At 42.1% G+C, this 60,948-nt stretch overlaps 3 protein-coding genes across 3 annotated transcripts in view; all 3 read left to right on the top strand.

Annotated features, from left to right (window-relative positions):
• The first annotated feature begins 567 nt into the window (after positions 1-567).
• LOC106593382 (myosin heavy chain, fast skeletal muscle) lies at positions 568-19,651 on the top strand. The gene is given in 42 exon segments (XM_045710199.2): positions 568-617; positions 945-990; positions 1,122-1,349; positions 3,011-3,157; positions 4,137-4,293; positions 4,664-4,691; positions 4,959-5,073; positions 5,179-5,271; positions 5,611-5,671; positions 5,808-5,906; positions 6,409-6,512; positions 6,690-6,828; positions 7,621-7,739; positions 7,901-8,050; positions 8,145-8,315; positions 8,472-8,775; positions 9,106-9,170; positions 9,266-9,353; positions 9,470-9,587; positions 9,703-9,826; positions 10,249-10,385; positions 10,860-11,013; positions 11,015-11,116; positions 11,302-11,544; positions 12,100-12,276; positions 12,373-12,518; positions 12,691-12,781; positions 13,188-13,577; positions 13,699-13,825; positions 14,027-14,145; positions 14,329-14,525; positions 14,662-14,845; positions 14,956-15,121; positions 15,284-15,408; positions 15,570-15,878; positions 16,119-16,322; positions 16,479-16,604; positions 16,733-16,903; positions 18,305-18,409; positions 18,506-18,601; positions 19,016-19,147; positions 19,530-19,651. Coding segments are annotated over 40 exon segments (5,820 nt in total). The 5' UTR covers positions 568-617; positions 945-990; positions 1,122-1,133; the 3' UTR covers positions 19,551-19,651.
• A 1,583-nt stretch (positions 19,652-21,234) lies between these two features.
• Positions 21,235-26,305, top strand: LOC106593448 (uncharacterized). Its single transcript, XM_082967387.1, has 3 exons — positions 21,235-21,359; positions 22,395-22,808; positions 25,094-26,305. The coding sequence occupies exons 2-3, from the start codon at positions 22,418-22,420 to the stop codon at positions 25,906-25,908; spliced, it is 1,206 nt and encodes a 401-aa protein (XP_082823513.1). The 5' UTR covers positions 21,235-21,359; positions 22,395-22,417; the 3' UTR covers positions 25,909-26,305.
• Positions 26,306-54,311: 28,006 nt separating this feature from the next.
• The window catches only part of LOC106593387 (myosin heavy chain, fast skeletal muscle), a 20,201-nt gene continuing 13,564 nt past the window's right edge, over positions 54,312-60,948 (top strand). The window contains exons 1-14 of the mRNA XM_045710212.2: positions 54,312-54,357; positions 54,486-54,713; positions 55,665-55,811; positions 56,008-56,164; positions 56,492-56,519; positions 56,784-56,892; positions 57,046-57,138; positions 57,502-57,562; positions 57,762-57,860; positions 58,989-59,092; positions 59,488-59,626; positions 59,883-60,001; positions 60,153-60,302; positions 60,397-60,567. Of these exons, the coding sequence (XP_045566168.1) occupies positions 54,498-54,713; positions 55,665-55,811; positions 56,008-56,164; positions 56,492-56,519; positions 56,784-56,892; positions 57,046-57,138; positions 57,502-57,562; positions 57,762-57,860; positions 58,989-59,092; positions 59,488-59,626; positions 59,883-60,001; positions 60,153-60,302; positions 60,397-60,567 (1,593 nt within the window). The 5' untranslated portion in view covers positions 54,312-54,357; positions 54,486-54,497. The remainder of the gene's footprint in view (positions 54,358-54,485; positions 54,714-55,664; positions 55,812-56,007; positions 56,165-56,491; positions 56,520-56,783; positions 56,893-57,045; positions 57,139-57,501; positions 57,563-57,761; positions 57,861-58,988; positions 59,093-59,487; positions 59,627-59,882; positions 60,002-60,152; positions 60,303-60,396; positions 60,568-60,948) is intronic.

Raw genomic sequence — 60,948 nt, 5'->3', positions numbered from 1 at the left:
TCTAGCTTTTAAATATTAATTTAATATGGTTCCACCAGAGTGATAAATCAAAGTGAGCAAAGCACGAGGTAATGGCCATCTACGTTATGAGGTGAGGAGACAGTTCAGATGTGTTTACAAGCTAAATAATATAAATAACAGGTGAACATATATATAAAGTTGTTGATGAGGATTAATGCTACTCAAATGGAACTAAATCAGGTCAGATTAGATTTAATGAAAACTATTTTAGTGGTAGTGGGGCAACATGGAATTACTCCATTACAGTATTTGAGGGTCAGTGGGAGTAACATTGGAATCAATTTGACTAATCAAACAAATGTTTTGACATTATAATAATTATTAGTAGTGACATATCTACTTTATGTAAATTCAGTGAAATTCAATTCAGAGACAAATATGACATTAAAAAGTAATGTAATGGGAGTGTGGTGTTCCTGGAAGTGGGAGGTGCTAGTGAGAGACAGACACACAGGTCTGGGGGGGAGGTCTCTCCTACAATCCATGTCCTTCCCCAGAGTGGTCCATAATTAACTGTTGCTTGGTTAGCACTTCCAACCAGATATAAGGAGGCTGAGGCCCCAGCATCCATAAGTCAGATACCTTCTTCCTCTGTGGTAAGACCTCTCCAACTTTTACATATGTCTCATGTTTGCACTCAGCAACTGAGGCAGTAGCTAACTGCAGTGTTTGAATTAAGTTATGCATGTCTCTTGTAAGATTTGACAGTATGCAATAAAGTGGCATTGATTTAAAATGTTTTACTTCCAATCTGTAACTTTCATTTACATAAATTGAGGGGGTTCTAGAATGTAACTGGGCTTTCAGGGGTAATTATTTAAATGTGTAGTAAAGTGAGTTGCCAAAATGTTTTCGAACCCTTCGACGGCTAAATGATGAGCTTTTAGACTTGTGTGTTTTCACAACACCCTAATGTTTTACAGGGTCCTCCAAGAAGTACACATTCATCTGTAGGAGGGGGAAAAGAAGGTGAGACATGGTTTGACTCTTCACATAAAAAGTGATGAGAATATTCTGAGAGATACTGTTCACTTAACTCTGTTGACTGGGGAGGAAGCACCACAGAGTCAATCATGTTTCTTGTTTCATCTCTTTCCTAGTTATCCGTCACCATGAGTACGGACGCGGAGATGCAAATCTACGGCAAGGCTGCCATATACCTCCGTAAGCCTGAGAGGGAGAGGATTGAGGCACAAACCGCACCCTTTGATTCAAAGAACTCCTGCTATGTGACAGACAAGGAGGAGCTGTACCTTAAGGGTCTGGTCACTGCCAGGGCTGACGGGAAGTGTACTGTAACAGTCACGAAACCTGACGGCACTAAGGAGGTAAGCCTGATCTGAAAAGTATTCAAGTTCGTGCAATTACACTATTCCTTGAAAAATCTTCTAAATTATCAAAGAAAATATCAACAATATGAAATCAGAAAAAATACAAATAAAAGATAAACATACAGTTCCTTCAGAATGTATTCTTGAATTTTTCAAAATGTTGTTGTTGTGTTACAGCTTGAATTTAAGATTTTGTATTTGTATCACTGGCCTACACACACACAATACCACATAACGTCAAAGTGGAATTATGTTTTTAGAAATATTTACGGATTGACTAAAATGAAAAGCTGAAATGTCTTGAATCAGTAAGTATTCAACCCCTTTGTCACAGCAAGCTTAAATAAGTTCAGGAGTAAACATTTGCACAACAAGTCACATAATAAGTTGCATGGACTCACTCTGTGTACAATAATAGTGTTTAACATCATTTTGGAATGACTACCTCATCTCTGATTCCCACACATACAATTATCTGTAAGGTCCCTCAGTCAAGCAGTGAATTTTAAACACAGATTCAACCACTAAGACCAGGGAGGTTTTCCAGTGCCTTGCAAAGAAAGGCACCTACTGGTAGATGGGTAAAAAAATAAAAAATAATAATTACACTTTGGATGGTATATCAATACACTCAGTCACTATGAAGATACAGGTGCCCTTCCTAACTCAGTTGCCAAAGAGGAAGGAAATCACTCATGGATTTCACCATGAAGCCAATGGTGACTTTAAAACAGTTACAGAGTTTAATGGCTGTGATAGGAGAAAACTGAGGATGAAGCAACAACATTATAACAATGCTAACCTAAATGAAAGAGCGAAAATAAGAAATCTTATACAGAATAGAAATATTCCAAAACATGCATCCTATTTGCAATAAGTCATTAAAAGTAAAACTCTGAAGAACGTGGCAAAGAAATGAACTTCATGTCCTGAAGACAAAGTGTATTGTTTGGAGCAAATCCAACACATGACTGAATACCACTCTTCATATTTTCAGTAGGACAATAACCTAAAACACAAGGCCAAATATACGGTGGAGTTGTTTACCAAGACAACATTGAATGGCCTAGTTACATTTGACTTAAATTTGCTTGAAACTCTATGACAAGACTTGAAAATGGCTGTCTAGCAATGATCAACAACCAGCTTGACAGGGCTTGAAGAATAAAAAAATAAATAATGCACAATTATTGTACTAACCAGGTGTGTAAAGCTCTTGGAGACTTACCCAGAAAGACTCACAGCAGTATCTCTGCCAAAGGTTATTCTAACATGTATTGACTCAGGTGTGTGAATACTTATGTAAATTAGATATTTCTGTATTTCATTATCAATAAATGTGCAAAAATGTATTTTAAAAATATCTATTTAATACATTTTGAATCCAGGCTGTAATACAACAAAATCTGGAATAAATTAAGGGGTATGAATACTTTTCGAAGCATTTCATTGTTTTTTGAAGGCAGTATATAACTAACACATTTCTGATGTTGACTAGTCAAGAATCACCATGTATGTGTCAGTGGGTGATAACTAAGTAGTTGGATTAAATGTGAAAATGCATTTTTTTCATTATTAAACTTGTATTTAATGAGCAAAAAAACATTCAGTCATGTCCAGTTTGATCTGTGTGTAATCTAGATTTCTGACTGTTTCAGGAAGGAAAAGAGTTCAAAGATGCAGACATCTATGAGATGAACCCCCCTAAGTACGACAAGATTGAGGACATGGCCATGATGACCTACCTGAATGAAGCCTCTGTGTTGTATAACCTCAAAGAGCGTTATGCAGCATGGATGATCTATGTAAGAAACCTGCAATTACAAAACATACACATACATGAACATAAGAAATACATAAATACAGTACTACCCATACAGAGGAGTCTACAAATATTGACACTCTTGATAAATATGAGCAAAAATGTATTCTAAAATATTTTATGAGTTGGGAGGGATCTTATACCACTCATCCATACAGAATCCTTCCTGATCCTTGACATTCTTATTGACTGCCCTCTTGAATTCAAACCGCAGGTTTTCAATGGGTTTCAAGTCCCGAGACTGAGATGGCCTTTGCCAAATGTTGACTTTGTGGCCAATTAACCATTTCATTGTAGATTTTCATGTGAACGTGGGTTTATTGTCCTGCTGGAAGATTAACTTGCAGCCAAGTTTCAGCCTTCTGGCAGAGGCAACGAGGTGTTCGGCTAAAATATCCTGGTACTTGATAATGTTCATGATACCATTGACCTTAACAAGGGCCCCAGGACCATTGGAAGCAAAATAGCACCATAACATCAAAGATCCACAACCATATTTTACAGTAGGAATGGGATCCTTTTCTGCTTATGTATTCTAATTTCAGCACCAAACCCATCACTGGTTGGCTTACCCAAAGAGCTCTATTTTCGTGTCATCCAACAAATGTAAACGGCTTTACTAAAATGGAACTGGCACTTGGATTTGAAACAGTGCTTTGGTCGAATGACATGAAAATAGACCTCTATAATTTTGACCCCTATCTCTTTGAGAGAGAAATATATTACTTGTTAAAAACAAAATACGTTTTTTACAAGCAATTGTATTAGTATAAAATAAAATACTTTTGCAGCCTACAATATAGCTCAGTAAAGTGACCCCACTGTAAATGAATGGTAGAAACCAAAACATATCAATACAGTAGACCCACATCAGCATACCAAACACCCACATCCTCACATAAATCCAGGTAGAAGAACATCTGACTTTACTAATCCCCTAATTAATTTATTATTTCATCCAGACCTACTCTGGGCTCTTCTGTGCAACGGTGAACCCCTACAAGTGGCTCCCCGTATACGACATGGAGGTTGTCAACGCCTACAGAGGGAAGAAGAGGATGGAGGCTCCACCCCATATCTTCTCTGTCTCTGACAACGCATTTCAGTTCATGCTGATTGGTACGAGCTCTCATTCATGGATGGATGGATGGATGGATGGATGGATGGATGGATGGATGGATGGATGGATGGATGGATGGATGGATGGATGGATGGATGGATGGATGGATGGATGGATGGATGGATGGATGGATGGATGGATGGATGGATGGATGGATGGATGGATCTCAAAGTCCAATGGAAATTAAAATATGCTTCAGAGAGGTATCTACTGTTTTCTAGTCTAGGTAATAACAGTTTGCTGGGAATATCTGATTTTACTACCCTTGAATAGAATGTTCCAAAGTAAAATTCATGATGATGCTATGAATTAAATAATGTCACCATAATGTTGCTTGAGTATGATAAGCAATATGTTTTCTGGTTCCAGATAAGGAGAACCAGTCAGTCCTGATTACGTAAGTTGTTTACTAAAATGGCACTTGAGAAAGTGTTTCTATTGTATTAAGTTGGGTCACTTGGTGTGATGAAATACATTACATTATGAATAGATTAGAGCATTAGGTTATGTGTAATAATGAGTCGATGAGAAGGAGTATTTGTTAATGATTTACTTATGTTAGAAAACAGGTCAACAGTATATTTTTCATGTTATTTCTTGGTGAAAGCCAATCTGACACTCGGACATGTAACTAAAACCCCTCTTTCTCCGTCATATAAACCAGTGGAGAATCCGGTGCAGGAAAGACTGTCAACACCAAGCGTGTCATCCAGTACTTCGCCACCATTGCAGTGTCTGGTGGAGAGAAGAAGAAGGAAGCAGACCCCGGCAAAATGCAGGTAGGTTATTCTTATGTTTGCCATTTTAACACATTTCAAGCAATGAAGAAAAAATTACTTTACCACTTTACCAGTTTCTGAGCAACTTGTGTTTGTCTCAATCAGGGGTCTCTTGAGGATCAGATCATTGCAGCTAATCCTCTGCTGGAGGCTTACGGTAATGCCAAGACAGTGAGGAACGACAACTCGTCTCGCTTTGTAAGTATGAAGGGCATACTATGGAAGTTAACTTAAATTGGAAAAATGTATTTCATTAGTTCCCTATAGTTACATTTTAACATTTCAGACTTAATTTGCTGTAGTAATAAAAAAAATAGATTTTTTAAAAATTATTTGCAATCCACGTAATTATCCACATTTCCTGTTGCTGCAGGATTTTTCCCCCTGCTGTAGCAAACTGGATCCTACATCAAGATCCTATATCTGTATCAATAGATCCAATATCTGTCCAACAAACTGTAACATTTAAAGGGGTCTATCAAAGTAAAATGTTAATTTATTTGTTGACCTATTTCTAACCCCCATGCTCTACTATAGGGTAAATTCATCAGGATTCACTTCCAAGGTGGCAAACTGGCTAAAGCTGACATTGAAACCTGTGAGTTAGTTTTGATTGTTTCTCAATGCTTTCCTAAATTCACACATATTATTTTTTGGGAGATCATATCATCAAATGTAATTTTATCACGTTCTCTTTCTCTTTGTTTAATTCGTTCTCTCTCTTTCTCTCTCAGACCTGCTGGAGAAGTCCAGAGTGACCTTCCAGCTGCCCGATGAGAGAGGCTACCACATCTTCTTCCAGATGATGACCAACCACAAACCTGAGATAGTTGGTACGACAAAGTAAAGGTTCAGAGAAAATGATTCCCACCCATATTTTCCCCTAATTCTACCACCCCTCCCCTAAACCCCTCCCCCAACCCTACCATCCCTCCCCTAATTGGAGTAAACTAATGGACAACAATACTTAGGCTTCTACTTCCAGTTTATACATACTATATACATTTTACATACACAATATATTTTACAATAGTTGTCTTTTGTTTGTTTTTAGTCCCATCCTTCATCTACCCTCAACCCCTCCACACTAATAAACCTATTACAATGATTACATCCAAGGTAGCAAGGCATCTAGACATGGGTCAGGTCTCTGGGAAATATCTATCTAGTGATGCACTAGTCCACAAGTCTCAGTCTCCTCTTTTGATGCTATTTATTATATACTACATGTATCCTTGAGTCCATCTACTGAGTAAAGGAGGGAGAGATACTGTAAAGGTAGGACAGCAGAATTCTAAGACATTTAACTGACAAGCTGTTCTCTGTTGTCCACAGAAATGGCGCTCATCACCACCAACCCCTACGACTTCCCCATGTGCAGCCAGGGACAGATCACTGTGGCCAGCATCAATGACAATGATGAGCTGGATGCCACAGATGTGAGTCAAACAAAGGGTTCACCAAACTCTAGATAGGGAATGGGTAGGACCACCATACACACTGAATGCACTGTGAAATTCCAACTTGGTGGCAGCTGGGAATGTTCATGTATTTTTTTTTTCACATACCAAACTACCATTCAGTTCATCACTGTTGTACTTCCTCTTTAATGCCAGGATGCCATTACCATCCTGGGCTTCAGTAATGAAGAGAAGCAGGCCATCTACAAGCTGACAGGAGCTGTATTGCACCATGGCAACATGAAATTCAAGCAGAAGCAACGTGAGGAGCAGGCCGAGCCAGACGGCACAGAGGGTGAGTCCTACTCATAGATATACAATATGTAAAGCATTAGTCCCATTCCCAAAGATAGAAATAACTGAGTGTACAAAACATTAGGAACACCTTCCTAACATTGAGTTGCACCCCCTTTTGCCCTCAGAACAGCATAAATTTGTTAGGGCTTGGACTCAAAAATGTTCCACAGGGATGGTGGCCCATGCTGGCTCTAATGCTTCCCACAATTGTGTCAAGTTGGCTGGATGTCCTTTGGGTGGTGGATCATTCTTTATACACACAGGAAATTGTTGAGTGTGAAAAACCCAGCAGCGTTGCAGTTCTTGACACTCTCAAATTGGTGCGCCTGGCACCTACTACCATACCCCGTTCAAAGGCACGTAAATATTTTGTCCTGCCCATTCAGCTTCTGAATGGCACACATACACAATCCATGTCTCAACTGTATCAAGGCTTAAAAATCCTTCTTTAACCTGTCTCCCCCTTCATCTACACTGATTGAAGTGGAATTAACAGGTGACATCAACAAGGGATCATAGCTTTCACCTAGATTCACCTGGTCAGTCTATGTCATGGAAAGAGCAGGTGTTCCTAATGTTTTGTACTTCCAGTGTAGAACACATAAGTTTCATATGAAAGTCAGGCAGGAGTCTTTTTTAAGACAAAATTCCAACCTCCAGAAATGATTTGAAATGATGGATATGTGAGAAAACCTAAACCTAACCCACAAAAACGTTAGCCAAACTATTTTGTCAGTGTGACATCAAAAACAAGTGATCTTGAGTCTGTTGTTGTTGGTTCTCTCTCCAGTGGCTGATAAAATCGGCTACCTGCTGGGCCTGAACTCAGCTGAGATGTTGAAGGCTCTGTGCTACCCAAGAGTGAAGGTCGGCAACGAGTATGTGACCAAGGGACAGACTGTGCCTCAGGTAAGTCAGCCAAACACAGCATCTACCATTTTCTGAGCACCATCATTATTTTGGGGATGAGTGCATAGCTTTTAAAAAAATATTTATGTTGTTTTTCCCTAGCTCTTATCACAAGACATGGTCAATATCTCACGTATTAATTTGAGGTATTATCATTGCAGGTTAATAACTCAGTCAGTGCTCTGGCCAAGTCTATCTATGAGAGGATGTTCTTGTGGATGGTCATCCGTATCAATGAGATGTTGGACACCAAGCAGCCAAGGCAGTTCTATATTGGTGTGCTCGACATTGCCGGGTTTGAGATCTTTGATGTGAGTATGACACCAGAACAAGACAATTAGTTGTGATTGAGATGGATTACAGTCTTGTATGATGAAATGATCCCTTTTAAAATTCCATCAACAGTACAACAGCATGGAGCAGCTGTGCATCAACTTCACCAATGAGAAACTGCAACAGTTTTTCAACCACACCATGTTCGTCCTGGAGCAAGAGGAGTACAAGAAGGAGGGAATCGTCTGGGCCTTCATTGACTTCGGCATGGACTTGGCTGCCTGCATTGAGCTTATTGAGAAGGTAAGCTGTCTGTGAGGATTTTAATGGTACAGCGTATCTGACTGTTGAGAACTCAATATGTTTCCTATTATGTGCCCCTAAATGAATATAATCCTATAATAGCATGTTAACTAAATGCAAATATCACTAATTTGATATACATCTCTTTTCGTAAAGCCATTGGGCATCTTCTCCATCCTTGAAGAGGAGTGCATGTTCCCCAAGTCTTCAGACACTACCTTCAAGGACAAGCTGTACTCCCAGCATCTTGGCAAAACAAAGGCGTTTGAGAAGCCCAAGCCTGCCAAAGGCAAGGCAGAGGCCCACTTCTCCCTGGTGCATTACGCCGGTACTGTGGACTACAACATCACTGGGTGGCTGGAGAAGAACAAGGACCCCCTGAACGACTCAGTATGTCAACTGTACGGGAAGTCCTCAGTCAAACTTTTGTCTGCCCTGTATCCCGCTGCCCCACCTGAGGGTAAGACTAGCCTCACGTCAAAATATTTAATTAAGCACTTGTTACAACCAAATGTTCTTTAAAGTCTTTGAATGTATCACAATGTCTCTGGGTTTATTACTGGGTTAATTTAATCATACAATAGGTGTTATTCTACACAATCTCATTGGCAGCATTTGCCTCTAGATAAGTGTGAAGTTAACCAGAGATTCTCTGGTTTATAATTAGTGTGCTTGGTGAAGACAAGACCACTCTAGATTTCTTACATAATCTTGTTATTATTCTATTTATTCCACCCACTCTAGGAAATGTACTTTTCTAGTTATCTTTAACTTTTCCCCATTTTAACAGATACATCCAAGAAAGGAGGCAAGAAGAAGGGTGGTTCCATGCAGACTGTGTCCTCCCAGTTCAGGGTGAGCTTTTGAAATGTTTATATTCAGTCCTTCAAAAGGTGCAATTATCATAAACTACAGTATGTCTGAGAAAATGGTTTGTAACCCTCTTACAGGAGAACTTACATAAGCTGATGACCAACTTGAGGAGCACTCATCCTCACTTTGTGCGCTGCCTGATCCCCAACGAGTCAAAGACTCCAGGTACAAGAAATATTGAGTTAAATATGGAATCTTATCAGTACGGTATCAGTAACCTCAACCATTCCAATCTTTAACCTGTTTATGAGTATTAAAATAGACTTGGTTTGTTTTACCAGGTCTGATGGAGAACTTCCTGGTTATCCACCAGCTCAGGTGTAATGGTGTACTGGAGGGTATCAGGATCTGCAGAAAGGGCTTCCCCAGCAGAATCATCTATGCTGACTTCAAGCAGAGGTATACAAACATAAATGCACACATGCACATAGATCTGCTCCAAGGATAAGCTTACCTTTTATGTAATATAACCAACCTACAACTTCACATATGTAAATAATCTATCTTTTTTCAGGTACAAAGTACTGAATGCCAGTGTCATCCCTGAGGGCCAGTTCATGGACAACAAGAAGGCTTCTGAGAAGCTGCTTGGGTCCATTGATGTGAATCACGAGGATTACAAGTTTGGACACACCAAGGTCAGTTAAATACCCCCAGCAAAAGCTGACAACAAAACACAACTTCAATAATAATTTAAACCTGTACCATATAAAATCTCTCCAGGTGATCTATCCATCCTTTTGTTCTTTCTTCTTCATTTAACTCATGGAAAAGATGGAAAACATTGGACAATTTTTTTCTTCAAAGTCATGCATCATAAGTATAGAAGAGAAACTAAACTCATTATCATGTACATTGTGTTAGAGTGGTATGGCTGCAGCTATCTGTATCTGTGTACATTATTAATCTACAACTGTACAATAACTAACAACTTAGAAACAACCTATCCCATGGTTTGTTTGTAGCCATATCAAAGTTAATGTTGTTTAAATTAATCTAGTGGTTTGACCCTGTCTGTCACCATCTGTGGTTCCATTTACCATGTTAACTTGTGTTTCAGGTGTTCTTCAAAGCCGGTCTGCTGGGTGTCCTGGAGGAGATGAGAGACGAGAAGCTGGCCACTCTGGTCGGCATGGTCCAGGCTCTCAGCCGTGGATTCCTCATGAGGAGAGAGTTTAGCAAGATGATGGAGAGGAGGTGAGGAATAGTAGACATCTTGGCAAAGCTTTCTGTCAACCACCTGTATCTAATGCATTATGATTACGTACTGTAAATGCTGTGAGCTGTTCAGAATGAGAAAGTACATCTTATAATGGTCTACTAAAGCTTTTGAGTTAATTCATTTAGTCTAGAAATGGATGTAGCAACTAAGGATTCTAGCTTTATTGCTGCAGTTTGGGATTTGGCTGTTCAATTGGCATTTAAATGTGTGGTACTTACCCATTAATTGTTGAAGAATATAAAATGCCTCATGAGCTTAGCATGCACTACCTGTCAGTCCTTGCATCTAGAGAGCCGTCTATGAATTTAAGGGGGGTTACATTTCCCTAGCCCCATTCCTCAGCTGTAAACAAACAGTGGCAGGTGGTTCTGTTTTGTTGTTCATCTAATCACAGAATGTAGCTTCAAGCATGTCACTCACCATGCCACTCTATCCTTTCTGTCAACCAGAGAATCAATTTACTCCATCCAGTACAACATCCGCTCATTCATGAATGTGAAAACCTGGCCATGGATGAAGTTGTACTTCAAGATCAAGCCCCTGCTGCAGAGCGCTGAGACTGAGAAGGAGCTGGCCAACATGAAGGAGAACTATGAGAAGATGACGAGCAGACCTGGCCAAGGCTCTGGCCACAAAGAAGCAAATGGAGGAGAAGTTGGTGGCCCTGACGCAAGAGAAGAACGACCTGGCGCTCCAAGTTGCATCTGTGAGTGAAAAAACAACCCTCATTACGGGCACATTTACATACACATGAATACACATACATATGAACACACATTTTTTTTGCCCTATTTATTGCCCTATTGATTTGCTCTGACCTCTTTGAGTAAAATGTATACTTTGATACACAAAGTGAGGCCTCTGATTTTGTTTCTCCTGTTCTGAAACCAGGAAGGAGAGAGTCTGAACGATGCTGAGGAAAGGTGTGAGGGGCTCATCAAGAGCAAGATTCAGCTGGAGGCCAAACTCAAAGAGACAACCGAGAGGCTGGAGGATGAGGAGGAGATCAATGCTGAGTTGACTGCCAAGAAGAGGAAGCTGGAGGATGAGTGCTCTGAGCTGAAGAAGGACATTGATGACCTGGAGCTCACCCTGGCCAAAGTGGAGAAGGAGAAACACGCCACTGAAAACAAGGTCTTGTGTCTTACCATAGACAGTCTAACCAAACAATAATCAAATCAATAATCAAATCAAAACATAGCTTAACAGAAATGGAATTCACATTGTATTGTGGGTGCAGGAACAATTAGGACACAATAGTAGAATTTCAGTTGAGGGGTACTCCCCAAATGTATTGCATGTTCTACTCCCCCCTCATCGGGCAGCAGGTAGCCTAGTGGTTAGACTAGCGTTGGACTAGTAACATAAAGGTTACACAAGATAACAAGGTAAAAAATGTATGAAAAAATATATATATCTGTTGTTCTGCCCCTGAACAAGGCACTGTTCCTTGGCTGTCATTGAAAATAAGAATCTGTTCTTAACTGACTTGCCTATTTATATAAAAGTAAAAAATGTAATGTTTGACTTCCATTCAGTAGACTGGCATGGTGAACACTCCCACCTAGTGTTGAATCTATAGTACAGTAATTGTTGAGGCATTTCTAATCTAAATTAATTGAATGTAATATATAACAAACTAAATCTCCCCTTTATGGTGAAGTATAATTATGTTGTGGCCATTTACAGGTTAAAAACCTGACAGAGGAGATGGCGTCTATGGATGAGAGTGTTGCCAAGCTGACCAAGGAGAAGAAAGCCCTCCAAGAGGCCCACCAGCAGACACTGGATGACCTGCAGGCAGAGGAGGACAAAGTCAACACTCTGACCAAGGCCAAGACCAAGCTGGAACAGCAAGTGGACGACGTGAGTGGAGTTGGACATTTTGGCCATAATAGTATGTAAGATGATATTATCTTCAGTTGTTTAGATTTGAACAATATATGTGATTTTATCTTATAGCTTGAGGGTTCCCTGGAGCAAGAGAAGAAGCTCCGTATGGACCTTGAGAGATCCAAGAGAAAGCTGGAGGGAGATCTGAAACTGGCCCAGGAGTCCATAATGGACCTGGAGAATGACAAGCAGCAAGCTGATGAGAAAATCAAGAAGTAAACACAAACAAATGACTACAGTATTACCTGCTATGGTTGTTTTGGGCTAATTCTTGTAATGATGAAAGAGCATTTACATGGGATTCTTAAAAGCAAAGTGAATGGTATAATACTCTCCCTTTACACTATCGAACCACAACTCTGCAATTGACATATTTTTGTTTCTTAGGAAGGAGTTTGAGACCACCCAGCTCCTCAGCAAGATTGAGGATGAACAGTCTCTGGGAGCTCAGCTGCAGAAGAAGATCAAGGAACTCCAGGTATAGTACAGGATATAAACTCCAGTACAGAAAAGCACAGACTTGAATAATTTCCTTTAAAAAAAAGTACACTTTTTCTGGCAGCAGACAGTTTTCCAGGTGGCTTCTGATGGCTCAGTAGGTTGGAAGATGGTGTTTCTTGTTGGTGCTTCTTACTATCCCCACTCAGCCCTCAATGACAATATCCATGTTAAAATGGCTTATATCCATCTAGAGTTCTCTGTCTAACTTCTTACCTTTGAGGGTTTGGCTCCTGCATGGGACACTGTCTACTGAATATATTAGTGTAACTGACTTTTTATTAAACACATTTATGCTAAATATACATACTATTATAATTTTGTGAGGTTCGATTGTTTCAACTGTATTGTAGTGTTCATCCCCCTGCTCCTGCCCCCTGTTCTAGGCCCGTATTGAGGAGCTGGAGGAGGAAATTGAGGCTGAGCGTGCTGCCAGGGCTAAGGTTGAGAAGCAGAGGGCCGATCTCTCCAGGGAACTTGAGGAGATCAGCGAGAGGCTGGAGGAGGCCGGAGGCGCCACTGCTGCTCAGATTGAGATGAACAAGAAGCGTGAGGCTGAGTTCCAGAAGCTGCGTCGTGATCTTGAAGAGTCCACCCTGCAGCATGAGGCCACAGCCGCCGCTCTGCGCAAGAAGCAGGCTGACAGTGTGGCTGAGCTCGGGGAGCAGATCGACAACCTGCAGCGCGTCAAGCAGAAGCTGGAGAAGGAGAAGAGCGAGTACAAGATGGAGATTGATGACCTCTCTAGCAACATGGAGGCCGTCGCCAAGGCTAAGGTGAGTAGTAATGTTTTGGTCAAGCAGTGTTGAGGAGGGTCAACTACATTACCATTCAAGTGAACTGAAGTTGACAGGAGTCACATATATAAAGTAATGATGGAACATGTTTCACTAACAGGGCAATCTGGAGAAGATGTGCCGTACTCTTGAGGACCAGCTGAGTGAGCTCAAGACTAAGAATGATGAGAATGTTCGCCAGGTCAACGACATCAGCGGACAGAGGGCCAGACTCCTGACAGAAAATGGTACCATCAACAATGAACAACAAGCCAATGCTTTCCTTCAGTAGAAGCCAACATGTATTAGGGGCTATATGCACATAGTCCACGCCACATACGTGGTGAACAGTACTGTAGAAACTAACATTGCCGTATGATACCTCAAAATAGATTTTCAATCTTAGAGAACAGAGACCCTATTAACAAGATGTCCCTCTGTCCCTGCAGGTGAGTTTGGTCGCCAGCTGGAGGAGAAGGAAGCCCTGGTGTCTCAGCTGACCAGAGGAAAACAGGCCTTCACCCAGCAGGTGGAGGAGCTGAAGAGGGCGACTGAGGAGGAGGTCAAGGTAAGGAACCCAAAATTGACTCCACCGTCCACAGAGTTTAGAGCAATATCTTCATATAGATGGTGACTACGCCACCCTGTCTCACCACCCTCAGAGACTCCTACTGTCTCTCCACCCTCAGAGACTTCGACCATAATGTGTTTGACTATCTCACTCATATCTCCTTGTCTTTCATTCTCACAGGCTAAAAATGCACTGGCCCACAGTGTCCAGTCTGCTCGCCATGACTGTGACCTCTTGAGGGAGCAGTTTGAGGAGGAGCAGGAGGCCAAGGCAGAGCTGCAACGCGGCATGTCCAAGGCCAACAGTGAGGTGGCTCAGTGGAGGACTAAGTATGAAACTGATGCCATCCAGCGCACAGAGGAGCTGGAGGAGGCCAAGTGAGTCGCACACAACAGAAAAAACTAAGATATGGTGTGGATGGTGAGAGTGGTAGGGGGCTCTGAGAAAATATTACATCAATATGTATTGTAACATATCTCTCACTCCACAAAACCACCCTCTGTTGTGCAACAGGAAGAAGCTGGCCCAGCGTCTGCAGGAGGCTGAGGAGACCATTGAGGCGACCAACTCCAAGTGCGCCTCCCTGGAGAAGACCAAGCAGAGGCTGCAGGGAGAGGTGGAGGACCTCATGATTGATGTTGAGAGAGCCAACGCATTGGCAGCCAACCTCGACAAGAAGCAGAGGAACTTTGACAAGGTGAAAATGAATAAACATAAACATTTTATCAATTGTATAATTGTTGCATATTTCTAATTTAAAAACTCTTCATCTACGACTTCTAATGAAAATCCCATGGATTCTCCTAGGTTCTGGCAGAGTGGAAGCAGAAGTATGAGGAGGGCCAGGCTGAGCTGGAAGGAGCTCAGAAGGAGGCTCGCTCTATGAGCACTGAACTCTTCAAGATGAAGAACTCCTACGAGGAGGCTCTGGATCATCTGGAGACTCTGAAGAGAGAGAACAAGAACCTGCAACGTGAGCATTTGACAGCAATTCTATTTGGCTCATGTTTCATTAGCAATATTAATTGCTGTTAATAAATTCACTGATATTATGATTCAATGTCAACTTCAGTGCATTGGTGATATCCACTGAAAATCTCCCAAGTGTAAACTGCTCCTGTGTGTGTGTGTGCAGAGGAGATCTCTGACCTGACTGAGCAGATCGGAGAGACTGGCAAGAGCATCCATGAGCTGGAGAAGGCCAAGAAGACCGTGGAGACAGAGAAGTCTGAGATCCAGACAGCTCTGGAGGAGGCTGAGGTACAAACTACAGCTGTTTGATGGGAAAAGCAGTGGTACACTAGCAAATGCCAGCTACAGTGAAATGCTGTCTGTATTGGAGTTTATTGTAGTCATATATATTTAATTCCTACATCCAAATGTATTGAACACAATTGGCCTGACTCCTTCTGTTTGTCCAGGGAACACTGGAGCACGAGGAATCCAAGATTCTGCGTGTGCAGCTGGAGCTGAACCAGATCAAGGGTGAGGTGGACAGGAAGATCGCTGAGAAGGACGAGGAGATGGAGCAGATCAAGAGGAACAGCCAGAGGGTGGTTGACTCCATGCAGAGCACCCTGGACTCTGAGGTCAGGAGCAGGAATGATGCCCTGAGGGTGAAGAAGAAGATGGAGGGAGACCTGAACGAGATGGAGATCCAGCTGAGCCACTCCAACAGGCAGGCCGCTGAGGCCCAGAAACAGCTGAGGAACGTCCAGGGACAGCTCAAGGTAAAGGGACTGGGTCATCAGGCTCAAAAACCTGAACATGGCTAGAGATTTGTGAGAGATGTGTTTGCAGATTTGTGAATCTGTAGAATATAATACAACAGAGGATTTGAATAGAGTGGTTTATGTACTAAAGGTAGCGATACTGGGGAAATTCTTACCAATTAACATTTCTATCACTGATCGATCCTATCACCTCTACTTCCACAAGTCCTAATGAACGTATATCATTGTGAACCCCAGGATGCTCAATTGCACCTTGATGACGCCGTCCGCGCTGCGGAAGACATGAAGGAGCAGGCAGCCATGGTGGAGCGTAGAAACGGTCTGATGGTGGCTGAAATTGAGGAGCTGAGAGTTGCTCTGGAGCAGACAGAGAGAGGCCGCAAAGTGGCTGAGACTGAGCTGGTAGACGCCAGCGAGCGTGTTGGACTGCTGCACTCCCAGGTATGGGTCAAAGCCATTTCTAATGAAACTCAACCAAGCATACAGTTTAAACACACCTGGAATTTGACAGTGCTTGCTTTAGATTTTCAGAATTTCAGTCTTGTGACTTGCAAGTTCTCTTGAGAGTCAAACAAATCATCTTGTTTCCTCCTTCAGAACACCAGCCTTCTGAACACCAAGAAGAAGCTGGAGACTGACCTGGTGCAGGTGCAGGGAGAGGTGGACGACATCGTCCAGGAGGCCAGGAATGCAGAAGAGAAGGCCAAGAAGGCTATCACTGATGTGAGTCCTTGAATTACATCAACTTCATTTGTCCCCAAGTGCCAATGGTAGCTGGGCTGGTTATGAACAACAAAGATCTGAGAGGGACATTATGATTGGTGCATAAATTAAACAAACTACCATTCCAGGCGGCCATGATGTCTGAGGAGCTGAAGAAGGAGCAGGACACCAGTTCTCACCTGGAGAGGATGAAGAAGAACCTGGAGGTCACAGTCAAGGACCTGCAGCACCGCCTGGATGAGGCTGAGAATCTGGCCATGAAGGGAGGCAAGAAGCAGCTCCAGAAACTGGAGTCCAGGGTGAGTTATCAGCAGGGTGGATTAAAAGACTGATTGCTGGAAATGTATTTGATCATATAAAAATACACAGGAGCATTGTTTAGTGACTTGTTCTCGCAATAACCCACCTAGATCAGGGGTTCCAAAACTTCTTTGCATCGGGGACCACCCCTTTTGTGATAGCGAATTCATCAGGGACCCTCTTCATAATATCAGAACACAACTCTTACTTTAAAGTGCATCAAAAATAGCATCCACGCAGATTTACTATGACTTCTGCAGTGCATGACTGGACGAATCAAGTCTCGGGCCCTGGGAAATAAAATTTTTAAGTCCCCTTTCTTTGCATCAGAGAGAAAATGTTGCAGTTTTAAAGCTTAAATTACTGTGCATTTATGATCACAACAAAACAAATTATAATAATTGTACACTTATTTAGTGGAGTTGATCCAAGACCTTTAAATAAATGCAAATGTATTCATCTAGTTGCTTCGTTCAGGCTTAAACTGTTGTCTCAGCAGACTTCTTCTAATCTGCCATTTCAATCATAATAATAATAATAACAATAATAATTCACAATAAATATCAACACACAATATAATATACATTCATCGAATTAATGTCATAATAATAATTTTTCTCTCTTGTTACCTCTCATTCACTGGCCGTTGCTAGGGATGCTAGCGTTGCTATGCGGGGCTACCAGCTAGCAGGCTAATGGCTGAAATAGCTTTTAGGTTAGTGGACTTTAATAAGTTCATAAAACCTGAAAATACAACATAATACCTCAACAAACATATGTACATACTCCAGAAACATTACCGTCTTGAATATGGTGATTTTACACTCACTTACCTTCAAAATAAAGATATAAAAATGTATTTGTCGGTGTTTCTGTCTTGCTGTCTTGCTCAATTGGCGAACTTCTCTCAACTGCCATAGCGCGAGCCCCATAATAGAAGAAATGTCTCAACATTAAAACATGCGAGTGGCGGCCTCTACTGGCCATACTGGTACTGCACCATACACCACTAAACCCATGACAACATGGATACAAATACAAGAATAATTGAGTTGTGAGCCTCCCAGACCCGTTGTTTATCTAAGAGTTAATAACATAAATTGTGGATGAATAATATTACATTGTACTGTATTGCACCCTCTAAACATTTCCCAACAGACCCCTGGCTGTTTAATCTATTCTTGCTAGAAATATACATAAACAAATTGAAATATAAATTCCACTTTGAGAACCACTGACCTAGATAATGAAAAGTTGTTGTTATTATTACAGAGTTCATAGGAACAGAAAACAACTGTGCCTCCTTGACTGGGTAGAAGACTATACCTCTGTTTTACAAAGATTTGTTACATCTGATTCTAGACCTCAAACAAATGCCTAAATGTATTTGTTCCACAAAGGTGCGTGAGCTCGAGACTGAGGTGGAGGCCGAGCAGAGAAGAGGTGTAGACGCTGTCAAGGGAGTCCGCAAGTATGAGCGCAGAGTCAAGGAGCTCACTTACCAGGTAAGAGAAAGTGCCTTCTTCACACACTTGACACTAACACAGAGAGGTTTGTGTATAAAACTATTGTGACATTGATTCTTTGATCTTCTCCCACAGACTGAGGAGGATAAGAAGAATGTCAACAGACTTCAGGACCTGGTAGATAAGCTGCAGATGAAAGTGAAGGCCTACAAGAGGCAGGCTGAGGAAGCGGTGAGTCACAGACAGTCAAATTCTCTGAAAGCGTACAATCGAAAATGTATTTTTGCCCTACAAAACGTAATGTCCATACGGTTTAGTTGAAGTGTTGCTAGAGCACGCCAGTCAACAATGACAATTGATAGTGCAAGTAAATGCTGAAGAAATTATACACATTTCTGAGTGCCTCCTATTCCTATGTGTTACCAACTTAAAGAAGAGGGGGTTGAATATGAATTTGCTGGTCTAGTGGTAGTGCTGGAGGCAGAGGTTTGTTCCCACTCACTTCCTCTGCTGTATCATCTATCTCCCTGTATACATTGCTATCCTAAATCTGCCAATATGTGTTTTGTTGAAAATAATATTTTAATTTGCAACCTGATGCTTCAAATGCTGATGTTCTGCTCTCCCTCTCTTTTCCTCACCCAGGAGGAAGCAGCAAACCAGCACATGTCTAAGTTCAGGAAGGTTCAGCATGAGCTGGAGGAGGCTGAGGAGCGTGCTGACATCGCTGAGACTCAGGTCAACAAGCTCAGAGCCAAGACCCGTGACTCTGGAAAGGTACAGAACTGCTGCTAAACCTATACCTGACTCATGTTCAAATATGAACACATCAACACCACCTATGATTCAGTCTTCACAGAGGTCAATACTGACCTTTTACACTCAACTGTATTTAAGATCTCTAAGAAGCACATTTCAGGTAGGGCAACAACAACAAAAAATATTATATAGTACTTATAGTATATATATATATATAGTACTTCAACGTCTAAAATCCAAGCTGAGCACTGAGCACTAGACTTGATCCATTATATTCTATCCAAGTCTATCCATATATTTATCATGTTCATTATTATTACTGATTCATTATATTCTATCCATATATTTATCATGTTCATTATTACTACTGTTCCATTATATTCTTTATTTCTTCTTACAGGGAAAAGAAGCTGCTGAATAAACATGACCAAAGTCTTATCATTTTCCTGTGTTGCATAAAATATGATTTTCATGGTAAAATGTTGAGCATTGATTAAAAACATGAAGGCCTTCATAAACTTCCTTTGTGACTGTGGTCTTATTACTCAGCAAACAGCTTTTTCATACAATAAAAGTACTGTACTTTAATTAAAGAAGCACTCTTGGATTTCAACAACAACAAAGCGTTTACCCCCAAAAAGCGGTCACTTTTTTTGGTAAACAGCTGAGGGATGAGGCTGGAGAAATGTAATCACTCTCAAAATTCAATGACTAAGCTATGGATCACAGGGACTGACCTTCCAAAAATCAGCATGATAATTTAAACTATGGACAGGCCCAAATGTAAATGTTTCAACAAAAAAAAGGATATGAGCAGCATATGTATGCATAACCATGGTAGTAATTGAAAGGGAACAATTTGGAGATTGTTGGGAAATTCTCAGAACAAAGTTCTAAGGAAACAACAAGCCGTATTTTTGCATATGAACGTCATCACAGATTATGCAAATATTAATCTCTTGTAAAAACACTACTTAAACATACATGGTAATCGAGCATCTGACCAAATTATGTGAGACTTTAGTTCTGGGTTCAATTGATATTATGCCCACATAAATGGGGAAAGAAATGACAAATGTGATATTGATTTATCATTAGACAATTTGCATGATCCAATAGATTTTCGGCAGATATACACTTCCATAACAATTAGTGTTCCCCTCCAGTCCTCAAGTGGGAAAATTATGGTAATACACCTTCTAAACACAGTAATAGACCTTCTAAACATAGTAATAGACTTTCTAAACACAGTAATAGACCTTCTAAACACAGTAATACACCTTCTAAACACAGTAATAGACCTTCTAAACACAGTAATAGACCTTCTAAACACAGTAATAAACCTTCTAAACACAGTAATAGACCTTCTAAACACAGTAATACATTGGCTGACGCAAGGCATCATTACTGGTAAGGACTGTAAAGCCTTCTCAGAGAGGAAGAGGCAAAGCGAGAGGTTTCACTCTCGCCAAAATCTGTCCAAAATGTGTTTATATGGGTTCATTTTGGACCTAAGCTTTCCCGCCTTTTGGATAACGACTCGCGTTGTTATGGCGGAGACATGAGCATCTTGTTATTATATATAGATATCTGGCCTCATTCACATTAAACATAAGCACTCTGTTACATTGCTCCGGATGTCATTCATTTGAATGTGGACCGTCTACAAGAGTGGAATCGCAACGCCCCCTTTAGGTTGAAGTCTCTTTTGCGAGATGGACTCGCACCCACTACTTTCCTTTCGGCACAAAATAAATGTTGCTTAAGAGTCAGAGAGTGTACGGTGCCGCATTTGTGCTGGGAATCATGTTCCCAACTGCCCGGAGTGCCCTGTGAGGGTGAAGAAGGTTGCAGTGGCTTTCCAGTAGGTCTCCTATGTGGAGTCAGTGCACGTTGTTGAAGGAGATAGTGGAAATGAGGAGGAATTGGCAGTGGATTACACCGTAGCCAGCTGAAAATGTAATTCACCTGTTGAGAGATCTTGAAACACTGATCTTAAAGAAGGTGGATTATGTTGCTTTCACTGCGCAGGTGTTACATTTGCCAAACTAACAAGAAGTTCCGTTTTCACCCCATCCTGCAGGTGGCGGAAATACACAATTGTTTCATATATTCCGCCCTTAAAGAAGAGGAACGCATCCGGAAGAGTACATCCTTGTTTTTTAACCTTAACGTGTTCTTACTCAGTCAAACAACTGTCGATAAAGACTTTTAGCCACAACGTTCGAAGGTGAGTTTGTGATATGTTGAACTAATTATGAGCGTGCCTAAAGCATGACTTCCATTGACAATCGTCGGTGATAGAGCAAATGGTGTAATAACGGGTACCGAGGGCCAATAACGTAGCTATCTACTGTTAGCGTTAGCTACCTAGCTTGTTTTCTTACTAGTAGGCTGGACACATGACATTAAAGTTAATTGAAGTTACTTAAGAACTGTGAACACTTTGGAGAGGTATGTGTCCACTTGGAGACTCCAGTTAGTCCTTTCACTCAAACCCTTATTATTTTTTTGGTCTTATGTTGCACCTACATATTACAGGAATATTCTTATCATGTTACTGAATGTATCCAGAGTATTTTCAGATTTTGTTATCAACAAATGTGTCAAAATAAATGTAAAATGCACATACAATCAACAGTGTAATGTTTGGATATAGTCTTGTCAGGTCAACTGTTGTGTCCTCAATTTAAGTCTAATCATTTAAGTCTAATCATTTTACCATAATCTCCAAAGTGTTCCCTTTCAGTTGCTACCATGCATATGCATTTAATATGCTGTTAATATTTTTTTATGTAAGAAACATTTCAGTTTAGCCCTATCAATATAGGCCAATTCCCACAAGTGTAAAGGGTTAAAAACTGATTTAGAGAGTGAAAAACGGAAACCTGGAAAAACAAAATGGAATTTTGGAAAAACAAAACCTGGAACCAAATTTAAACCTATTTTTATTATTATTTTTTTTTTAAAATTTTATTTATTTTTAATAGGGCTCTACAAGTAGCAGTCCTGTAGGAGTGCCATGATCGTTTACAACACTTTTGAATGAACAAAAATATAAAACGAAATACTGAGGAGGGAGAAGGGGGGTGCTGAGCTATATTTCTATCTGTAATAAAGCCCTTTTGTGGGGAAAACTCATTCTGATTGGCTAGGCCTGACATTGAAATTGTTGCGTTTTATATTTTTGTTCAGTGTAGTTTCAGCTAGCTATGTGCAACTCACCCTCCACTGTATCTACCTCTTATGACTAAACCACCTACAGATCCACCTACCTACTAACCTGCCATGGCTGAACCCAAGTCCATGGAGTCCCCAGGTTCTGGCTGTGGCCTTCCAGCCCAGAGAAGTTCACAGCAGGGTCCAGAGATGGTGTCAGTGAAGCTGGAAGACTGCAGTCAAACACTGGAACTCAATGTGATTGTCAAAGAGGAAGAAGAGGAGACAGAAATCCAAGAAGAGGTGGAGGAGAGAGCAGTCAAAGAAGAAGTGGAGGAAAGAGCAGTCAAAGAAGAAGAGGTGGAGGAAAGAGCAGTCAAAGAAGAAGAGGTGGAGGAAAGAGCAGTCAAAGAAGAAGAGGTGGAGGAAAGAGCAGTCAAAGAAGAAGAGGTGGAGAACAGGGAAGTGTCTGCTCCAGATCTAGAGGAAGAGGAGGAAGTAGATAGTATCACTGACCCAGGTAAGTTCAGGTGTGGAGTACGGAGAGAGGTTGGTGGCCACGGGATTCTAAAACCTATTATTGTGCTTCTACTTGTATCCACAAGTATTTTAAAGCCCCCTTCAATGCTCTGTTTCTGATTCTAAAGGCCTTTTCACACCAACTGCGTTACATATTCTGGAAAAATATGGATTCTGATTTTGACACACAAAACCATCAGAGTTGGGGTCAATTCAGGAATCGCACTGAAATTCCAATTCTCTTCAATGCTTTTCCATGAGGAGATGTTGGAATTGGAATTAGAATTTGGTTTACTTTCTGAATTAAAACGGAATTGACCCCAAACCTTAAAACCATTTACAATTCTGATGCGTTTTTCCCCACACTTTAATTAAATATTTGTTCAACGTCACAAACGCTGCTGCAGAGAGGAAGGACTGTGTAATGAGAGAAATAATATTGTAGTGGGGCAATTCCACCATAACAAAATTGTCCTGAGACTTTTCACTTAAAATATATGCCAAACAAAAACCATTGATTTTCAAGAGTTAACAAACCATACAACTCTATGCACAAGGACTACTTTTAACAATTTCCTCTGAATATTTTTACAAAGATGCATTTATTGGAAGAACTGTGCAGATGCAAAGTTTGGAAAAAGTTTGCGTCCACATTTTCCCAAAACTCTTAAATATCTGCTCTGAATTTAGATTCAACAATATCTGTAGAAATCACCGAAACATCATCACTGCATGGACTGCTTCACTAGTCTCAGCTATGACATGACACATTGACTTTGAAAAAAATCTATTATGGTTATTGAAGGGGATTTACACCCGGTAATGGAATTGTGGTAACGGAATTTCATCATGGATTTGTGATCTGTACTACACAGAAATGATGGAGATCATTTGGATATGAATGTCATTCTCTTCATGGTGATGTACCCTAAATACGTACACAAAGGTATAAATATGCAATATCCTACTTTGGGCATTATTCTACACTGGCTAGCTATTATTTTAATGAGCTCTGCCTCCAAACAACCAAATTTGGTTGGTCCGGTCTGGACCAAATCTGAACGAATCATAAACGTCTACTGTACTTAACTCTATTGTACTGAACTATACTCTACTGTGCTGTGTGAACCCAATTGTGTTTTGTGACTACTATGATTATCCATCCAAATTGTAGCCAATTTACAATTACGTTACCGATTTTTCCTAAATTCTGTTACTGATTTTGGTAATTTCGAGTTCTAAACACTTTACTGATATCAATTTTCTTTGAATCATTAAAACACAAATTTAATTGATAGTTCTACCTTTACTTGTTATTTCTGTGAACTTTCATTATCCTCATGAGGGAGAGAAATTTGACAATGTCTTCAAGATATGTGGGTTTCTGGTAACAGAATTACAAGACACAAGGCAATGTTTCTTAAACTTATGGAAGGCCGGGAAGTTGATCCTAATCTAAATAGAAGTGCTAATATTAGTTGGCGTCTTTACTTCATTATTGTGTTCTGATGTGTTTCTGATGCTGTAAGACTTTTTCTAGTAAATGTTTTCTAAGACCTCTTTACCATCTGTTTGAACAGAAATCAAAGTCTTTGCTTATTTCACATTTTTAGGATGGAAAATGTTTAAAAATGTATATATGCCTTAATTTCTTAAATATAGACCACTTTTCATTTGACATCTAATTTCACATGCTCCTATGAACTTCACATGTTGGTGTTCATGGGTCCTTTTACATGGAAATGACCTGGTGCTCATGGGTCCGTTTACATGGGAATGACCTGGTGCTCATGGATCCGTTTACATGGGAATGACCTGGTGCTCATGGATCCGTTTACATGGAAATGACCTGGTGCTCATGGGTCCGTTTACATGGGAATGACCTGGTGCTCATGGATCCGTTTACATGGGAATGACCTGGTGCTCATGGGTCCGTTTACATGGGAATGACCTGGTGCTCATGGGTCCTTTTACATGGGAATGACCTGGTGCTCATGGGTCCTTTTACATGGGAATGACCTGGTGCTCATGGGTCCTTTTACATGGGAATGACCTGGTGCTCATGGGTCCTTTTACATGGAAATGACCTGGTGCTCATGGATCCGTTTACATGGGAATGACCTGGTGCTCATGGGTCCGAATAAATTATTGATATTTTGCAATTGGTGTGAAAGGCATCATAAACATGACATGCTCGTATTTTTCTTTTTGGTCTGAATTATTTGGACAAAAAATGGACTTGGTGAGAAAAAGGCCTTAACCCCATATCTGTTCATATTCCCACAGGAGAGAGCTCCAACCCAGGTTCAGACAGTGAGCCCAGTTCCACAGCATCAGGAAACCATAAACAACACAGACAGAGGACCTCAAGACCGAAACATCATCACTGCATGGACTGCTTCACTAGTTTCTATGAGCCACAGGAGTTGAGAAAGCACACTTGTAGGCCCCGCTCCTGCTCAGATTGCAGAGGCAGTTTTATTTGTCCAACTCACCTCAAATCAAAACCGACAAAAAAAAGAAAGACGCACCCATGTGGGCAATGTGGAAAGAGTTTTCAGACCCCAAGCAAACTAAAAATACACCAGCGAACTCACACGGGGGAGCAACCTTTCCATTGCTCTGTTTGTGGGAAGAGTTTTTCTCTTTCACAGAACTTAAATCGACACCAAATAACTCACACAGGAAAGAAGCCTTTCCTCTGCTCTCAGTGTGGGAAGAGTTTCAGTCATTCATCAACTCTGAAGACACACCAGCTAATTCATACAGGAGAGAAGCATCACCACTGCTCTCAGTGTGGGAAGGGTTTTAGTCGGGCAGGAGACCTAACGAGACACCAGTTTACTCACACAGGAAATAAGCTTTTCCACTGCTCTCAGTGTGGGAATGGTTTCAGTCGAGTAGCAGCCCTGAAGGTACACCAGCAAACTCACACCGGAGAGAAGCCTTACCACTGCTCTGTTTGTGGGATGAGTTTTTCCCTTTTACAAACCCTAAATAGACACCAGCTTACGCACACAAGAGAGAAGCCTAATCACTGCTCTGAGTATGGGAAAGGTTTCGGTCACTCATCAAATCTGACGACATACCTGTTAAAGTGAGTTCTGCTGCATTTTATTATGGGAATAGGACTTGCCCCCCAAATAGGACAGGGGTTATGGCATTAACGTCCACACAACTTGTCTCTGGTCATCTGAATCACTGCTCAGCATTTACCTAACCTATTGTTTTACCACTTCAACCCTGGGTAACATCTTATAAACCTTGAGTATCATGTAATAAACACTGGATGTCTGTTAATAAATGATGGTAATCATGGGTATAATAGGTAGATATTTGTGAAGGAAGAATGGGTGACAACCTTTTAACTTGGGTGTCATGTTATAAACACTGTAGCTATATTATGAAATAAAAATGTTAGTGGTGAAATTAGAGGATTCTAAGTCATGTTTTGGAGTTTGAGTATTGTATATTAAAATAATGCTCATGGGTCACCTTGACATTATGGGGTATTGTGTGTAGATTGATGAGGAAAATAAAACGTTTAATTCATTTTAGAATAAGGCTGTAACAAAATGTGGAAAAAGTCAAGGGATCTGAATACTTTCTGAATGCACTGTACAGTGGTATTTGGGCTTCATTTTTCAAGATTTTGTTTCAATCACATGATTTTTGTAAAAGTTATGCAGTCGACATGTAATCAGTCGCAAGTCTGACACATTTTATAACCATAATGCAACACACTTTGAAAGGTGCTGACCAAGGATGACTTGGACAAAAGGGATCTGCTTGATCTTACCTAGTGACTTGAGTAAGTAACGTGTGCACGTGCATGCAATTTGAATGCATTTCAATGAATGGCAATGTAGCTGCTGCATATGGCAATCGGCAACATCAAAACTATGAAATAACACATGGAATCATGTAGTAACCAAAAAAGTGTTGAACTGAGGGGCTCCCGAGTGGTGCAGCGGTCTAAGGCACTGCATCGCAGTGCAAGAGGCGTCACTACAGTCCCTGGTTCGAATCCAGGCTGAATCACATCCGGCCGTGATTGGGAGTACCATAGGGCGGAGCACAATTGGCCCAGCGTCGTCCAGGTTTGGCCGGGGTAGGTTTTTTTAAAAGAATTTGTTCTTAACTGACTTGCCAAGTTAAATAAAAAAATATCAACAGATCAGAATATATTTTCTATTTGAGATTCTTCAGAGTAGCCACCCTTTGCCTTGATGACAGCTTTGCACACTCTTGGCTTTCCCTTAACCAGCTTCATGAGCTAGTCAAAGGTCAGTCAATCTGGAAAATTTCAAGAACTTTGAAACCCTCCATATTCTTCTCTCCATTTGACCAAGAGACTTGAAACTTTGTATGAATGTTTCTTTCCTCATGCTGAACACATTTACCTCAAGGACCCACAAGGATTGTCAGGATAGATTTTCCTCTATCTTGGACATTTCTGAAAACATTTTGAAAAACTTCTCATGAACCATAAGTCCAAATAACACCCAAACCATTAACTTAGTTTGAGAAAAGCTAAGGGATTGGTTAAGAGATGACTGAGATATTGATAAATCAGATTTTACTTGTCGATTTAAATCCTTTGTAAATCCTTTCTAAATCCACTCCACAATGGCCATAATGGGAACTTGAAACTTTTTAGGGTCATTAAAGCCATTGATGACCCTAAAAATACCAGCTGGTTGAGAGAATGCTAAGAGTGCGCAAGCTGTCATTAAGGTAAAGGGTGGCTACTTTACAGAATCTAAAATATACAATATATTTGGATTTAGTTAACATGTTTTGGGTTACTTCATGATTCCATATGTTATTTCATATATTATGTCTTCACGATTTTGTCCAAACGTTTGACCTTACTGTGTGAAGGAAGAGCAGGCAACAAGGGCTCAGCATATGAAAAACCTGTTTTAAAGAAATACATTATACACAGCATATGTGGGAACTCCAAGATTCTTGGAAAAGCATTCCTCTTGTAGCCATTATGATGAACATTTTTAGGGTCATCAAAGCCACTATGATGAACATTTTTAGGGTCATCAAAGCCACTATGATGAACATTGTTAAAGTTTGGCATTGATACCTTAAGCAATTAAGGAAACCATTAACAATTCACTTTGACTATGTAATGCTAATAATTAAAATAATAATAAAAAATATTATTCTCATGGACTAAAAGTTCACTCCAAATGTGGTCTTTGGACTAATCACAACAGTCCCTAAAGAGTTTGAGAAAACAACATTTATGCATTCAAATATGGCCACACTAAATGCTAAAAATACTTCACAAATCTTCTCATGAACCATAGAACCAAATGACACCAAATATGGAATGTATATCCATGGTACACGTCTTAACTTAGTTTGAGAAAAGTTTAGGGATTGGTCAAAAAATGGCTCAGTTAGTTTGATTCTACGTTTCCATTTAGACCTCTGTAAATCCACTGTCAACTTGTCATTGCTATCATGGACGTCCCTAAAATGAACCTCACTGAATTTGCTATTGATATCAACAAGGTTTATTCCATCTAAACGTGAATCGATTCTCAATTACGATATGGTTCTAGAAACATAATTCCCTCTACTTTCATATCACATCAAAATAATTTCAGAGTTGTAAAATATACACTTACTGTACGCTGTAACCGGCTTTATCACAGTTGTAGCAGAGAGTATTTTTCACTTAAAACACTTTCTGCCGTCCTTCCTTCCGTTACACACAGGTGTTTGGAGCATGCTAGTTAGGTACAAGTGGTAGCCTCTGTCTTCCGTAAACAAGTGCTGGAACATGGAAATATTTCCACTTTAGGAACCCTAAGCCTAACCTTTATAAAGGCGTGTAGTAATTTAACCTTTTTAGTGTAAACATTTAAATATTTTCTTGCCGATGTGAAAGATAATGTCCTTCTGTTTCCAAAACTGAATGTAGCTGGAGCTAACAACGTGAACCAAACTCTCCACTGTATCTGCCTCTTTTGACTAAACCACCTACAGATACACCTGCTAACCTACCATGTCTGAACCCGAGTCCCCCGGTTTTGGCTATAGTCTTCCAGCCTAGAGAAGTTCACAGCGGGGTCCAGAGAAGCTGGAGGACTGCAGTGAACCATTGGAAGTCAATGTGATTGTTAAAGAGGAAGAGAGAGAACTTAAAGTAGAAGAAGAGAAGGTGGTGGTGGAGGAGAGGAGGAGGAGAGAGAGAAGACAAAGAGGAAGAGATTGAAAAGGAACATAGAGACAGAAGTTAAAGAAGAGGTAGAGGAGTGAAAGAAGAAGAGCAGGAGGAGGAGACCGAAGTCAAAGAGGAGGTGGAGGAGGATTTACAGTGCTTTAAAAAAGTATATGCCCCCATTCTGACTTTCTTTTATTTTTAATATTGAATGTTATTCGATATTCAACCAAAACCTAATCTTAGATAAAGGGAACCTGAGTTTACAAATAACACAAAAAATATACTTATTTTATTTATTTAATTAACAAAGTTATGCAACACCCAATTCCCCTGTGTGAAAAAGTAATTGCCCCCTTTACACGCAATAACTGGGTGTGCCACCTTTAGCTGCAATGACTACAACCAAATGCTTCCTGTAGTTGTTGATCGGACTCTCACATCGCTGTGGAGGAATTTTGGCCCACTCTTGCATGCAGAACTGCTTTAACTGAACGACATTTGTGGGTTTTCAAGCATGAACTGCTTGTTTCAAGTCCTGCCACAACATCTCAATTTGGATTATGTCTGGACTTTGACTAGGTCATTCCAAAACTTCAAATTTGTTGCTTTTTAACCATTTTCATGTAGACTTGATTGTGTGTTTTGGATCATTGTCTTGCTGCATGATCCAGCTGAGCTTCAGCTCACAAACGGATTCTCCTGTAGAATTCTCTGATACAGAGAAGAATTCATGTTTCCTCTATTAAGGCAAGTCGTCCAGATCCTGAGGCAGCAAAGCATCTCCAAACCATCACACTACTACCACCATGCTTGACCGTTGGTATAAGCTTCTTACAGTGGAATGTAGTGTTTGGTTTTCGCCAGGCGTAATGAGATGTAGTAATTCCATTTTTTTTCTGTCAATGACATTTGCCTTGATGTAATGTGATTGGTGTGAAGCCAAATCCAAACTGGCCTCCCTTGACACTTTGTTTTGGTGCGCCAGGACCATTCACAGTTGAGCTCACTCAGTTTAATTCGACGCTGATTGGCTATTATTGTATAATGTTTTATCAAGGGAGGCCAAATCCTTGCTGGCTTCCCTTGCATTCAATGCTACAGGCATAATAATCATACAATTTTTGACCAGAGAGAATCAGATAGATGGTCTACACATAGGGACGGGGGGTGCTCACTCAGGTACTTTCTCTGGTGAGATACATTCAGCCTCTTATGACTTGAAAGAAAATTATGAAATATAGAGATACGAAAGTTATATGAATACATCCCTTGGCATCCATGAATACGAGGCCTCTCAGCATCGTTGGATGAGTCCCCTGTGTCTGTAGCCTCATCGGATGAGTCCCCTGTGTCTGTAGCCTCATCGGATGAGTCCCCTGTGTCTGTAGCCTCGTCGGATGACTCCCCTGTGTCTGTAGCCTCGTCGGATGACTCCCCTGTGTCTGTAGCCTCGTCGGATGAGTCCCCTGTGTCTGTAGCCTCGTCGGATGAGTCCCCTGTGTCTGTAGCCTCGTCGGATGAGTCCCCTGTGTCTGTAGCCTCGTCGGATGAGTCCCCTATGTCTGTAGCCTCGTCGGATGAGTCCCCTGTGTCTGTAGCCTCGTCGGATGAGTCCCCTGTGTCTGTAGCCTCGTCGGATGAGTCCCCTGTGTCTGTAGCCTCGTCGGATGAGTCCCCTGTGTCTGTAGCCTCGTCGGATGTCTCCCCTGTGTCTGTAGCCTCGTCGGATGTCTCCCCTGTGTCTGTAGCCTCGTCGGATGTCTCCCCTGTGTCTGTAGCCTCGTCGGATGTCTCCCCTGTGTCTGTAGCCTCGTCGGATGTGTCCCCTGTGTCTGTAGCCTCGTCGGATGTGTCCCCTGTGTCTGTAGCCTCGTCGGATGTGTCCTGTGTCTGTAGCCTCGTCGGATGTGTCCCGTGTCTGTAGCCTCGTCGGATGTGTCCCCTTTGTCTGTAGCCTCGTCGGATGTGTCCCCTGTGTCTGTAGCCTCGTCGGATGTGTCCCCTGTGTCTGTAGCCTCGTCGGATGTGTCCCCTGTGTCTGTAGCCTCGTCGGATGTGTCCCCTGTGTCTGTAACCTCGTCGGATGTGTCCCCTGTGTCTGTAGCCTCGGGGGACACAGAACTTACAATTAGAGCATGTACTTGCCAACAATTGGAGTCGCACTCACATGCTGGGAAAAAAAACGAACATTTTTCTTTAATAGTGCTGTAGAGTGCGTTGTATGAGTTGAGCTCTTGGTAGCCTGGCATGGTTGTCTGTGGCTGGTTGCTTGGTGGTCTCGCGTTGCGCCGGGCCTGATGGGTTTTAGCGTTGGGTGAAGCCTCTCGCAGTTGCGTCGGGCATGACTCCGTGTCAGCAGGCGAACAGCGTAGAGAAGCAGCGCACAGCAGTAACGAGATAGAGAAGTCCCCAGTCCCAATGGTGCTGAAGATAAGTTCCAGTTCCTTTTAACTTCTTACGGATGGTGGCAGTATTGAGTAGTTTGGATGACTGACGTGCCCAGAGTAAACTGCCTGCTACTCACTCCCAGAAACTAAGATATGCATATTATTAGTACATTTGGATAGAAAACACTCATTACATTTACATTTACGTCATTTAGCAGACACTCTTATCCAGAGCGACTTACAAATTGGTGCATTCACCTTATGATATCCAGTGGAACAACCACTTTACAATAGTACATCTATATCTTTTTGGGGGGGGGGAGGGTGGGGGGGGTTAAAAGGATTACTTAATCCTATCCCAGGTATTCCTTAAAGAGGTGGGGTTTCAGGTGTCTCCGGAAGGTGGTGATTGACTCCGCTGGCCTGGCGTCGTGAGGGAGCTTGTTCCACCATTGGGGTGCCAGAGCAGCGAACAGTTTTGACTGGGCTGAGCGGGAACTGTGCTTCCGCAGAGGTAGGGAGGCGAGCAGGCCAGAGGTGGATGAACGCAGTGCCCTTCTTTGGGTGTAGGGACTGATCAGAGCCTGAAGGTACGGAGGTGCCGTTCCCCTCACAGCTCCGTAGGCAAGCACCATTGTCTTGTAGCAGATGCGAGCTTCAACTGGAAGCCAGTGGAGTGTGCGGAGGAGCGGAGTGACGTGAGAGAACTTGGGAAGGTTGAACACCAGACGGGCTGCGGCGTTCTGGATGAGTTGTAGGGGTTTGATGGCACAGGCAGGGAGCCCCGCCAACAGCGAGTTGCAGTAATCCAGACGGGAGATGACAAGTGCCTGGATTAGGACCTGCGCCGCTTCCTATGTGAGGCAGGGTCGTACTCTGCGAATGTTGTAGAGCATGAACCTACAGGATCGGGTCACCGCCTTGATATTAGCGGAGAACGACAGAGTGTTGTCCAGGGTCACGCCAAGGCTCTTAACACTCTGGGAGGAGGACACAATGGAGTTGTCAACCGTGATGGTGAGATCATGGAACGGGCGGTCCTTCCCCGGGAGGAAGAGCAGCTCCATCTTGCCGAGGTTCAGCTTGAGGTGGTGATCCGTCATCCACACTGATATGTCTGCCAGACATGCAGAGATGCGATTCGCCACCTGGTTATAAGAAGGGGGAAAGGAGAAGATTAATTGTGTGTCGTCTGCGTAGCAATTATAGGAGAGACCATGTGAGGATATGACAGAGCCAAGTGACTTGGTGTATAGCGAGAATAGGAGAGGGCCTAGAACTGAGCCCTGGGGGACACCAGTGGTGAGAGCACGTGGTGCGGAGACGGATTCTCGCCATACCACCTGGTAGGAGTGACCTGTCAGGTAGGACTCAATCCAAGAGTGAGCCGCGCCGGAAATGCCCAACTCGGAGAGGGTGGAGAGGAGGATCTGATGGTTCACAGTATCAAAGGCAGCAGATTGTCTAGAAGGATGAGAGCAGAGGAGAGAGAGTTAGCTTTAGCAGTGCGGAGAGCCTCCGTGACACAGAGAAGAGCAGTCTCAGTTGAATGACCAGTCTTGAAACATGACTGATTTGGATCAAGAAGGTCATTCTGAGAGAGATAGCAAGAGAGCTGGCCAAGGACGGCACGCTCAAGAGTTTTGGAGAGGAAAGAAAGAAGGGATACTGGTCTGTAGTTGTTGACATCGGAGGGATCGAGTGTAGGTTTTTTGAGAAGGAGTGCAACTCTCACTCTCTTGAAGACGGAAGGGACGTAGCCAGCGGTCAAGGATGAGTTGATGAGTGAGGTGAGGTAAGGGAGAAGGTCTCCGGAAATGGTCTGGAGAAGAGAAGAGGGGATAGGGTCAAGCGGGAAGGTTATTGGGCGGCCGGCCGTCACAAGTCGCAAGATTTCATCTGGAGAGAGAGGGAAGAAAGAGGTCAAAGCATAGGGTCGGGCAATGTGAGCAGGACCAGCGTTGTCGTTTCACTTACATTTACATTTACATTTAAGTCATTTAGCAGACGCTCTTATCCAGAGCGACTTACAAATTGGTGCATTCACCTTATAATATCCAGTGGAACAACCACTTTACAATAGTGCATCTAAATCTTTTAAGGGGGGGGTTAGAAGGATTACTTTATCCTATCCCAGGTATTCCTTGAAGAGGTGGGGTTTCAGGTGTCTCCGGAAGGTGGTGATTGACTCCGCTGTCCTGGCGTCGTGAGGGAGCTTGTTCCACCATTGGGGTGCCAGAGCAGCGAACAGTTTTGTCTGGGCTGAGCGGGAACTGTGCTTCCTCAGAGGTAGGGAGGCGAGCAGGCCAGAGGTGGATGAATGGAGTGCCCTTGTTTGGGTGTAGGGCCTGATCAGAGCCTGAAGGTACGGAGGTGCCGTTCCCCTCACAGCTCCGTAGGCAAGCACCATGGTCTTGTAGCGGATGCGAGCTTCGACTGGAAGCCAGTGGAGAGAGCGGAGGAGCGGGGTGACGTGAGAGAACTTGGGAAGGTTGAACACCAGACGGGCTGCGGCGTTCTGGATGAGTTGTAGGGGTTTAATGGCACAGGCAGGGAGCCCAGCCAACAGCGAGTTGCAATAATCCAGACGGGAGATGACAAGTGCCTGGATTAGGACCTGCGCCGCTTCCTGTGTGAGGCAGGGTCGTACTCTGCGAATGTTGTAGAGCATGAACCTACAGGATCGGGTCACCGCCTTGATGTTGGTGGAGACTTAACAAACGAGGATCGGATGTCGTCAACCTTCTTTTCAAAATGGTTGACAAAGTCGTCTGCAGAGAGGGGGGAGGGGGAGGAGGATTCAGGAGGGAGGAGAAGGTGGCAAAGAGCTTCCTAGGGTTAGAGGCAGATGCTTGGAATTTAGAGTGGTAGAAAGTGGCTTTAGCAGCAGAAACAGAGGAAGAAAATGTGGAGAGGAGGGAGTGAAAAGATGCCAGGTCCGCAGGGAGGCTAGTTTTCCTCCATTTCCGCTCGGCTGCCCGGAGCCCTGTTCTGTGAGCTCGCAATGAGTCGTCAAGCCACGGAGCAGGAGGGGAGGACCGAGCCGGCCGGAAGGATAGGGGACATGGAGAGTCAAAGGATGCACAAAGGGAGGAGAGGAGCGTTGAGGAGGCAGAATCAGGAGATTGGTTGGAGAAGGGTTGAGCAGAGGGAAGAGATGATAGGATGGAAGAGGAGAGAGTAGCAGGAGAGAGAGAGCGAAGGTTGCGATGGCGCAATACCATCTGAGTAGGGGCAGAGTGAGTAGTGTTGGAGGAGAGCGAGAGGGAAAAGGATACAAGGTAGTGGTCGGAGACTTGGAGGAGAGTTGCAGTGAGATTGGTAGAAGAACAGCATCTAGTAAAAATGAGGTCAAGCGTATTGCCTGCATTGTGAGTAGGGGGGGACGGTGAGAGGGTGAGGCCAAAAGAGGAGAGGAGTGGAAAGAAGGAGGCAGAGAGAAATGAGTCAAAGGTAGACGTAGGGAGGTTAAAGTCACCCAGAATTGTGAGGGGTGAGCCATCCTCAGGAAAGGAACTTGTCAAGCTCATTGATGAACTCTCCAAGAAACTCTGACGTTTCTAAAACTGTTTGAATGATGTCTGTGAGTATAACAGAACTCATATGGCAGGCAAAAACCTGAGAAAAAATCCAAACAGGAAGTGGTCTGTAGGACTTCAATTAATTCCCTATTCGAACTACAGTGTCTGTGGGGTCATGTTGCACTTCCTAAGGCTTCCACTAGATGTCAACAGTCTTTAGAACCTTGTTAGAGGCTTCTCCTGTGAAGTGGGGATGAATAAGAGCTCCTGGAGTCAGAACACTGCCAGCGGGTCATGAGCCTCAGGCATGCACGCTCACGTGAGAGGTACCTCAGTTCCATTGCATTTCTGAAGACAAAGGATTTCTCTGGTTGAAACTTTATTGCGGATTTACGATAAAAACATCCTAAAGATTGATTCTATACATCGTTTGACATGTTTCTACGAACTGTAATGGAAATGTTTGAGTTTTTGTCTGACATGCGTGTCCTGAATTTGGATTTGTGAACTGAAGGCGCGAACAAAAAGGAGGTATTTGGACATAGGATGGACTTTATCAAACATTTATTGTGGACCTGGGATTCCTGGGAGTGCATTCTGATGAAGATCATCAAAGGTAAGTGAATATTTATAATGCTATTTCTGACGATTGTTGACTCCAACATGGCGGATATATTGTATGGCATGTTTTTGTGTCTGAGCACCGTACTCAGATTGCTTTTTCAGTAAAGCTTTTTTGAAATCTGACACAGCGGTTGCATTAAGGAGAAGTTTATTTAAATTTCCATGTATAACACTTGTATTTTCATGAACATTTATGATGAGTATTTCTGTAAATTGATGTGGCTCTCTGCAAAATCACCGGATGTTTTTGGAGGCAAAAGATTACTGAACATTACGCGCCAATGTAAACTGAGATTTTTGGATATAAATATGAACTTTATCGAACAAAACATACATGTATTGTGTAACATGAAGTCATATGAGTGTCATCTGATGAAGATCATCAAAGGTTAGTGATTCATTTTCCCTCTATTTCTGCTTTTTGTGACTCTTTGGCTGGAAAATGGCTGTGTTTTTGTGTGTGATGGCGCTGACCTAACATAATCATTGTTTGCTTTCGCCGTAAAGCCTTTTTGAAATCAGACACTGTTGCTGGATTAACAAGAAGTAAAGCTTTAAAATGGTGTATAATACTTGTATGTTTGAGGAATTTTAATTGTGAGATTTTTATTGTTTTGAATTTGCCGCCCTGCACTTTCACTGGCTGTCGTGATATCGATCCCGCTAACGGGATTCAAGCCTCAACAGGCCTCTAGTTCTGGGGTCGTGTTTAGCAATTTGTTTGGGGAGGGGGAAGGTGATGTCTAGCTCCATGGAGGATGACCTGTCCAGCTTCTGGACTGACCTTTCTAGTTCCATGGAGATCAGAGCCATCTGCATCACCACCAACGACCTACTGGAGTAACAGGTTCATCCTGAGGTCAATGACACCCGTTTTAAAATCCTATCCAAAAGACGGCACCCTATGCAGGGCAATGTTCCCTTTACTGCCCTGGGATCTCCTTAGACCAGAGGGAAATGTCCCCTTCACTGCCCTGGGATCTCCTTAACCTCTATGGGCTAAGCGTCCCACCTACTCAACAGCCAGTGTAATCCCGTGGCGCGATATTCAAATACCTCAAAAATGCAAAAACTTCAATTTTTCAAACATATGACTATTTTACACCATTTTAAAGACAAGACTCTCGTTAATCTAACCACACTGTCCGATTTCAAAAAGGCTTTACAACGAAAGCAAAACATTAGATTATGTCAGCAGAGTACCCAGCCAGAAATAATCAGACACCCATTTTTCAAGCTAGCATATAATGTCACATAAACCCAAAACCACAGCTAAATGCAGCACTAACCTTTGATGATCTTCATCAGATGACAACCCTAGGACATTATGTTATACAATACATGCATGTTTTGTTCAATCAAGTTCATATTTATATCAAAAACCAGCTTTTTACATTAGCATGTGACTAGCATTCCGACCGAACACTGCCGGTGAATTTACTAAATTACTCACGATAAACGTTCACAAAAAACATAACAATTATTTTAAGAATTATAGATACAGAACTCCTCTATGCACTCGATATGTCCGATTTTAAAATAGCTTTTCGGTGAAAGCACATTTTGCAATATTCTAAGTAGATAGCCTGGCATCACAGGGCTAGCTATTTAGACACCCAGCAAGTTTAGCACTCACCAAAGTCAGATTTACTATAAGAAAATTTGTATTACCTTTGCTGTTCTTCGTCAGAATGCACTCCCAGGACTTCTACTTCAATAACAAATGTTGGTTTGGTCCCAAATAATCCATAGTTATATCCAAATAGCGGCGTTTTGTTCGTGCGTTCAAGACACTATCCGAAAGGGTAAATCAGGGTGACTAGCATGGCGCAATTCGTGACAAAAAAATTCTAAATATTCCATTACCGTACTTCGAAGCATGTCAACCGCTGTTTAAAATCAATTTTTATGCCATTTTTCTCGTAAAAAAGCGATAATATTCCGACCGGGAAAGCGTGTATACGTACAAAGAGAGAGAAAATAAAAACATCTCGTGCACGAGCCTGAGTCTCAGAGTACTCTGACCAGCCACTATCCAAACGCGATAATGTGTTTCAGCCTGGGCCTGCCTCGATATCATTCAGCTTTTTCCCGGGCTCTGAGAGCCTATGGGAGCCGTAGGAAGTGTCACGTTAGAGCAAAGATCCTCAGTCTTCAATAAAAAGAGCCAAGATGAACAACAACTTGTCAGACAGGCCAGTTCCTGTTCAGAATCTTCTCAGGTTTTTGCCTGCCATATGAGTTCTGTTATACTCACAGACACCATTCAAACAGTTTTAGAAACTTTAGGGTGTTTTCTATCCAAAGCCAATAATTATATGCATATTCTAGTTACTGGGCAGGAGTAGTAACCAGATTAAATCGGGTCCGTTTTTTATCCGGCCGTGTCAATACTGCCCCCTAGCCCTAACAGGTTAAACCAGATGGAAAAGTGTCCTTTACTTGGCCCTCCAACACAACTTCCAGCAGAATCTGGTCTCCCATCCAGGGACAGACCAGGACTGATCCTGCTTAGCTTCAGAGGCAAGCCAGCAGTGATACAGGGTGGGACAGGGACTTACCTAATTCAGACCTGCCCCCTTGGCTACGATCAGCACAATGACGTTGCCAAAGGCTACAGTCAGCAGCCAGCCGGCCTGCAGCACTGACTTCAGGTTAGGTGGGGCCTGTAATGAACATAAGCATATTGTTTATAATTTGTAGGGAAAAGCAGGGACATTAGTACAAATCACACAGCTCTGGGGGATCAAAAATTTTCTCTCGTAATTCTAAATAATCAACCCTAGACTTGTATACCCCAAGACTTGTATACCCAAGGCACTTCATGTATACTGAACGAAAATATTAACGCAACAGGTAAAGTGTTGGTCCCATATTTCATGAGCTGAAATAAAAGAGCTTATTTCTCTCAAAGTTTGTGAACAAATTTGTTTACATCCCTGTAAGTGAGCATTTCTCTTTTGCCAATATAATCCATCCACCTGACAGGTGTAGCATATCAATAAACTGATTAAACAGCATGATCATTACAAAGGTGCACCTTGTGCTGGGGACAATAAAAGGCCACTCTAAAATGTGCAGTTACGTCACACAACAATGGCATGGATGTCTCAAGTTTTGAGGGTAGCGTGCAATTGGCATGCTGACTGCAGGAATGTCCATCAGAGCTGTTGCCAGAGAAGCCGCTTCCAACGTCGTTTTAGGGAATTTGGCAGTACGTCAAACCGCCCTCAAAACCGCAGACCATGTGTAATCACACCAGCCCAGGACCTCCACATCCGGCTTCTTCACCTGTGGGATCGTCTGAGACCAGCCACCCGGACAGCTGATAAAACTTTGGGTTAGGAATGGTCTTAGGGAAGCTCATACGCTCGTTGTCCTCACCAGGGTCTTGACCTGACTGAAATTCGGCGTCATACAGACTTCAGTGGGAAAATGCTCACCTTCGATGGCCACTGGCACGCTGAAGAAGTGTGCTCTTCACGGATGAATCCCGGTTTCAACTGTACCGGGCAGATAGATGGCAGACAGCATGTATGGCGTCATGTGGGTGAGTGGTGTGCTGATGTCAACGTAGTGCCCCATGGTGGTGTTATGGTATGGGCAGGCATAAGCTACGGACAACGAACAGAATTGCATTTTAGCAATGGCTATTTGAATGCACAGAGATCCCGGGGCCCATTGTCATGCCATTCATCCGTCGCCATCACCTCATGTTTAAGCATGATAATGCACGGGCCCATGTCACAAGGATCTGTACAACATTTCCTGGAAGCTGAAAATGGCCCAGTTCTTCCATGGCCTGCATACTCACCAGACATGTCACCTATCTAATTGTTACAAAGAATGAATAGGCTACATTTCTCACTCAAACAAAGTGTTATGAGTGAGTGCACCAAAAACATATTTCCAGGGTGTTGATGCATCCTCTTCTCAATGCAGCCTCTTGCAACACCACGGGTAGGAGAAGGGTATCTGCAAAAGTTTTGCTTTGACGCCAAGTGTGCTCACATTGTTGCTACTGCTGTTGTGCTAGCTAACATGCTACTGAACCGTGACGCTAGCATATTGACATGCATATGGTATTAAAAGACAGCAACATATTCACCCAAAAATGTGTTTAGGCAAATCATTAGTTAGCTAGCTAGATATCACATTAATTGTGCAAAAATATAGCTAACATTAACTAGCTAAGCGCTAGCCAGTTAACGTTAGCTATCTAGATAGCCAGTCAGTAGCGCTGACAGATTGAAACTGATATCAATACAATGTGTTTTACTCTATCCCATCTAGGCATCAATTAGCTAACACTATTTTAAAGTTTATTAGGAAGTTAGACACTCACCGGACAACTTCGGTAGGAAGCCAGCTAGATAGACTCACCGGACAGCTAGATAGCTTGGTTTCCATTTTCCAACTGATTTTTCTTCTCCCCCTGACTGGTCGTCAATGGTTACTGGTCTTGGAACTCATGTGTTCTCCAGAAATGTCTTCTGGTAAACTATTTGCCACTAGTTGCAATAAATATTATTGTTGCCAAAGGTTTGCTGCAGATTAACCACTAGTGGCAAACATTTCCAAACTTCTGGCACACTATTTAGTTTGCAGGAAGATTGCCGCAACAAATACATTTTTGTAAGCGTGACTGTAAGCGTGACAAACAAGCAGTGCATATAAATTCTTCAAACTCATTATTTTACACTATCTTATCACTGCACTGGCAAACAATGGTTTACCAACCTCCTGACCAAAATGGCTGACTTTTATACCATTGTAAGAAGGTTCATGTCCATTCTAGTATCCTAATTGGAAGTTTATTAGTCAACACTCAATCAATAATTGCTGCTGACCTGTGAGTAGGAGAACTCAAGGCCTGTGATGGAAAACATGGCATCTGCTGTGATCAGGATGAACTGCGGGATCTGCACTCATTAGTTGGATTCCATTTGTTGTAAGATGTTTGGTCTGTTGCAAAATGTTTTGCAACGGAAACCATTTACTCCAAACGGAAAATGTCTTGCAACGAATTGGACAAAAGTATCTATCAAAGTGTTCATTTAACTCTGAAAAGTGTGGACCTACAGTACCAGTCAAAGGTTTGGACACACCTATTCATTCCAGGGTTTGTCTTTATTTTTACAATGTTTTACATTGTAGAATAATAGTGAAGACATCAAAACTATGAAATAACACATATGGAATCATGTAGTAACCAAAAAAGTGTTCAACAAATCAAAATGTATTTTATATTTGAGATTCTTCAAAGTAGCCACCCTATGCCTTGATGACAGTTTTGCACACTCCCAGAATGATGCATGAAAGCTAATCCATGCTTTTGTCACTTCTAGATTAGGCTACTGCAATGCTCTTCACTGGCTACCCTGATAAAGCACAAAATAAACTTCAGTCAGTGCTAAACATGGCTGCTAGAATCTTGACTAGAATCAAAAAATGTTATCATATTATTCCAGTGCTAGCCTCTCTACAATGGCTTCCTGTTAAGACTAGGGCTTTAGGTTTTACTGCTAAGGCTAAGGTTTTACTGCTAACCTACAAAGCATTACATGGGCTTGCTCCTACCTATCTCTCTGATTTGGTCCTGTCGTACATACCTACACGTACGCTACGGTCACAAGACGCAGGGCTCCTTATTGTCCCTAGAATTTCTAACAAACAGCTGGAGAAAGGGCTTTCTCCTACAGAGCTACATTTTTATGGAAAGGTCTGCTTATCCATGTGAGATACTTAGACTCGGTCTCGACCTTTAAGTTTTTACTGAAAACTCATCTCTTCAGTAGGTCCTATGATTAAGTGTAGTCTAGCCCAGGCATGCGAAGGTGACCGGCAAGGCACTTGAATGACAAACCGCCCTTGCTGTCTTGCCTGGCAGGCTCCCCTCTCTCCGCTGGGATTCTCTGCCTCTGACCCTATTACGGGAGCTGAGTCACTAGCTTACTAGTGCTCTTCCATGCCATCCCTAGGAGTGGTGCGTTATGTTGTGCCAGGCGTTTTACGCTATATTCGACTTGACTGCTTTGAGTCACTGACGTGATCTTCCTGTCTGATCTTGGGCCCCCTCGGGCTCGTGCGATGGAGATCTTCGTGGACTATACTCAGCCCTGTCTCAGGGTAGTAAATTGGTGTTCTGTTGATATCCCTCTAGTGGCGAGGGGGTTGTACTTTAGCAAAGTGGGTGGGGTTATATCCTGCCTGGTTGGCCCTGTCCCTCGTCTCAGCCTCCATTATCTATGCTGCAATAGTCTATGTGCCGGGGGGCTAGGGTCAGTCTGTTATATCTGGTATAATTCTTCTGTCTTATCTGGTGTCCTGTGGGAATTTAAGTATGCTCCTCCTAATTATCTCTTTCTCTCCCTCCCATCCCAGAAGACCTGAGCCCTACGACCATGCCTCAGGACTACCTGGCCTGATGACTCCTGGCTGTCCCCAGTCCACCTGGTCGTGCTGCTGCTCCAGTTTCAACTGTTCAGCCTGCTGCTATGGAACCCCGACCTGTTCACCGGATGTGCTATCTTGTCCCGGACCTGCTGTATTCAACTTTCCCGGTCTCTCTCTCTCTCTACTGTACCTGCTGTCTCGACCTCTGAATGCTCGGCTATGAAAAGCCAACTGGCATTTACTCCTGAGGTGCTGACCTGTTGCACCCTCACTGTGATTATTATTTGACCCTGCTGGTCATCTATGAACGTGTGAACATCTTGAAGAATAATGTGGCCTTAATGGCCATGTACTATCTCCACCCGGCACAGCCAGAAGAGGAATGGCCACCCCTCAGAGCCTGGTTCCTCTCTAGGTTTCTTCCTAGGTTCCTGCCTTTCTAGGGAGTTTTTCCTAGCCACCATGCCTCTACATCTGCTTTGCTTTCTGTTTGGGGTTTTATGCTGGGTTTCTGTATAAGCACTTTGTGACATCTGCTGATGTAAAAAGGGCTTTATAAATACATTTGATTGATGTAGTATAACTATTCCTCAATAGAGGGCACTAAACGCCAAGGCTAGAAGAGGCATACAAGGGGCTTTCTTTTGCCTGCCACATCAAAGTTTATTGGAGGTGCCTGAAAGAGATCCTGGAGGGAAATTGGAGGAGCATAAAGCATAGGGAAATTGGAGGAGCCTAAAGCATTGCTAAAACAAACTGTTAAATAACCACAGTTAACCTCTCCACCCTGACTGTCTTTGAGTCAGCATGTAGGGCTTCCACTGACAGTTGGCTGGCCTATTTATAGACAACATGTGCAAGTGTTTTAGGAAACAGGGGATCAAGGCAGTTCTCAAGAAGGGCTTCCCCTGGGCTGGCTGGCAGTATTTATGGACTACTGTGGTGTGTGTGGTCTTTAGGAAACAGACAGTGGATCGTGTGTGTGTGTGTGTGTGTGTGTGTGTGTGTGTGTGTGTGTGTGTGTGTGTGTGTGTGTGTGTGTGTGTGTGTGTGTGTAAAAGGGAACAAAATGAAAAATCTTTAAATATGTTTACATGACATTTCAATCAAGTGTATTTTATAAACCCCTTTTTACATCAGCTGTTGTCTCAAAGTGCTATACTTTACCAGCCTAAAGCCCCAAAGACCAAGCCATGCAAATGTATAAGAACAGTGGCTAGGAAAAACTCAAATTAATAAAATAAAAGATGTCATATGCGCCGAATACAACAGACTTTACCTTGAAATGCTTACTTACGAGCCCTTTCTCAACAATGCAGAGTTAAAAAGTAAGAAATGAATAGCAAATAAATAAATACTAATTTAAAAAACAAATAGTAACACAATAAAATAATTAAGAGGCTATATACAAGCAGTACTGGTACCGAGTCAATGTGCAGGGGTACGAGGTAGTTGAGGTAATTGAGGTACTATGTACATGTAGGGTAAAGGGTAAAGGGTAAAAGTGACTAGGCAATCAGGATAGATAATAAACACAGTATATATATATATATATCACAACAACTTGGCATCTGACCGCATATATATATATATATATATATATATATATATATATATAAATACATACTTTTCAAGAAGGGGTTCAGCGCAAATAGTCCGGGACGCCATTTGATTAACTGTTCAGCAGTCTTATGGCTTCGGGGTAGAAGCTGTTCAGGAGCATTTTGGTCCCAGACTTGTGGCTGGAGTCGTTGACACCGCCTGTTATAGAGGTCTTGGATGGCAAGGAGCTCAGCCCCAGTGATGTACTGGACCATACGCACTACACTCTGTAGCGCCTTGCGGTAGGATGCCAAGTTGTTGTCATACCAATCGGTGATGCAGCCAGTCAAGATGCTCTCAATGGTGTAGCTGTAGAACTTTGAGAGGATTTGAGGGCCCATGCCAAATCTTTTCAGCCTCCTATGTTGATGTGTTCGAACCATGATAGGTCCTTAGTGATGTGGACACCGAGGATCTTGAAGCTCTCGACCCACTCCATTACAGCCACGTCGATTTGAATGGGGGCGTGCTTGGCCCCCCGTTTCCTGAGGTCCGCGATCGGCTCCTTGGTGTCACCGACGTTAAGGGGGAGGTTGTTGTCCTGGTACCACACTGCCAGGTCTCTGACCTTCTCCTTTTAGGCTGTCTTATTGTCATTGGTGATCAGGCCTAACACTGTCGTGTTGTCCGCAAACTTAATGAGGATGTTGGGAGTCAGCCACGCAGTAGTGGGTGAACAGGGAGTACAGGATGGGACTAAGCACGCACCCCTGAGGGGCTCACGTGTTGAGGGTCAGTGTGACGAATGTGTTGTTGCCTACCCTCACCACCTGGGCGTGGCCCGTCAGGAAGTCCAGGGCAGTGTTCCAAAATGCATACTTGTGTTCTATCTAGAGCGTAGAAAGGGTTACGGAAGTCATCTGTCACTTTTCAAGTGTGATTCCAAACACAGGAACGCAAAAAGGCAAGTATGTACTAAGTTTACCGGAAGTTCTATAAGCGTACTTGGGAGAGCTGGAAAACAAAGCACGCACGCGAGCATACTTTTCCGTTCCCTTTGATGGAAAGCTATCCCATAGCACCTTGCGACACAGCAAAAATTCCCAAAACTTCTGTTTCAATGGCAGAATGAAGACCCCTTTGGGGAAAAAATATTCCTGAGGAATAAGGAATAACTTTATAAGTATTACGTTTATTTATTCACCAAATTATGTTCAGCAAATTACTTTTTCATATGAATTTTGTATTCAAATGTTAAGTCATTGCTGTTTATCAGCCCCGTTAGCCAAGCAAAGTTATCACGTCAGATGCAATGGCTCGCTAGCTAGCTAGCAGGCAAACTCGTCCTAGTTATCAGCTGTTTAGGGATGAACAACTAAATTAACTAATCATAAAATCAGCAGTGTCGACAGTTTTTTTTAATCCTGAATTGGTGAACTTGCTAGCTAGCTAATTTCAATTTGTTTTCAGGGACAGATGGCAAGTGATGCATTCATTTCACTCAGTGGCATTGGCGTGGTAGGACAAAATAGTGGTGACCAAAGTCAGCGCCCGGCCCGCCACAAGGACTTGCTAGAGCACGACGAGACAAGGACACCCTGGCCGGCCAAACCCTCCCTTAACCCGGACGATGCTGGGCTAATTGTGCGCCGCCTCATGGGTCTCCTGGTCGCGGCTGGCTGCTGTCTCCATCATCCTTAAATGGAAGAAGTTTGGAACCACCAAGAGCTAGCTGCTCAGCCATACTGAGCTTTTGGGGGAGAAGGGCCTTGGTCCGGGAGGTGACCAACAACCCAACGGCCACTCTGACAGAGCTCCAAAGTTCCTCTGTGTTCCTCTGATGGGAGAACCTTCTAGAAGGACAACCATCTTTGCAGCACTCCACCAATCAGACCATTATGGTAGAGTGGCCAGTCAGAAGCCACTCCTCAGTAAAAAGCACATGACAGCCCACTTGGAGTTTGCCAAAAGGGACCTAAAGGACCCTCAGATCATGAGAAATAAGATTCTCTGGCCTGAATTCCAAGCATCATGTCTGGAGGAAACCTGGCACCATCTCTACGGTGAAGCATGGTGGTGGCAGCATCATGCTGTGGGGATGTTTTTCAGCGGCAGGGACTGGGAGACTAGTCAGGATTGAGGGAAAGATGAACGTAACAAAGTACAGAGAGATCCTTCATGAAATCCTGCTCCAGAGCGCTCAGGACCTCCGACTGTTGTAAAGATTCACCTTCCAACAGGACAATGACCCTAAGTACACAGCCAAGACAATGGAGGAGTGGCTTCGGGACAAGTCTCTGAATGTCCTTGAGTGGCCCAGCCATAGCCCGGACTTGAACCCGATCAAACATCTATGGAGAGACCTGAAAATAGCTGTGCAGCAACGCTCCACATCCAACCTGACAGAGCTTGAGAGGATCTGCAGAGAAGAATGGGAGAAACTCCCCCAATACAAGTGTGCCTAGCTTGTAGCGTCATACCCAAGAAGACTCAAGGCTGTAATCGCTGCCAAAGGTGCTTCAACAAAGTACTGAGTAAAGGGTCTGAATACTTATGTAAATGTGATATTTCCGTTTTTTTTATTTTTTATAAATGTGCAATTTATAAAATCCTGTTTTTTGCTTTGTCATTATGGGGTGTGTTTAGATTGATGAGGGAATAAACGATTTTAATACATTTTAGAAAAAGGCTGTAAAATAACAAAATTTGAAAAAGTGAAGGGGTCTGAATACTTTCTGAATGCACTGTATTATCTGTTTGATATGCATGCATATAATTAAATTGAACATTCTCCTTTATAATTAGCCAGTGTTTGTTTTGTATCAAATGCATTTAGCATACATTAGGATGAAGTAGTCTAGGCCTAATCAAGTTGACTTTCCAGCAGGTCAGCGCTTGCGCTGTAGCTATTCCGTCTGTCCCTGTGGCCTTGTGACCGTACATACATGCGTTTAGAGGTCTTACTCACATCAGCTACGGAGAGCGTGATCACTCAGTCATCTGGAACTGCTGGTGGTCTCTTGCATGGTTCAGTGTTGCTTGCCTTGAAGTGAGCATAGAAGGTCGTCTGGTAAGCTTGCTTCACTGGGCAGCTCGTGACTGGGTTTCCTTTGGTAATCTGTGATAGTTTGCATGCGCTGCCACATCCGACAACCGTCAGAACCTTCATTAGAGGAATGTGATCAAAGAGGTGGTTGATGAAAAGTGTAGTGACGATCTTGTAGAGGGCTAGTCTGGGAACCAGCCTGAGTCATGTAGCCACAGGACTTCTCCTCCTTCCCAATCTGTAGCACCCACGTGGGTAATTCCTCAGCAGCTCTGGGCGCCAGAAAGCTCTCCACACACAGTTCAGATTCAGAGTAGTAGGCAGACATCCTCACTATGAGCCCTCTGCCTCAGCATTGCATCACTGTACTGCATCTCCCATTCCTCTCAAGCTTCAAATTATGTTTTCAAAAGATCAGGAACCATCAGCCAGGTGAAACAAAAAAGCTGGCGCAGTATCCAGATCAGGGGAGATCAATCTTTGTGTAATTTTTTTTTAAAGACAATCATGGTACCAATAATTGTTTCGATGACACCAGATGTCTGTTAGGTTAACTCTTTATGGTGTGGCTGGCTAGCTAGCAAGCTGGCAAATTGTTTTTGTTCGAATGATGTATCTGGACCAATGACTGTATATACAGTACCAGTCAAAAGTTTGGGCACACCTACTCATTCAAGGTTTTTTCATTATTTTGACTATTTTCTTCATTGTAGAATAATAGTGAAGACATCAAAACTATGAAATAACACATACGGAATCATGTAGTAACCAAAAAAAGTATATTTTATATTTGAGATTCTTCAATGTAGCCACCCTTTGTCTTGATGACAGCTTCGCACACTCTTGACATTCTCTCAACCAGCTTAAACTGGAATGCTTTTCCAACAGTCTTGAAGAAGTTCCCACGTGTGCTGAGCATTCATCTTTTTTAGAACTTGTACCAGCATGCAATTCAAAGAGAAAATCTATATTTCATTCTATGCATAACATTATTCAGTGTTTAAATTAATACATCCGTGTCGACTACACCATTTCCCCCAAATAGGGCAACGTAAGTATCTTTGCTAACATGCTGCAGTCGCCACCAGACTAGCTAGCTATGTAAACAACTAATTCTGTGAACCATTGGTGTATTAAAAGGAGCAGAGAGCATGTGACGCAGCGGCAGCAGCAGGAATTTCTCACAGAAGGTGGCTTGGATGTTGTGTAGTGTTGCTTGCAATAATTCAAAAATATATTATTAGACAAGCAGTAACAAGTCTTTACCCGTTTAGGAAAAAAGCATTTCATGTATTCGGTAACGTTACACTTATCCACATTTACCAGAGGGTTCAAATTGCAATGAGTTGGAGGCTAGATCACTTTGTCAGCATACACATAATAGAGGCTTCACAGTTTTATGAGAAGGCTATAAATAGAATCCACAGTGGCGGGAGAGGATGGAATGAAGGCCAAACAGTCAGTCAGACTAAATACATGGTGCCAGAAGGCAGTTTTTGGAGCAGTGAGCAGTTACCCACTCTGTATGCTTACATTAGTTGCAGGCTAGATAAGATACAGCTTTAAGTTTGAACATTTTGCATTTTAACTAACCCTAACGCTTTTCCTAACCTTAACCTAATTCTACTAAACTGCTGTGTAAATTCAAAAACTCAATTCGGACATAGAGCTGTATACCATCTAGTCAAAACCAAAGAGAAAGGTCCAGGACCATGGAGTGCGAGGGGAAGTTGATCAGACACATTGGTCCCACACTAATGTCACCTCAATGTGATTTTGAACATATTTAGCATTCAACATGTAAAAATGAAGTGGATTATGAATAGGTTCTGAAAGAGGAAACATTAACTACTTGAGAAAGGAAGGTTAACTAGAAAGTCACAGTCTGTATGCCACATTATTGTAGCTATTAGAAAGCTATTGGGGTGATTCCTCACCAAACTAGAACAAAAAAAGATTTTGGGATTTTCACATTTAATCCATTGAAGAGTCCTTTGGAGGAAGGATGGTATAAATATTTTTTATTTGACATTGAGCATTGAACAATGCCTAATTAAGAAGCCGGTGGCCGCCAGCTTCTTAATGTTTTGCTACACTGTACCTAATGAACACAACCCTGATTCTGATCCAACAAGTTGAGTACAACATTATTTAGATGATTGCAATATTAAAGTTGACTGTTATTATGACTGTTTGATATATTATTACTTGTTGGTACATGGCCCTGTTTGTGGGATAAATTGCAGGACTATAAAACGGAGGCTTCTATCGTCAGGTCTTCAGTCATCCCAGATATAACAGCTGCCATAGATGTCAAGGATATTACCAAAGCAGCAGTTAAACTGGACAACTTTCTATTCAACACCTTCTATTCAACTCATTCACTGGCAGATAGGAACACTTCCCATTTCCCCCATGATTTAAATCAGTCTTCTAATTGTGCGACTGGATGTGAAGGGTTTAACTTCTAAACAGTGATCTTTGGTGGGGTCATCTAGTGGATTGGGCTGTCACGTGTCTTTTCTGTTCCAAAAGCCTTGGCTAGGAAGAGTCCCCTGCTCTCCCAGAGACGCTTGTGTTCCAACAGCTGCAGCTGAAGGGAGGGTGTGGGATTCCCAGTTTTATTGATGTTCTCTGTTATGGACTTTACAGATATTTTCCTTGACTGTGTTTTCCTGCAATCTCTGTTGTTTTTACATTTGAAAGTCTAAAAATGAAGCTGTCCAAAAGAAGCAGGTATTTGACTGGTCCGTTTAATGGCCATATCAGTTATAAGTCTGTTTCATGGTCTTATCCTCTGGTGCACAGCTCAAATGGCTGGCAGATCTGCCAATAAAGCAAAGACAAATTAACTTAGATATATTGCTGTGGAAGCTGGATGTATTTCTGACACACCCATTTCTGAACATGGACATATTGGGCTTGTAAATGATCTGTTGCTTTGGTACACTTCTTGTAACTTTGCCATCGACTGTATGGGATCATATGTTAGTTTCAACAACAGCTCAGCAGATATCATGAAGCAATCCCAGAGGGTCAAAAAGCAATCCCATTTGACTTCAGGCTGCATGTATTTCTGACATGCAGTTTCATATCATGGCCATGGTTGGAGGTCACTGAAAGGGGGTAATCATTTTAATAATTTGGACTAAAGATATGTAAAGCTTGCTGTAAAACCCAACAGCTCCCCTTCTGATCCAAGTGTTTCTTCTTGTAAATGTATTAGATTAATATGACATTTAGCCCTCCATTGACGTCACACTGCATGCTGAAAGGTGAAGACCTCATACCTATACTGTGGACCACAGAGATCTGATACAGGCCAGCACATTATTTTGACCTTATTAGTTAACCAGACGGTCCTCACATTGCAGACACCGTAATAGATTTATAGTGAGATATGTGACCTGGAAAATAAGATCTGAATTAACCGAGCCAAGATTGGTTGTTTTGTGGATCCATGCCACAGCATCTGACATTTCATTTCCAGATTTAGATTTTTACTGGCTGTGACATTTTAATGGATTGATTCATGTAAAATAAATGCTGACTTGAGCCAAGGCGCTGGGGTGTCTCAGCCAAACTCCTGTCTGTAGTGATAAAACTACTTTGCAAGCATAGACTGATCGTTTAAAGCACCCTTAAAATGTATTGGATCAAGAGTTACTATTCGATTCCCACATGGGCCAATATGTACAAAACAGTTTTATAATGACAGTTTACTCAACTGCTTAATGACATCTGGCAGTTAATAACAGTATATCAGGGGCCTGCAACTCTTGTTCTGGACAACCCATCCACATGGTTTGCAGGCTCTTGTTCCACACCAAGCACTAACTCAGCGGGTTCAACTAAATCAACTTGTTGTGAAGGGTCATCCCACTGGGCACACCACGTCATTTAAACATGGATAATTGGGTAATATTTGGTTGAGATGGTAATGAGATTACCACCTATATTCACCAACTCAAAAAGACAGCCAAAAGATAGTTGAATTTCCAATGTGTGATCATTATGCTTTCAAACAACTTAATTAAAGCATAACCAAATTCCAATGAAAAAATGATATCAGATTTTTGGTTTAATGTCACCCAAATGTCTATCACTGCACTTTCAATCAAAGTTCAAATTTTGTTTATTTCCCTGAGGGTAACTTCTGCCCAGAGCAAGTTTGGAGCTCATGCCGGGTGTATACGACAGGTCATATATCATGCAAGATATTTGCACATTAAAATAACTTAATCTCATAAACATTTAGTTTGCATAGTGCTAATGTTCTCTCCACCCACAAACATGGCAAGTAAATATCTTGTCTAATAACACTGGCATCAGTGCCAGAATTAGGCTGCGTTGGCAGATATATCAAACAATAAACCTTGGCTGCAATGAAGATGAGAGCACAGTCCAAGAAATGAAAAGGCCTAGATGGGGTTCTTCCAGATGGTCAGCTCCCTTCTCAACTAGTGTGTCCAGTTGCTCCCCCCTTTTGGGGCTTCTTGTAGGGGAGACTGGGGTTGGTTGTCTCACGGGTTGGTTGTCAGAGTGCTAATTATTCCCAATCTAAATGGCGCTGTGTAATATTTTTAAGGTTCAAATGTGTGAATTCTCTGAGCTTTCGTAGCATTAAGATAATCTTTAGAAGCTTCTTACAATGTCTCTTTAATAGTCAAGGTGTTTCCCAGAGCCTTTGTTAGTAACATGTCTCTTAAGCAGCTTTGCACATCTACGAGTGACCACTCGTAGAGCAGCCAAAGTGCATTGTTATTCACAGATCTCCGCTAAACATAGAATCAAGAAGTTTGGGTTATCTGTCTGACTGTGACTGCAGATAACTTCAGAACAAAGTTGACTACAAATACAAAGTTGCCAAGGAACTTTAAATTGTTATAAACAAGTGAAGGATAAAATGATAGGCTATTCAGTCATATTGAAATAAATGTAATGTTCAATCAACTGAAGTCTATTTTGCGACCAGGCTACTATCTGTAATTTTTGCCTCTGTGTTTCATGATGTGCAACACCATGTGTGCAAATTATGTTCCCAATCTGTGATTTAGTGCATTATTATTGGGTAAGCATAATAAGCCACCTCAATTGCCTATTTGCAGCCATAGGTGATAATATCTCTCTAGGAGCTGATCTGTCATCAGTATTGTGGAATAATTCTTTCCATCCTATCAGAATCGACAAATGGTCTAACGATGCACTTAGCAAACGCTTTCTCTACGTGCTTGTTTGGGAAACACTCTTAAAAAATTGGCTTTCAATATAACGCTGCATCTAGTGCGATAATTGTAATGCTTAAGTTACATCGCAACTGGGAAACGAGGCCCTGGGCAATTCATGTGAGCATGACAAAACATTGATGTGAGCGTCTGCTAAATTACGTAAATCTAAATGTAAAATGTATGCTTTTTTGTAAATGTTCGAACTATGAGAGAATCCATGAATTGTGCTTGTTGAAAAGAAGAAAGGGAGAGCTATATTTCAAACCTATTTTCTGACTTCCTAGGTCAAGCCATGGGGGGTATACAGTAATGTATAGAGTATACTGCCAGTATACATTAAATGCCAAGATCAAAATGTCATATGCTTTTCTTAAAGCATAAAATTCTGCATTTTGTTAGGAATATTGTTCAATCAAAGAAAGACATGGCTATTGCTAAGATTCTGTTTGCTCTATTGCATCACTTTCTCTTACCACAAGAATAACCCCATACTGTGTGACATCATCAGTATTGTGGAATAATACTGCCCCTGCGATGGGGCTGGTTGTCACAAGTGGACAGAGTGTGTTTGATGACTCATAACTCCATGTTGGAATAAGATATGAGGATAAAAAGGGTCCCCATTTCAACCCAAGACATTGGTTTCCTCATAAAATGTTGTCACGTTGGTATGAAGGATCGGGAGACAGGCGCAGGAATGCGTAATAGGGGTTTTAATTTCCCAAATGACAGCGTGCCATGTTTAAGGCACGGGGACGAAGACCAAACAAACACGTATACAAAACACAGGGTTGAGACCCTAACAAAAGAGATTTACATTGAATAAATACACCGGGATGAAACCCGTAACACACACGCACACAATGATTCCACACGGGACGAAAACCGTAATCATCTGCACAATAACAATGGCACGAAAGCCAACACAACATAGCACAGGTACTCACACGAACCAACGGACATTGTGACAATAATCGACAGGACACTGGTAAACCCAAGGCATACTTATACAATTACTAATCACTGGGAATAGGAACCAGGTCTGCATAATGACAGTTCCGGAGGGATCCGTGACAGATATACTGGTGATGAGAAATACACACCAGAGTAAAAAGTGACAACCAACCCCGTTCTCCCTACTAATGTGCTGGGTGGACACAGCACCCCAAACACACAGGGTGTATTCAGGTGGTGAAAATGCAACGTAAATGTAAAGGAATCTGTTACTTTATTGTAACTATTCCCTACTCATTTTATAACAGTTTTACTGAAGTCAGCTCAGCTGCTAAGCGGTTAACTTCAGAGTGTAATAAAAGTTTGAGGCAGCTATATCGCTGTCAGCAATATGAGTGGATAAGATGATTGAAATACTGCTATGATGTTATGTAAGTCATAAGAATCCTACTGGACTGTTTTAGCCAACTGAAATGTGAGACAAATAAAAGCGTCTCGAGAATCTTTTTAATAGATCATACTGTAGATAAATAACACATTAGATTTAACGGTTTTATAAGCTGTTATTGAAAGCCTAAATGTTTCTGTTCTCGATTTTAAATATTAATTTAATATGGTTCCACCAGGGTGATAAATCAAATGAAGGGAAGCACGAGGTAACGGCCAACTCCGTCACAAGCATGAGGTGAGGAGACAGTTCAGATGTATTTACAAGCTAAATAGTATTAATAACAGGTGAACATATATATAAAGTTGTTGATGAGGCTTAATGCCACTAAAATGGAACTAAATAAGGCCAGATTAGGTTTAATGAAAACTATTTTAGTTGTAGTGGGGCAACATGGACTCACTCCATTACAGTATATGAGGTTCAGTAGAAGTAACATTGGGATGAATCAAACTTTTGATATTGTCATAATTAGTAGTAATGACATCTCTCATTTACATAAATTCAGCTAAATTCAATTCAGAGACAAATATGACATTAAAAAATAATGTCATGGGAGTGTGGTGCTCCTGGAAGTGGGAGGTGCTAGTGAGACAGATACACAGAGGTCTCTCATCCAATTCATTTCCTTTCCCAGAGTGGTCCATAATTAACTTTTGCCTGGTTGGCACTTCCAACCAGATATAAGGAGGCTGAGGCCCCAGCATCCATAAGTCAGATACCTTCTTCCTCTGTGGTAAGACCTCTCCACCTCCTTAGATTTGTATATTTGTCTCATCTTTACTCAGCAACTGAGGCAGTAGCTAACTGCACTGTTTAAATTGAGTGCTGCATGTCTCTTGTAAGATTTGACAATATGCAATCAAGTGCCATTGGTTTTCTTTAAACGTGCATTACTTCAAATCTGTAACTTCCTTTTATGGTCTAAAGTGGTGCTCCAGCACCTGTTTGTAAATTAAGGGAGTAGTCTAGAATGCAACTGGGTTTTCAGGGGTATTTATTTCAGTAGAAAAGTGAGATGCTATTAGGAAAATGAAAGTTAGCAGTTGGACCTGTAGTTTAAATTGACATGGCTTTAATTATTTACTTAAATGTTTTTTTTAGACATTCTGGGGTTAAAATGATAAGGCTTTTGACTTTTGCGTTTTCACAACACTCTCATGTTTCACAGGGTCCTCCAAGAAGTACACATTCATCTGTAGGAGGGGAAAAAGAAGGTGAGACATGGTTTGAGACTTCACATAAAAAGTGAGAATATTCTGAGAGATACCACTCACCTAACTCTGTTGACTGGGGAGGAAGCACCACAGAGTCAATCATGTTTCTTGTTTCATCTCTTTCCTAGTTATCCGTCACCATGAGTACGGACGCTGAGATGCAAATCTACGGCAAGGCTGCCATATACCTCCGTAAGCCTGAGAGGGAAAGGATTGAGGCACAAACCGCACCCTTTGATTCAAAGAACTCCTGCTATGTGACAGACAAGGCAGAGCTGTACCTTAAGGGTCTGGTCACTGCCAGGGCCGACGGGAAGTGTACTGTAACAGTCACGAAACCTGACGGCACTAAGGAGGTAAGCCTGATCTGAAAAGTATTCAAGTTCAAGTTCGTGTAATTACTCTGTTTCATGAAAAATCATCAAAATGATGAAAAACATTTCAATAGACAATATGTAATCAGTAACAACAGATAGATTGAACATGTATTTGTTTTTGTAAGCAGAATATAACCTTCAAACACATCATGTTTAAAGCTGCTATTTAAAATTGCCATGGAACTTTTGATATTGACAAGTCAAGAATCACCATGTATGTGTCAGTGGGTGATAACTAAGTAGTTGGATTAAATGTTGGATTGAACTGTAATATTAATGAGCAAAAAGCATTCAGTCATGTCCACTTTGATCAAATCAAATCTAACTTTATTTGTCACATGCGCCGAATACAACAAGTGTTGACCTTAGCGTGAAATGCTTACTTACAAGCCCTTAACCAACAGCGCAGTTCAAGAAGAGATAAGAAAATATTTCCCAACTAAACTAAAGTAAAACAAATAATAAAAAGTAACACAATAAAATAACAATAACAAGGCTATATACAGGGGGTACTGGTAACGAGTCAATGTGTGGGAGTACAGGTTAGTCAAGGTAATTTGTACATGTAGGTAGGGGTGAAGTGACTTTGCATAGATAATAAACAGCGAGTAGCAGCAGTGTACAAAACAAATGGGGAGGGGGGGGGGGGTGCAATTTAAATAGTCCGGTGGCCATTTGATTAATTGTTCAGTAGTCTTATGGCTTGGGGGTAGAAACGGTTAAGGAGCCTTTTGGTCCTTGACTTGGCACTCCGGTACCGCATGCCGTGCGGTAGTAGAGAAAACAGTCAATGACTTGGGAGATTGGAGTCAATTGTTTGGGCTTTCCTCTGACACCACCTATTATATAGGTCCTGGATGGCAGGAAGCTTGGCCCCAGTGATGTACTGGGCCGTTATCTGTGTGTAATCTATATTCCTGACTATTTCAGGAAGGAAAAGAGTTCAAAGATGCAGACATCTTCGAGATGAACCCCCCTAAGTACGACAAGATTGAGGACATGGCCATGATGACATACCTGAATGAAGCCTCTGTGTTGTATAACCTCAAAGAGCGTTATGCAGCATGGATGATCTATGTAAGAAACCTGCACATACAAACACTCACATACATGAACAAAATAAATACACACATAAATGAATGGTAGAAACCAAAACAAATCAATACAGTCGACCCACATCAGTATACCAAAGTACACCCACATCCTTACATAAATCCAGGTAAAAGAACATCTGACTTTACTAATCCACAAATGTAATTATGCTTTCATCCAGACCTACTCTGGGCTCTTCTGTGCCACGGTGAACCCCTACAAGTGGCTCCCTGTGTACGACGCAGAGGTTGTCAACGCCTACAGAGGGAAGAAGAGGATGGAGGCTCCACCCCATATCTTCTCCGTCTCTGACAACGCCTTTCAGTTCATGATGATTGGTACGAGCTGTCATGGATGGAGGAATGGATGGTTGGATGGAGGAATGGATGGTTGGATGGATGGTCGGAGGGATGGATGGTTGGTTGGTTGGATAGATGTCCATTAAGTGCTCATAGATGGATGGATGGGCATCAATGGAAATTCAATTATGCATCAGAAAGGTATCTCCTGTTTTCTAGTCTAGGTAATAACAGTTTGCTGGGAATATGTGATTTCACTACCCTTGAATGGAAAATGTTCCAAATTGAAATTGATGATGATGCTATGAATTAAATAATGTCCCCATGTGTTTTGAGTATGATAGGCAATGTGTTTTCTGGTTCCAGATAAGGAGAACCAGTCCGTCCTGATTACGTAAGTTGTTTACTAAAATGTCACTTGAGAAAGTGTTTCTATTGTAATAAGTTGGGTCAATTGGTGTGATGATATACATGACAATATGAATGGATTAGAGCATTAGGCTATGTGTAATAACGAGTCGATGAGAAGTAGTATTTGTTAAAGACTTATGTCAGAACACAGGTTAACAGTGTATTTTTCTATGCTATTTCTTAGTGAAAGCCAATTTGACACTCGGACATGTAACTAAAACCCCTCTTTCTCTGTCATATAAACCAGTGGAGAATCCGGTGCAGGAAAGACTGTCAACACCAAGCGTGTCATCCAGTACTTTGCCACCATTGCAGTGTCTGGTGCCAAGAAGGAAGCAGAACCTGGCAAAATGCAGGTAGGTTGTTCTTATGTTTGTCTTTTTAACACATTTCAGTTTGGTTGGCTGTGTAAACTTGTTTTCCAGTGGTGAATCCTCTTTCAAGCAATTGAGAAAAACTAACTTGACAATGTTACCAGTTTTTGAGTAACTTGTGTTTGTCTCAATCAGGGGTCTCTTGAGGATCAGATCATTGCAGCTAACCCTCTGCTGGAGTCTTACGGTAATGCCAAGACAGTGAGGAACGACAACTCGTCTCGCTTTGTAAGTATGAAGGGCATACTGTGGAAATGACCTTATATTGGAAAAATGTTATTCAGTAGTCCCCTTTCGTTATACAGATTTACAATTTTATTTTGATCACTGATTTGTTGCTGAAAATTCGAACTTGTAGTGTATTCGAAGTTCTAAAATTGTAATTTTCATCTTTAAAATTTCATCATAATTCACATTTCCTGTTGCTGCAGGATTATTTTCCTGCTGTAGAAAACTGGATCCTACATCAAGCTCCTATATCTGTATCAATAGATCCAACATCTGTCCAACAAACTGTAACATTTAAAGGGGTCTATCAAAGTAAAATGTTAGATTTGTTGGCCTATTTCTAACCCCCATGCTCTGATATAGGGTAAATTCATCAGGATTCACTTCCAAGGTGGTAAACTGGCTAAAGCTGATATTGAAACCTGTGAGTTAGTTTTGATTGTTTCTCAATGCTTTCCTAAATGCACACAGAATTTTGGGGGGAGATCATTCAATTTAAATGTATCTCATGTTCTCGCTCTTGTTCTCTCGATCTCTCTCCTTTTTCCTCTCTCTCTCTCTTTGTGTCGTTCACGCTCTCTCTCTCTCTCTCTCTCTCTCTCTCTCTCTCCACTCACCCTCAGACCTGCTGGAGAAGTCCAGAGTGTCCTTCCAACTGCCCGATGAGAGAGGCTACCACATCTTCTTCCAGATGATGACAGGCCACAAACCTGAGCTAGTTGGTACGACAAAGTAGAGGTTCAGAGGAACTCTTTCCCACCCCCATCTGTGAAACTTGTTAAAAATATTCATAGTACACACTAATAATACTATTACAATGATTACATCCAAGGTAACAAGGCATCTAGACATTTGGAAGGTCTCTGGGAAATAGTCCACAAGTCTCAGTCTCCTCTTTTGATGCTATTTCAAATCAAATTTATTTATATAGCCCTTCTTACATCAGCTGATATCACAAAGTGCTGTACAGAAACCCAGCCTAAAACCCCAAACAGCAAGCAATGCAGGTGTAAAAGCACGGTGGCTAGGAAAAACTCCCTAGAAAGGCCAAAACCTAGGAAGAAACCTAGAGAGGAACCAGGCTATGAGGGGTGGCCAGTCCTCTTCTGGCTGTGCCGGGTGGAGATTATAACAGCACATGGGCTAGATGTTCAAATGTTCATAAATGACCAGCATTGTCAAATAATAATAATCATAGTAGTTGTCGAGGGTGCAACAAGTCAGTAACACAAGAGTAAGTGTCAGTTGGCTTTTTCATAGCCGATCTTTGAGAGTATCTCTACCGCTAGTTCTGTCTCTAGAGAGTTGAAAACAGCAGGTCTGGGACAGGTAGCACATCCGGTGAATAGGTCAGGGTTCCAGCAGGTCTGGGACAACAGGTCTGGGACAGGTAGCACGTCCGGTGAACAGGTCAGGGTTCCATAGCTGCAGGCAGAACTGTTGGAACTGGAGCAGCAGCACGGCCAGGTGAACTGGGGACAGCAAGGAGTCATCAAGCCAGGTAGTCCTGAGGCATGGTCCTAGGGCTCAGGTCCTCCGAGAGAGATAAAGCAAGAAAGAAAAAGAGAGAATTAGAGAGAGCATATTTAAATTCACACAGGACACCGGAAAAGACAAGAGAAATACTCCAGATGTGACAGACTGACCCTAGCCCCCCGACACATAAACTACTGCAGCATAAATACTGGGGCTGAGACAGGAGGGGTCAGGAGACACTGTGGCCCCTATTTATTATATACTACATGTATCCTTGAGTCCATCTACTGAGTAAAGGAGGGAGAGATACTGTAAAGGTAGGACAGCAGAATTCTAAGACATTTAACTGACAAGCTGTTCTCTGTTGTCCACAGAAATGGCGCTCATCACCACCAACCCCTACGACTTCCCCATGTGCAGCCAGGGTCAGATCACTGTGGCCAGCATCAATGACAATGAAGAGCTGGATGCCACAGATGTGAGTCAAACAAAGGGTTAACCAAACTCTAGATATGGAATGGATAGGACCACCATACACACTGAATGTACTGTGAAATTCCAACTTGGTGGCAGCTGGGAATTTTCATGTATGTTTTTGTTTGATTCTAAATGCCTTGTGTTAGTTAGGCATGTGCCTCAAGGAAATCTCTGTGCCTTCCACAAGAGAGCACCACTAAGTGCCCTGTGGAACTGTGTAAAACTAATTTTGTGCTGCCATCTACTAATGTGTTGCCCAAACGTTATCATGTGGAATAGAGAAGCCAGTCAAATCTATCCATCCCATTTGTTCTGCAGTGAGCAGCACAGAACTGTAGTGTAACTGACCAAACTACAGTTCAGTTCATCACTGTTGTACTTCCTCTTTAATGCCAGGATGCCATTACAATCCTGGGTTTCTCTAATGATGAGAAGGTTGGCATCTACAAGCTGACAGGAGCTGTACTGCACCATGGAAACTTGAAATTCAAGCAGAAGCAGCGTGAGGAGCAGGCCGAGCCAGACGGCACAGAGGGTGAGTTCCACTCATAGATATATAATATGTAGAACATTAGTCCCATTCCCCAACATAGAAATAGAACACCTAAGACAGACAGTGCCACATGAAAGTCAGGCAGGAGATCATTTTTGGAGAACAAATTCCAACCTCCAAAATGTGGGTGAATCAAAACCTAGCCCACAAAGAAGTTAACCAAACTATTTTGTTAGTGTGAAATCAGAAACAAGTGATCTTGTGTCCCTGAGTCTGTTGTTGTTGGTTCTCTCTCCAGTGGCTGATAAAATCGCCTACCTGCTGGGCCTGAACTCAGCTGAGATGTTGAAGGCCCTGTGCTACCCCAGAGTGAAGGTCGGCAACGAGTATGTGACCAAGGGACAGACTGTGCCTCAGGTAAGGCGGCCAAACACAGAATCTACCATTTCTGAGCACTGGAATTATTGTTGGGGCGAGTGCATTGCTTTTGTTTTTCCCAAGCTTGTATCACCTTATCACTAGACATGGTCAATATCTCACATATTAATTTGAGGTATTATCATTGCAGGTTAATAACTCAGTCAGTGCTCTGGCCAAGTCCATCTATGAGAGGATGTTCTTGTGGATGGTCATCCGTATCAATGAGATGTTGGACACCAAGAATCCAAGGCAGTTCTATATCGGTGTGCTTGACATTGCCGGGTTTGAGATCTTTGATGTGAGTATGAGACCAGAACAAGACAATTAGTTGTGACTGAGATGGATTACAGCCTTGTATGATGAAATGATCCCTTTTAAAACTCCATCAACAGTACAACAGCATGGAGCAGCTGTGCATCAACTTCACCAATGAGAAACTGCAACAGTTTTTCAACCACACCATGTTCGTCCTGGAGCAAGAGGAGTACAAGAAGGAGGGAATCGTCTGGGCCTTCATTGACTTCGGCATGGACTTGGCTGCCTGCATTGAGCTTATTGAGAAGGTAAGCTGTCTATGGGGATTATAATGGACCATAACAGCATAGCTCATACGGAGTGCTTTGTGATTATATTATCACAGTGGTACAACATATACAGTATTAAATCCACTGGGGATGCCAATCGAGTAAAAAAAATCCATATTACAACCTGTGTTGTGATAATTACGTTGTTTGCTCTATAACCTGTTAGTTTATGTGCTTTGACAATGAGATATGGGGCGGCAGGTAGCGTAGTGGTTAGAGTGTTGGACTAGTAACCGAAAGGTTGCAAGATCGAATCCCCGAGCTGAAAAGGCGAAAAGCTGCTGTTCTGCCCCTGAACAAGGCAGTTAACCCACTGTTCCTAGGCTGTCATTGAAAAATAAGAATTTGTTCTTAACTGAC

This window comes from Salmo salar, chromosome 02 (genome assembly GCF_965601325.2).
Source record: "Salmo salar chromosome 02, fSalSal1, whole genome shotgun sequence".
Classification (NCBI taxonomy): domain Eukaryota; kingdom Metazoa; phylum Chordata; class Actinopteri; order Salmoniformes; family Salmonidae; genus Salmo; species Salmo salar.
The sequence above is the reverse complement of the archived record's forward strand: the minus strand, read 5'-3'. Positions and strand labels throughout refer to the sequence as shown.

Coding starts and splice junctions, on each gene's coding strand:
- LOC106593448 (XM_082967387.1), top strand. CDS start 22,418: ATGGCTGAACCCAAGTCCATGGAGTCCCCAGGTTCTGGCTGTGGCCTT. Junction 22,809..25,093: donor AGATAGTATCACTGACCCAG/GTAAGTTCAGGT, acceptor ATATTCCCACAG/GAGAGAGCTCCAACCCAGGT.